Genomic DNA, 72,089 nt, shown 5'->3' with positions numbered 1-72,089 from the left:
CTGCCCGATAACACTGACTAATTTGTGACTTAACTGACAACCACCAGAGAGAATCACTCGTGCAGAGAGAAGGATTGTCCTCTGGAACTGGCCTTTTTCTCTATTCCTAAAACTTGCTCACAATCCCTAGGGTGGAGGACATTGGACTGCAAAGGAAAACACTGTTAGAGTGATGGTTGGTGAGAGCTCATGACACCAGTGGGCTGCCGTTGCCTCCTGGTTTCCAGTATGTTCCCTGGTGTGCCTTGTGCAAGTCAAGGAGAGTTCACCTATCTGAGACTGGTGTGCCACCCCTGCATGGTGCTCTGCCTACATCCAGCCCCTCTCCCTGTATATATATCCCTGTACACAGCCTGAGGTTTGGCAACAGAGGGCAGCCCCTGGCCCTGCCACACCTAGCTATTCACTACCCTTAATAGATGTTGCTTGGAATAGAAAAGCAAACATACTAAAGTTCTCAAACGTTCTTCCTGCCCCTAACCCCATTTTCTGATACCTCCATGTATCAGTCAGGGTCCACTCAGGAAAACATATCCATGCCAGGTATGGGGAACTGGTTATATAGGTATTGGAAAAACCAAAAAGCCAAACAAGGAAGGCAACCTGGAGATTAGCAAGAGCAGGGAACCGCTACCATCCTTGGGGTTGGAGGAACCAGGGCAGGAGGCAGTGTTAGCATATTCCAGGAGCAGGATTGAAACCAAGAAGGTGGTACCACCTCGCTGGAAACACTCCCCTCCTCCCTGGAAACACTCCCCTCCTCCCACTCTCAATCTGCTGCCAGTGCTTTCCCACTGTCAGCACCCAGTTGGCAAGGGAGCCTGGGAAACATAGTTGTAGGGTCAGCCACTTGCAATACGAAGAGTGGAGTGTGGAGCTGAGAACAAACTGGAAAATCACTGGCACATTCTGAAAAGGTCACTTCTGCAACAATTAAGAGCTCAGAATCCTCTACAAGCGGACTCTACACTCTGGTCAGACTGCCTCGCCCAGGGCAAAATTCACAGAGAAAGGGAGTCAGGTGCTGTCTCCAAGGTGGGACCAATGACTTTGCCCATTTGCCCAGTGTTTGCCAAAGAGGGTCCTTGGAAAATGAGTTTGAGGAAATGTTAGCAGTTGCAGAAGCTAGGGAGGGAGGGAAAGTATCTGGGAAAACAGGGTTTTTTAGGGGAGATTAGATAAGAACTGATTTGCATTTTTAGAAGAGAAGCCTGGTTGAGGTTTAGAGCAGGGCTACTCAAGCTTTACTGTGCATGCACATCACCTGGGGATCATGTTAAACTGCAGGTAATTTAGCAGACTGGGGTGGAGCCTGAGATTCTGCATTTCTAGCAGGCTCCTAGGTGATGCCAATGATGCTGGTCCACTGAACACATTGAAAGCAAAGATTTAGGGAGACTCTTGAGTTTGTGTAAATACTGATTGGAGAGATCCATGAGAGAGAAAGTTTTGATCCAGAAAGAGATGAAGATAGAAGAGGCAGTGTGCCTGCGCGTCCCGAGGATCTGTCTCTTGTTTCAAGTGCTTGGACAGAACAGACCAGAGATGCCCCTCCTTCCAGCCTCTGACCACCCATCAACTTCTTTTCCATTCTCAACCTCTGGGACTATCTTCTCAGCTGTGCTCTGCCTCAGGGACTAGCCAACACCATTTTTTGTGCTTAGGTTCTTATTGACCAACCATAAGCTCAGATTCATTAGAATTATTCCACCCAGGTGGAGGTCACCATCAACCACCTACTCAACCTACACCTGCAGGCCTCCTTCACCTACCTCTCCCTGGGCTTCTATTTTAGCCACAACGATGTAGTTCTGGGGGGTGTGGACCACTTCTTTCTCAAGTTGGCTGAGGAGAAGTGTGAGGGCACCCAGCATCCCTGAAGATGCAAAACCAGTGCAGTGGCTGCGTCCTCTTCCAGGACATGCAGAAGCCATCCCAAGATGAGTTGGGTGAGACCATGGAAGCTGCCATGGTCCTGGAGAGGAACCTTCCAGGCAGGAAGTCTTTTAAGGCTAATGTCTGCAAAATCTGAGAAAAGAGAATAAGCAATGGCATTTTCCTCTCTGTGGCTTGACAAAGCACAGTGTTGCCCCTTTACAAGCAAGGATAGAATTGAGCTAGTCTTCTAAATATTTGGTGGCAGAATCCATCAGTACCAACCTATTTCCTTGGTTGTTGTTTCCCTTCTGTCCACAGCTGCAGCCCAGCCTCCTGCTCCCGGGTCCAATCAGAGCCTGATAAAGGGGGCAGCTGACTAGTTCCAGACTGACCAGAATGGATGGTGTTCCTCCATTCTGGATGCAAGGACCCAGTTCTGATCACTGAGCTCTAGTCTCATCAAAAGTATCACAGCCCAGCATCCCCAGGTGTTCTCATTATTTGGCTTTTGCCTTGTCTGTTTCTGAATTCTTATTCCAGTATGCTGCCTAGGACCTCCTTCTGCCTCTGCGGACCATAGATCTACTCCATCCCTCAGGCCAGTGGCCAGCATCTAGCCACCCTCTGACCCAGCTCCTTGGATTTTGCTCATCTAGAATTCCTATCTTTTTGCCATGCTTATTGTAACAGTTTCAGGAGGCTGAGTTAGTAACCTCTTACTCTCCTTTCAAGTTCTGAGCCAACTGAGAGATAAACACAAAAGTAAGACAGATGGAGAGCAAAGTATCAACTTCATAACTGATAGGAATGATATGAAGTAAGTGACCTGTTACATGACTCATACACTTGCCAATAACCTTCACTCCAGAATTAAACTAATCATTCAGCAGAGATGGAGGTTCAAGCATGCTGCCCCAGCCTCTGAACCCTGATGACCATCCTAGGGCTTGGGCTGGGCAGCAGGCTGCCAGCATCATGTCCACATCACCCAGTCCCTGGTGACCATTGCCCCTGGTCAACTTCACCCAGCATCTCCATTGGGGTCCCCTAGAAGCAGAAGCTGAGACAATGACTCAAGTGCAAGTAGTTCATTTGGAAGCTAAAGAAACACCAGTAGGAAGGGAAGTGAGACCGTATGGGAAAGGCAACCAAATAAAGGGGACTTGGACATTATCAAGCCAGTTACCATGGAGACAACTGGAACACAGTCATGATAGGGAACTCTGGGAACCAGTGTAGACTTACACTCAGGTATTTCCTCCCAGAGGGATGAGGCGGTTTGGTATTTATACTAACTTCCATTCATTGTTAGTAAGGGATTTCCTGGCAGTCCAGTTGTTGACTTCACCTTCCAATGCAGGGGGTGCAGGTTTGATCCCTGGTTAGGGAGCTAAGATCCCACATGCCTCATGGCCAAAAAACAAAAACAAATTCAATAAAGACTTTAAAAATGGTCTACATCAAAAAAAAATCGTAAAAAAAAAATTGTTGGTGGAAGGCTAGTGGGGAGAGGGGGGAGGGGGAGGGGAGGGACAATAATTCCTGGACACCTGCAGCCTGTCACACAGGTGAGCAGAGTGGGCTTCAGTGGCCAGAGAACAGCCTCAGAGAGAGTTGCTGGTACCGAAAGTCGGACGATGGGCTGATGTACACTGAGGGGATACGAACGGAACACCACCAGTGTCGTTCAGTTTCTGAGTTCTATCTTTGACCCCAAGGAGAAGAATCTGAATAAGAAGCTCCTTCGCTTCCTGCTCAGGGGCAATTATGACTCAGCTCCACACCACCTCCTCCTGCACTAACACCCATCACCACCACCCTGCCCCCGGGGACCAAGCCACTGGTGGATCAGGGCAGTGAGGACCTGGCCTCAGCTGGACTTGCTGCTTTGGCAGCAGCTGTTAGGAGACCAGGGAGAGTGCGATCACAGGGCTGTGTTATCTGAGGACTTCCCCCCAGAGAGGAAATAACCCCAGATCAAGATACAGAGGCAGAAGGTAAAGATGGGTCATTTCCCCATAACTAGTTGTGAAGCAAAAAGAAATGTTTCTAAAGTAGCAGTTAAGGGCTTCCCTGGTGGCGCAGTGGTTAAGAATCTGCCTGCCAATGCAGGGGACACAGGTTCAAGCCCTGGCCCAGTAAGATCCCACATGCCGTGGAGCAACTAAGCCTGTACACCACAACTACTGAGCCTGAGTGCTGTCTAGAGCCCGTGAGCCACAACTACTGAGCCCGTGTGCCACAACTACTGAAGCCGGCACGCCTAGAGCCCGTGCTCCGCAACAAAGAGAAGCCACTGCAACGAGAAGCATATGCACCACAACGAAGAGTAGCCCCCGCTTGCCGCAACTAGAGAAAGCCTGCGCACAGCAACGAAGACCCAACACAGCCATAAATAAATTAAAAATAAACAAAGTAGCAATTAAGAAAAGAAGTTGTTGGGACTTCCCTGACGGTCTAGTGGTTAAGACTCCATGTTTCCACTGCAGGGGGTGTGGGTTCAATCCCTGATTGGGGAACTAAGATCCTGCATGCCATTCGGGGTGTGGCAAATAAATAAATAAATAAATGTTTTTAAAACGTTGTTCAATCATGCAAAGAGGAAAGACTGAATTATCTTATTCTCTTTATGGAAGATGGTATTACAAAACTGGTGTCATATGAAGAGGTAACCAAAGAGAAGACACACACACAACACAGGAAAGTGCATATGAGCACTTAACTTATACCTTCTTTTTTTTTTAAATAATTTTATTTATTTATTTATGGCCATGATGGGTCTTCATTGTGGTGTGTGGGCTTCCCATTGTGGTGGCTTCCCTTGCTGCGGAGCATGGCACCAGGTGCGTGGGCTTCAGTAGTTGTGGCACACAGGCTTAGTTGTTCCACAACATGTGGGATCTTCCTGGACCAGGGCTTGAACCTGTGTCCCCTGCATTGGCAGGCAGATTCTTAACCACAGCGCCACCAGGGAAGTCCCTTATACCTTCTTCTTTCTAGCAGGACACAGAGCCTGGATGAGACACTTCTGGCAGCAGCTCCACGTTCTGCCCAGAGTCACCATCCTTCTGTGACATTCAAGCACTTTTTCTAGGTCTTACTCACTGGGCTGTGTCCCTTTATCCCTTAGAGTCTGCTCTCTGAGCCTCCTCTGTCCCCGCTGAAATCTGAGCATCACTAGAGTGACCCATCCATCAGATATGCTTATACAGTTGGTACATGTCTGAACACTTGGGGTGGATAGGGATCAAAGGTGCTCCCTAGGAGGAATTCAAGGAGATTCTGAATTCCCAATGTGCATCAGTGGGGAAGGGGTGCTGCCTAATCACTGTGCCCAAAGCACCACATCCCAGTTCATGCCCACTTGACACCATGGTGTAGTCGCTGTTGGCACAACTCCACCCAGATTCCTTTACCTAATGATGAATTTGGAGCTGATTGGAGCCACCTCCTTAGAACCACCTTCCTGGATCTCCTGGGAGGTTGTGCCACCACTCCTCACAGGGGGAGTTAACCACTGCCCAACAGCGGCATGCTAAAGCATCAGGGTAGGGCAACTCTGTGTAATGATTGACACTCCAAGGTGCTGTTCAGTAAAATTTTCTGTGATGATGGAAATAATTATGTCTGCTCTGTCCAATATGGTAGCCATTTAGCCACATGTGGCTACTGAACACCTGACGTGAAACTAAAGAACTGAATTAAAATTTAATTCTTTTTAATTAATTTAAATTTTAATAGCTTCATATGACTAATGCCTACCATATTAGACAATGCAGATCCAGAACCTCCCATGGATCAGCTAAGAATCAACTTGGCCTGAGATAACATCCTTACTCATTTCTTTACCTCTTCCTATCCTATTTTACTCCCTCCTTTGTTGCTTTCTCCTGAGTGCACAACCTCAATAAATTATGCGCACCCGAACCCCTATCTCAGTCTCTGCTTCTAGGGAACCCACCTGAGACATTACGTTGCAATTATTTAATAAGTTACAGAAAGATTAAGCCCCGAATCAAAAATGCACATACACAGTCAGTACCAGTTTGAATGTTTTTAGCAGAAAGCATAAAAGAATCTCAAACTCATCGGGCTTAAACAACAAGGAAAGGGATCAACCTATCCCTGGAAGTCCAAGGATAGGACAGCTCCAGGGTTGGATAATTCAGTCGTTCAATGACATCATCAAGGACCAAGTTTCTTCCATCTTGCTGCTCTGTCACCCTGGTGGGCAGCCTTCCTTTTTGGGCTAGCCTCCCCCTCACCATCACAAGGTGGCTGCCCCAGTGCCATCCTTTACATCTAGACACAGCCATGTCCAGAAAAAAAGGCCATGATTTCCTGTGTCTTTTACTGGGAGTAAGAAAGTCTTTTTCAGAAGCCCTTTGCAAATTTCCCCTCAGTTTCCTTGATCTGAAATGCATCACATGGCCATGTCTAAACCAACCCCAAAGGGGAAAACCATGATTGCCTAGCACAATCCAAACCTGCCCTGTGGGTTCACACCTCTAGTCCCTTCATTGCCCATCTTCCTGCATAAGAGACGCAGTATGTGACGGTGTTGCCATACTGATGAAAGAAATTTTCACATACTGAGGTGTGAGAAAGACATTCTGGCTTGTACATGATTTAACTTAGACTTTACGCTAACCAGAACAGCCTGTTTTGTGGCCTATCAGACATACATTGTACATCTGCTTTAACCATTAACGAGAAGAAGGCATTTTTTAAAAAATCAAAATGGAGTAACTGTGGTTCAGGCATCCAAAATGGGGCTGGATGGCCATGGTGGATGTGGTTTCAGATATGTTCCTGCATTACTGAGAACTTGAATTTTCTGAACTCCGTCAGACTCAAGGACACCACCAGCCGGTCTCAAAACAATACCTGCTAGCTGCTGCCAGCGGCAGCTCTATGGTCTCAAGGTCTCCCCTTGTAACTATGCAACCATTTGGACCAATCCTTGCTAACTATCACCCTTACTTCTTGCCAGCTCCACTCCTAATTCTTGCCAAACAACTTATGTAATTTTGCAGTTTTTTCGTCTTTATGAGCCCCCCGCCCCATTTTGAAGACAGCAGAACACAATTCAAAGGCTTCTTGAATCTGTGGCTCCCAGGCTGTAGTCCTCAGTTTTGGCTCAAAGGAAACTCTTTTCTATTCCTCTTATACATTGTTTATTGACTATTTTCATCAATGATATGTATGCCTCTTTGGTCAGCCTCTGCCGAAGCACATGGCTGAGAACAGAGCCACCTAAACACAACATACATCTGTGTGAGGGGGTGGGGGGCTGGATAAAATGGATGCTAGAGAGACAACCACAGTACCAATTACAGGTTTCTTTAGGCCAGCTTCTCCTACAATGTGTTCCATGAACCAGCTATGTGAAAATCATTTACAGAGCTTGTTACATGCAGATTCCTAGGCCTAAGGCATTGTCCGATACACGGCAGGAGCTTAAGAGATATTTGTTGGAAGGAAGGAAGAGAGGGAGGGAGAGATGGAGACCCACTGAGTTAGATTCACCCTGGGATGGCTCACTAACGCTGGAGAGCAACTAACTTAGGCTGAAAGCTAAAGATTCACCTCTAGTCACTTCATTACGGATCTTGCGGCAGAAGGGATACAGTACGTGACCACATTGCCACCTGTGTGCCTCTTTGCTCTGATGCTCTCAGTGATGTTACGATGACAGGAGTGCTGATCAGCTGTACTTAACATACATCATTAATATGGCTTCCACCTTCACTTGTCGAATCCAGGATTCCTGTTACAACACTCCATGAAAAATAAATGAGCGTGGTAATGCCTTCCAGTCTGTGGACTAACACATTGAAAAACACCCAAGAAGACATAAGGATGGAGTTTGTGGAAAGCAGCATCTGGGCCTTTTTTTTTTTTTTTTTTGCGGTTCGCGGGCCTCTCACTGTTGTGGCCTCTCCCGTTGCAGAGCACGGGCTCCGGACGCGCAGGCTCAGCAGCCATGGCTCACTGGCCCAGCCGCTCCGCGGCATGTGGGATCTTCCCGGACCGGGGCACGAACCCATGTCCCCTGAATCGGCAGGTGGACTCTCAACCACTGCGCCACCAGGGAAGCCCGCTACTTTTATCTTGATACACAAATTTCTAGGTCCAGCCATTGTGTACCTTCCAAGAGAGGGCTATGTGTTTGAAACAAACTCAGCCAAGGGCCTTCATGTTAGGCCTCAGCCTCTGCTGGTTTGTGGTCCTCATAGAAAAAATTCTCGACATTGCTGGGGGACCAGCCTCAAGTCTACAGGAAGATGTACTCACACTGAGGGCCTAATAACTATCAGGGAACCCAAATACACCTGTGATTCTATGAAGCCGATTTATATCAGAGTTCTTCTTACAACCCTGAGGCCAATTAATCCCACCAGTCCTCACAACCCTGGCTTGCCTGGTCCCACGCTGTGGTAGCCAGCCTCCAAGATGGTCCCCAATGAACTTTCCTCCTGGTAACTGTGCCCTTGCGTCACTCCTTCCACTGAATCAGGGCTGGTTTGTGTGGTCAGTAGGATACTGCAGTAGTGATGGCATGTCTTCTGAGGCTATGTCAAAGACATTGCATCTTCTGCCATTCTCTTCTCCGATCACCCACTCTGGAGGAAACCAGCTGCCTTACTGTTGGGACATTCAAGTAGCCCTATGGAGAGTTCCTTATGGGGGAAGAACTGAGGCCTCCTGCCAACAGCCAGGACTGACTTGCCAATCCCATGAGTGTGCCATCTTGGAAACATGTCCTCTAGCTCTGGTCAAGCCTTCAGATGACAGCAGCACAGGCCAGCATCTTAAGTACAACCTCATGAGAGACCCCAGTCTGAACTACCCAGCTATGCTGTTCCTGAAACAGACCCACAGCGGGTATGACATAGTAGTTTAAAACAACAATAAACGTTAAGTTGTAGAGTAATTTGTTATGAAATAATATCAATAACTAATGTAACACCCAAAACGCCAGCCTCGCTGGCCACATACAATTTCTTTTCAAATATTTTCCTCTCCAAATCTGGCTGCTATCCTCACAACGCTGGTTCAATAACACCAACCTGCTAACTTTGAGATGCAACACACATTTTGTAGCACTTCCATTACTGAATCACTCTGCTTTATTTGCCAGTGGGGATCTTGAGAATTTCTACTCCTGGTTCCCACTGCCTGGCTTCCATGACACAATAGTGACCCGGTTCTACTGATTTTCTATTTCAGGTCTCCCTGCCTCTTTCTTCAAAGAGGCTTCTTTTTCTACAGGCCATGTCAATGCTGGTGTCGCCTCAGAATCTATCCTTCTTTTCTTCTTTTGACCCCGAGCCAACTCTGTGGGTCATCTTGGTGCTCCCAGGCTCCAATGACCATTGCTCCACAGATGGTCACCAAATCCATCTCTCCAGCCTACATCCCACTCCCCACACCCACCTGCCCACAGGCAGTGGTGCACTGGAGCCCAGTCATGGCAACTCACGAGAGCCAATGGTACACATCTCTTCCCAACTCTATTTCGCAATGTCACATTGGGAGCTTGAAATCAGCCACATGGAAACTGAAATGCAACTTGCACCATGGCATTCCACAAAGGCTACCAATCAGGGCTTTGTCAAGAGTCAGCAGATAACCACTTATCAGCATATTACTGTTCAACCAGATGCCCTTGCCTTCTGTGTCGCATAAACACCTCCACTCAATGTGTCCCAAGCTGAGTTTTATTTTTTCATTCATTCAAAAATATCTGTTACATTTTTTTCAGGTTCTAATGAAGGAGAGACATTGCCTGCCTTCAACAGACTCATACTCTGTTGGATTAAACAGAAAGTAAACAGGTAGCATCTACCACACTGGTGAGACTGTAGCACGGGAGGAAGCTCAAGGGGCTCAGGGAGCTCAGAATCGGGAAGACTTTTTGGGGGGGCTGTGCCATGCAGCTTGTGGGATCTTAGTTCCCTGACCAGGGATCAAATCCAGGCCCACAGCAGTGTAAGTAAGAGTGAAAGCGCCTAGTCTTCGCCACTGGACTGTCAGGGAATTCCAGGGGAAGACTTCGAAGAGGATGTCTCATCTCAGCCATGACCTGAATCACTGATGTGAAGTTTCCAGAAGAAAGGGAAAAGAAAAGTGTTCCAGGCAAAGGAAGAAGAGCATAAAGACTCAGTGTGAAGAGAGAGCACCGCATGTTTGGGGAGCAGCAAATGCTTCAGCAGGGAAGGGCCTGGCGTGAGGTGAGCAGAGGTCAATCCATGAAAGGCTTTATAAGCCCTGACAATTGCCTTAGACTTTTCCTGGAGGCAGTGGTAATTCACTTAAGGTTTTTAAGCCTAATCACAGGACTTGATTTGCTTTTTGGAACATTCACTATAGTTGCAATCTCGGAAGAGGGCTGAATAGGACCTACTTTGAAAGATTTTTGAAAGATTTTCTTGCACCCCAGTGCTCACAGCAGCACTATTTACTATAGGCAAGACATGGGAGCAACCTAAGTGTCCATTGGTAGGTGAATGGATAAAGATGTGGTCTATATATACAATGGAATATTACTCAGCCATAACGAAGAATGAAATAATGCCATTTGCGGCAATGGGCATGGACCTAGAGATGATCATACTAAGTGAAGTTAAGTCAGAAAGGGAAAGACAGATATCATGATACTACTCATAAGTGGAATCTAAAAATTGATACAAATGAACTAATTGACAAAACAGAAGCAGACTCACAGACATGGTTACCAAAGGGGTGGGGGGAAGGAGGGATAAATTAGGAGTTTGGGATAAACAGATACAAACTACTATATATAGAATATATAAACAATGAGGTCCTACTCTATAACACAGGGGACTATATTCAATATCTTGTAATAACCTATAATGGAAAAGAACATGAAAAAAATATATATGTATAACTGAATAACTTTGCTGTACACGTGAAACTAACACCTTTTTGCAGACCTTGGGGGAAACAGCTCCATCTCCTTTCCTGGGGATTTCATGGGTGCCATCTGTAGGCTTAAAGTGTTCTGGTGGGACTCTGAGGTCAGGCTGTTCAGGGTAAGGTCTATCAGAAGGTTAATCAGCTCATTCCCACTGACAATTTCATCCGGGGCTCCTGTGGGGAATTAGTCACCTCAAGTTCAAGGGAGCCCCTGGGCCTCTTCATTCAGTGTTCTTCTCTTTCTACCATGTGAGAGGCTCTTGTCTTTTATTGTTCTGCTGCTTTAGGGCAATCTGTTTTCCAATGTTCTTCCTCCTTACAGTAAGTGCATTCATTGTTCCTTCCCCAATGGGGACTTAGCTCTCTTTTGAGTTACTCACCTTCCGGGAAGGTGAGAAAATTGGCGTTTTTGTTTTGCATCCTCTTTCTTCTGTTGTTGTTCTCTGTTGAACACTTTAAAAGCACCATCTACCAATTGAGAGGGCTTCATTCCAAATGCACCATCTAAATTTTGCAACTTTCTCCTGATATCTGAGGCAGTTTGCCCCCAAAAGGTCAAATTTAACCTCTGTAATATTTTCAGGGGCCTTGGGATCTGCATTAGGTTGATGTCTGTAGGCCCGATAAATCCTTTGCAAAAATTCAGAGGGGTCTTCATTTGTTTTTTTGCTGAATTTCTTGAAGTTTGTTCAAACTCTTGCTTTGGTTCCCCTTTTCAAAGCCCGGCCAAGATGCACTCATAAGTCATGCTCTAATAAGGGCATTCCTCCCTCATTGGGGTCTCAATTTGGTTCAGATTTCGGTGCTGCCAAGTGGGCTTCAGGTGTAGAGGATCCTCCCTATAAGGAGGGTCGTGATCTTTCAAATTAAACAAGTCTGAGAAACCCAGCTGGCTGATCATTTGTATTTAGGTTCCCTGTGAGTTAATGGGGGAAGGGAAATTTCCCTGCCTTGGGAGTGGCTCCTGGCCCAAGTTGGGTGCCCTGTCTGGTCTTAGATGGCAATACCAGACCAAGTCCCTGTGCCCCAGAAACTAACACAGGATTTTCTAATTGATCCGTATAAGCAGGGACAGTTCTGAACCCCAGCGTCTGGAATTGGGGCTGAATAGGAACAGAAGGTGATGAAGGGGTACATATATTGGTATGGCGGCCAGAGCAGCTGGCACAGCCAGCTCAGCTGGAGGAGTGAAGGTTTGAAGCAACATAATCTCACTCTCATTCCCTTTTCTTATTTTCTCTGATAATAGTACAAATGCTTGCACATAAAAGATTTCATCTTTCTTCCCTGCTTCTTCACAAAATAGCTATAGTCATTCAAAAGCCACTGTAAAACCATAAATAGCAATTGATCATCTCTAACCGCTAAAAGGACGCCTTTTGGAATTAATATTGTTAACAACAATCCCTGTTCCATAATCTAGATTTATAAAGAAATTAGAATCCATTAAAAAAAACTAGAAATGTTGTCAAAAAAAGGGACGCCTTTTTGCTTTGGCATCAACCCACTGGCATTACACTGTAATTGTACTTGATTACTGCTGTGACACAACAATTTAAGATAATTAATAAAATTATGACTGATATCATTTACCGAGATATGCAAGAATTTTAGGAGTTCCATATAATTTCTAAAATGTGTATGTTAATGACATTTACCCATATGATACAATCTAAGAAATTTTACCGCCACTTATTTGACAATGCTTCCCATGTAATTCAACGTACCAAATAAGCCTAATTAGTTTACTGTTTCTGAGATGGAGAGAACACAAATAATTTGAGGGCTTCCAGGGACCCTTTGAAAAGCCTCAATATTAGCTAGAGGTCAAATGAACTTCATTTAGAGTTTGATCTTTGGGAAGTTTGTCAGAAATATCAAAAAGCTTTAACCAGTGATAGAAGATCAATGACAAATACAGATCACTTTAAAGAAACTTAATTACCAAACACAGTTCAGTATTTCAAGAAAACTATCTTCTTAGAGAACCAAATTCAGGTTCTGTACCACTTTACCTTTAAAATTCATTTTCTTAATTAAGTTCAATCTCAGCCAATCCCAACCATGCACAAGACTCTTGCAGTGTTCCTCCTCCACAAACCTTCCACAATTTTTTGTGTCCATATTAATCTGCCCCTCACTTTCTTGTCCATTCAGAAACAACCAGCTCTAGGACAAAACCACGTTTTTCCCTTTAACAAAATGCATTTTCATTCCTCATGCTCTAACAGACATCCTACATCTTTACATACTGAAATGTTTCCCTCATAATTCTTAACCTTAAAACCTTAATCTCTAGTGAAAATCAAGAAGCAAGCAATCGTAAACTGTTTATCATACCTGAATTTCCTGACTAACAAGCTTATGCTTTAGTCTTCCTCTCCTGAGAAGGCAAAGGTATGTAAACTTAGACCTGCCCAGCAAGTAATGTTCCAATATTTTATCCTATTTGAAATGACCCAGATAGTCAATGAATTCTCTTCATTTAGCTTAGTTTAAAGTTACGAAAATCTAGAGAGACTATTTTAGATAGACATTCCCAAAACATAATTATTCCTATACAGTTTACCTAAAACTCTTACCTCATTTACCTCTATTTTATTTACTTAAAGTCTTTGTCATGGGACTTACCTGGTGGTCCAGAGGGTAAGACTCCGTGCTCCCAACGCAGGGGGCCCGGGTTGGATCCCTGGTCAGGAGACTAGATCCCATATGCATGCTGCAACTAAGGAATCTGTATGCCACAACTAAACATGCTGCAATGAAGATCCCACATGCTGCAACTAAGACCCAGTGCAGCCAAAATAAATAAATAAATATATTTTAAAAATATTTTCATATTGTTATTTTCCTTGCTGACAAACTTTTTAACTGGAATAATAAAGGTCTTATTTGATTTCTAGTAAACTTAGGTACAATGAAAGTACGATACTTAATGTTGATGACTCTAAAGACATATCTGTATTAAACCAACAAGTTTCAGCTAACTTTAACTCCAGATAGTAAAGCAACACTGAATATTTCCTAGATCACGTGAACCCAAAAGTCATTCTGGTCGGTCTCTTCCATGTTTGAGTATGAATATAAGCACATAATTTCCCTCAAGCCAATCAAATAGAGCCCCTCCAAAATCAATTTTGGCAATGTCACACATCTATAACTCACATACAAACTCAAACACAGGGACCTCTCAATTCCCATTCCAAAATGTCAGCCATGAATCAGGTGCAGCAATGTAAAACCCACCAGTTACAAAAGAGGTTGGATTCAAACAGGGTTTCTGGCAGATGGGACAAATCAAGGTCACCTGTTCAGACGGCTAAACCCTTTTTACTAATATTTACAGAAAAGATACTTCTATTTGTAGCATTTGGTGACTTTAGGAACCAAGTAGAACCTTTCTCTTCTTCCTGGGAATGTCCCGTTCTTGGACAAGAACAGACAGGTTTTTGGTTTTTTGTCTGTTTCTCTCCTCCATTTGACATCAGTAAATGTTTAAAATATCACAAAGCTGATTTGGTTGTAAATGGAGAAATAGTACCAAACAAAATGAAACAAAAAACCCAAAGGACAAACAAAATCCTAAATGAACCCTCAAGTTTGGTCTTGGGTTTTACATATGCCGATGACACAGGAGACCATGAATGACATAACTGACACAGCAAGGGTACATGGTGCATAGGGTCCCAAGGTAACCCTGCCTAAATCCCTTGTGGAGATCCTAACAGGTACTATGGCCACACATGGTTACAATGATATAAAGTATCATCTTCCTCTCACCCATGGGTTCATAGCTGTAATCAGATCACTTATCCAAAACACACCTCAGAGGGCTTTCTTTAGGGATAGTTGAAACATTCCTTGTTTTTCAAGACAAATAAAACACAAACGGCACATACAAATGCTAGTATCCAAAGAAAAAAATGAACACGTTCACAAATTGGGTAAAAGTCCAACTCTTTCCTCTCTCCAGCAAGGTACATAAACAAATTGGCTTATTCTGGAGAAAAAGCTCCAAATGGAGAGGAAATAAAGTTCCTGGCTGTCTACGCCAGCACGACTTACCCTGCTGTATCAAGCCCATCAGCTACCAAATGTGGATTCCTTGCCCCAACTGGCAAGAGCTGGGGCAGCCGGTACTGCTTTAGAGAATTTTGAAGGGAAAATCCTCAGGACAAGTGGTCCCAGTAGCTGCTAGGGCCTTACCTGAAAATTTCCCCACCAGGGCCAGCTGGCCATGAGTAGAAAGGCTCCTGGCTGGCTGGCTTGCCAAAATTTGTTACTGAGTCCAAGCTTGTACTGCTCGCTGCACGACAGGCCAATAAATAGAGAGACGAGTTATTGGGGCAAGGAATAGTGCCTTTATTAGGAAAGCCAGCAGACCAAGAAGACAGTGGACTCATACCCCCCCCAAGAACCATCTTGCCTGAGTTAGAATTCAAGCTTCTTTTATACTAAAAGGGGAGGGAGTAAAGTTAAACATTTCCTGGTTCCCATCAGCCTCCGGAGGGGATGTGTTAATTTCTTCCTCCCTGCAGTCATTCACAGGTGGGCCTGGTCAGGGTGTTTTCTGCGAGTTAAACAAGGGTATTTTAGCTTAACACTCATTACCTGAGAGGCAGGGTTCCCAGAGATGGGCCATGATGTATAATTTAAACTTACAGGCAACATCCCTTTCATGATTACCTTGTAATAGGATACAAAGGTTCTTCCCTATTACACTTTCACTTAGCCTAATTATTTTGAGTTTTATCCATTCTGTTGCATGTATCAGCAGGTCATTCCTTTTTATTGCTGAAGAGTATTCATTGGATGCACCTACCACAATTTTTTTCTACACTCACCAATTTAGGGACATTCAGATTGTTTCCACTTTGAGGCTACTACAAATAGAGCGCCTGTGAATATTTGTGTACAAGTGTGTGTGTGTGTGTGTGTGTGTGTGTGTGTGTACATATGCTCTAATTTCTCTTGTAAATACCTAGGAGTGGAATAGCTGGATTATATGGTAGGTGTATGTTTAACTTTTGAAGGAACTACCAAATTGTTCTCCAAAAAAGGAATACCATTTTTACATCCCCAACAGCAATGTACAAGAGTTCCGATTGCTCCAAATCCTCACCAATACAGGGCAGTGTCAATCTTTTTACTTTAGCCAATTAATTTTAGCCATTCTAATAGCTGTGTACTACTATTTCATTGTGGGTTTGACTTACATTTCTCTAGTGACTAATAATGGAGCTACAACTTTTAACAAGTGGAAGACTAAACCTACTCAGAAGACCCAAAGGTGTAAAAAGAGAGGTAGGGGGAAAACCAGGAAAATGCATGACTTATGGAAGCCAACTGGAGAAATGATTCAAAGAGAGAGAGGTCAGTAGAATCAAATGATGCCCTATGAGGTCTGAAAATTCTCTTTTGGATTTAGTGCCTTTGGTGACACTATCAAAAGATGTTCCAGTAGCAATTGGTTCCAGCTTCCAGCCTCTTTCCACATTTCCAGAATGAGTCCTACTGTACTGCCTGTGGACAGCACCCCCTCCTCAGGTGTCTGGGTCCCAGTTCCATGGGGCCCCTCCTCGGACCCCTGAGATCAAAGCACCAGCTGGTACCTCTTTGCAGTCGTTCTAAGTTCCTAGGGGGTGTCCCAGGCTCTGTTCTCTGGGAAGCCAACTCTGAGATGGAGATTAGCACACAGAAGTTTCATTAGGGAGTGATTTCAGGGCCATCACGCCTGAAAGAGAAGGGAAAGCAGCAGGACTGGGCAAAGGGCTCAGCCAACCCCCACGGGGAGCTGTGAAGCTGGATGGCCCTTCAGTGTTGTCTGGCCGAGCCCTATATAGACCCATCATTGGATACAGCCTCTTCCCAGGAGGGGCGTGTGATCCTGGGTGAGGTGACTCCTGCCAGCTAAGGGCTGTTCCTGTCCCTGGTGATTGCTGAGGGCTATCAGCCAGCATCACCTCGCAGCTCATTCCCTTCAGCCTTGAGGGGGGATCTGGGTGGCACAGTCAGAGTGTTCTGCAAGGGCTTCTCCTCCAAGCTTCTACATTTGAATCACCCAAGTCTCTTCCCTTGGCTCCTCATCTAGGAGTCACCATCTCTGAATTACTTCCTGTGTGCTTTCTGCATTTTCCAACACCTGTTCCAGCAATTCCTTATACTAAACTCTCGTTGTTCCTGTTTCCTGTCAGATGCACTTCCTCCACTGAGATGACACCTACACTGTGAGGGAAGGGATGGGGGGGTGAGAAACCTGCACTTTGGGGCTGATTCTGTGTCCTATTGACCAGGTTACATATAACCTAGAAAAGTCAAGCTGGGAAATATCAGGATGATGTTTTGCTATCAGCTCATACATACTCCCAGGGTCATCTGTTGGTACCGAAGTCCGGAGTGAAATAACCAACATGTCCTATGCCCTCTACAGTCTGCCCTGCAGATAGGAACATGCCTGAACATTCTGAGCTCCTTCCAGCCTAGGTGTAACATATCGACTGCGTCTCTGACATAGTAATGCACTAGATGGCTCCCTCGTGATCTGAAAATGTTAACACAGTCACACCTGAGTGCCTAACTTCGCGTAGACGGGACTCAGACTCAGGGATCATCGGCTGAAACGCAGTCTAAATGGGTCCGGAAGGGGCGGGAATAAATCAATGATTTCTTTTTTTTTTGGCCATGCTGCGCAGCATGCAGGATACTAGTTCCCCGACCAGAAGGCGAACCCGTGCCCCCAGCAGTGGAAGCACGGCATCTTAACCACTGGACCACCAGGGAATTCCCAATGATTTCTTCTTTCCATTTCAGGCTGCACTAAATCTGATTTTCAGTAAGGCTAAAATGCTAGAGACCAAGACCAGCACATCCTAAACAGACCTGGCCAGTTCATCAAGGGTCCATCAGCACATTTATACGTAGTCACAGTGGTTTCGGGAGGCATGTCTGAACTATAACTCCCTGGCTCTCATCACCAGCATTAAGAAGTAATCAGGGGGCTTCCCTGGTGGCGCAGTGGTTGAGAGTTCGCTTGCCGATACAGGGGACACGGGTTCGTGCCCCGGTCTGGGAAGATCCCACATGCTGCGGAGCGGCTGGGCCCGTGGGCCATGGCCGCTGAGCCTGCGCGTGCAGAGCCTGTGCTCCGCAACGGGAGAGGCCACAACAGTGAGAGGCCCACATACCGCAAAAGAAAAAAAAAAAAAAAAAAAAGAAGTAATCAGAATACAGTTACTTCAGTCATCCAGAGCACATTTTATTAACACAGAAGGACCACGATTCAGATTATTAATCTCACAGGGGGAGTTTAGACCCTGGTAAGCACCACTCATGTAGTATACTATGAACTTGATTACAAGGAGGAAGCAAAACACATCATTATTACCAAAAATTCTTCACTGAGAACAAGTCTCCCCCTCACCCCCCAAAAAATGTATTAAAGGCTTCAAATCTAAAAATATGTTACAACATTTGACTCAAGTTTATTTTGTAAAATAAGCTTTAAAATATACTGTCTTCTCTCCTTCCCCTGATTCTCCAATTATGGGAGGAAGGCTTTTTCACTGTTTTTCTCCTTGACATCTATCCTTTTCTCTGTCCCCGAGCAGAACCGAGAGCTGAGCAACTGCTGAGGCCGTGACTATGACGCCTGCTCTGCAGCCCTCGAGTGCTGGCTCCGGAAGTGGTTCTCGCTGCTGGGGGGCCCCTCCTTTTGTAGCTTTGCCCTTCTGGTCTTTCCAGCAGTTTCAATCCAGGGATGCTGAAGGACCTGGTGGGCCGTGTAGCGCTTTTTGGGGTCTACCACCAGCAACCGGCTCACCAGATCTTTGGCAGCTGTTGGAATGACAGAAAGATGGAAAAATGAGATGCATGCAGGTGGTTTGAAGTTTTCCTTCCCCATACAGGAAATAAGGACACAAACTTTCCTGTTAGCACCATGGCTGGATCAGAGAACTTTCTGCCACGGTGGAAACTTTCCATATCTGTGCTACCCACTTGGGACTACTGAGCATTTGAAATATGGCTGGTGCGACTGATAAACTTTTTTTTTTTTTTTGGCCGCACCGAGCGTCTTGCGGGATCTTAGCCCCCTGACCACGGATTGAACCCCGGGCCCTGGGAAGTGAGAGCACAGAGTCCTATCCACTGGACCACCAGGGAATTCCCTGAACTGAATTCTTATTGCATTTCCTTTTAATTAATTTACAGTTACATTCAAATAGCCACATGCAGCTAAGGGCTACCATGTTAGACATAGAGTCATGAGGTCAGGCCTGCAACTAACACCCATGGCACCGCCCAGCCCAAGAGGACACATGGAGGCCACATAGTATACATCTACATATTTTAAAATTTGTAAATCAAACTATCAAGTTGTTAAATAAAATATGTCCAATCTTCCTTCCTAAATTGATAAATATACCTCCAGATTGACAAAACTGAAAAACATGGGCAAAGAGATCTAAGTAGTAAATAATGCAAATTCAAAATGAATTTCATTTTTTGCTCAAGACCATGACTGATTCTAGAGAGATGTGGTGACAGCTGCTGGGTCAGGTGGCAGATGGGGAGGAGAAGAGATTTCTCCCTGGCTCGCTGGCTCTCCCAGGCCGGCTCCCTGAGCCTCTTAACCAATTACTCAAGAATACACGGGGGCTTCCCTGGTGGCGCAGTGGTTGAGAGTCCGCCTGCCGATGCAGGGGACACGGGTTTGTGCCCCGGTCCGGGAAGATCCCACGTGCCGCGGAGCGGCTGGGCCTGTGAGCCATGGCCGCTGGGCCTGCATGTCCGGAGCCTGTGCTCGCAACCTTAGAGGCCACAACAGTGAGAGACCCACATACTGCAAAAAAATAAAAAATAAAGGCAGGAGGCCCTCTATTTAAAAAAAAAAAGAATACACGGGAGGGAATTCCCTGGCGGCCCAGTGGTTAGGACTCCGCGTTTCCACTGCAGCAGGGCACGGGTTCAATTCCTGGTTGGGGAACCAAGGTCCCTGTAAGCTGTGCAACACGGCCAAAAAAAAAAAAAAATACCTGATGGAATAAAGGCATGAATGTATATATTTTTTTAAAAAAAAGAATGCATGGGGAAAAAGATACCCATGTTTATTTACCTTTATTGGGGGATGCCTCTTGTTCAAGGTCAGCTGTTCACCCACCAATTGCCCCGCTTCTATGGCCACTGTCCAGCCACCTCTTGAGCACGGAGACCACAGGATTTCTCCTACCCCACCCCGTTCAAACTGGGCAGATTCTGCCCACAATGTACCCCTTCCCCATTCATCCCAGCATCACTCCTTCAAGGTCCTCGGAGGACTCAGGGGGTAGAAGCCCAGGTTTAAACGGAATTCTCAGTCTCACATGCCTGTGTGTGGACAGTTGGACACCCCACCAATATGTCTGTGCTCCCCCTACGCCCCCCAAACAGCTGCTCCTTGGCAGCCTAGGGCACTGTGGGGAGGGGCTGGGAAAAGAGGTCTCACAAGCCTTGGAAGTGGGCTTGGGCCATTTGTGCAGGAATTCTGGGGTCCCGGTTAAGTGGTCTAGAAGGGGGAGCCTGGGCTCTGGCGGGGGGCACAGTCTCTTGTCCCCAGAGTCTCCTCACTTCTGGGGAGACATGTAACCAGAGCAGGCCCTCTAAGGCATGGGACTCAGGGCAGGGGCCACCATAACCAAATCTAAGAACAGTGTTGCATAGAACTTTCTAAAATGATTTTTAGTCCTTCAGTTCCCAAATTGCCACTGCCTTGATCAGCTCAAGACCCTTACCCTACAGGCAGCAAGCTACCCTCTGCCCACCTTAGTTAAGTGGAAAAAAATGAAGCTCTTCCCTTCCCGCAAGCCCGAGCCCCAGATGAGGAGGCAGAGCCGAGGACAAGGGCAGATGAATAACTTATCTTAGATGATGTGTTTAGGGGAAATTGGGGAACAGTTATCACACCTATTCTACTTTTTCAGCTAAAGACTCAAAACCCCCAGTGATCTAGTTCTCAATTTTACAAGGGCAGTGGGTAGTACATACAAATCAGTAGAAACAAGGGGGAAAATTCCACTTGAAAGGGCCAAAAAGGAGGAGGACCACACATGCTTCTGCTCCACTAAAAAGTACCTGAGACCTTCTCCCTCGACCTTCCAGAGCCCCTGTGCCCCAAGTATGCCCCCATAGGAGCCTGATTATTCACAGATAAAATAAGCATCTCCAGTCTGTCCAATTCCCAAATACTTCTGTATATGAGATGGCAGATGGCATTTTTTTTTTTTTTTTTTTGGCTGCACTGCACGCCTGTGGGATCTTAGTTCCCCAACCGGGGATTGAACCTGGGCCCTCGGCAGAGAGAGCGCCGAGTCCTAACCACTGGACTGCCAGGGAATTCCCTATGAGATGGCTTTGATCTTTCCAAATGAGGATTACACATTTCTGATATTTTTCAGTTTATTTTTCAGTTCCGAGGTTCTTTAATTGGCTTCAGGAAAAGTATTTGGTGACTACAACTGGTGGTGAGAATCTTTCGTTATATCTCAAAGCAAGTCGTGTTCGGAATGCTATGGAAATCTACACCAATCTAGCAGGAAATAAAGGATGAAGCACAAGACGCTGACAGCCCAGGTACCATAGTGGGTTCTCTGGGTGGTGTTTTACACATCTGACCTGATCCCCGGAGGGTCTCCATCTCTCCATCCCCTTCCCTCCTGCCTGGGAAGCCCCAGGTCTCACCGTCAGAGATGTTGTCCCAGTAAGGAGCCAGGAACTCGAAGTGGCCCAGCTGGATGATGTTAAAGAGCTCATCCTGGTCCCTCTCTGGGCTGCGGAACGGGGGGAAGCCGCACAGGAGGATGTAGAGGATAACGCCTGCGGCCCACATGTCCACCTCCAGCCCATAACCTGTGCAGTAGAGGCAGAGACACATTATCTCACCACTTTGGCTGCCATCTCTGTATCGAGGGGTCTCAAAAGCACACATTCAGCCAACCAGACAACTCTGTGTATCCACCTAAATATCTCTACAGAGTCAGTGTGTTCAAAGTCTAACTCACCCCATCCCCATCTCCCAAAAGAGCTTACCTTTCCGACACCCTGTGTTAGTTGGTGCGAGCCCTACCATCCTGACTTCCCAGAGTTCACGTAGACTATTTGCTTTCATTCCTCTCTTATCCAGCTCAGTAATGCCTCCATTAAAATGTCTATAGTCGCTCAGTACTCTCTTGTCCCACTGTCACCGTGTTACCACAGCTACTATGCTGGCCACACCGAGTCCAAACTCACTTGTGGGGAATCCAGACTCAACCTACCCATCCAACTGCAATTCCCTCTGCTCCACTGAGGCTGGTCTTCTCAATGTCTCTACCACCCAACCTCCATGCATAGTCTAGTCTCTGCACGTTGGCTTCCCTGATGCTTCTGCTGCTGGGACAAAATGTCTCCCTCCTCCCTACCCCCAGACCTACAACCCATCCAGAGCCTTCCCATCTTTAGCCATCATAGGGTGGCTAAACTGATTTCTCCTGGAGTGCCAGGATGGCTAAATAGGCATTCACATACTTGGAGCCATATAATAATAATAATAATGATTTCCTTGTATATCCTTTACAGAGTGTGTCACTAAAATAGCCCACTGGACCCTCATACAATATACAAGCCTGTAATAAATATTATTCATTGGGTTTGAAATGGGACCTCCTTTTCCTTTAAATGCAAGGTTGGTAAAGGAATTTTTAAGCCAATTACCATAAGAACCATTCCAATTGTCTCCATTAGAGGTAACCTTGGGTGAGTGGCCAAATGACCTTGCTTGCTTGCGTTCCCCACCCAATTCTCCACCATCTTCCATCTCACCGTCCTGCCAACACACGTGCATGAGTGCGTGTGTGTGCGCATGCACACACACACACACACACACACACACACACACACATATACCACAATCCCTTCTCTGTAATAAGTGCAGCCCTGGTGAGGAAAAAGTGCTCATGCTTTGGTCAAGAAGACCTATTTCAAATATTTCCATTAACGTCCAAGTACAAGCTTAGTGCCAACTCTCTGAGACTTTCCACTGCTCCATGTTGAAAAATGTAAAATTTAAATATTAAAAGTTAAACCTTGGTTAGTAAGTGAGCTGGAGTCCCACAGAGCAATGTGTAACCCTTACCTTTCTCAGAAAGAATTTCAGGAGCTACATAAGTCGGAGTCCCACACACAGTAAATATAGGTCTCACCACATGCTTTGCAAGACCAAAATCAGCCAGTTTCAAGGTGGTAGATTTGTCCTCATTTCGCTGAACCTGTAAGAAATCAAAATCCCCAAACCACCAAAATTGTGATGAGAACAAAGAAGGAAAACTAACAGGACAACAACCATGCAAGTTCAGGATAAGCAAACAATAAAACACAGGAGCTTATAGATTGACCCAACACTGACAAATCCAACTTGATCTCAGTGACACGTGCTCACTAAAGAACCAATGAGTTAGATTTTCTCTGCTGTCCAATATGGTAGCACCATATTGCCACAGATGGCTATTTATTTTAAATTAATTAAATTAAAATCTAATAAAATTAGAAATTCAGTTTCTCAGATCCACTAGACACATTTCAAGTGTTCAATAACCATCCATGGCTAAGGGCTATTATATTGGATCGTGCAAATCTACAACATTTCCATCAGTAGAGAAGAATCCACTGGGCAGCACTGAGTTAGAACAAGGATCAATGATATTTTTGAGCACAGACTAGCTTTAATGAGAATTAGCAAATGCCTGTGGATAATGTAAAGTTGGAGCAGAGGAAAAAAAGAAAGGAAAAAGAAGTGGGAATTGGAATGAAAAAGTAGACCAATAAGCAGTGGAGGCTAAAATTATATGGTTTACCTAGCAAACACTTCTGTCGTGCTTCTTCTCCTTTTTTTTTTTTTTTTGTGGTACGCGGGCCTCTCACTGTTGTGGCCTTTCCCATTGCGGAGCACAGGCTCCGGACGCGCAGGCTCAGCGGCCATGGCTCACGGGCCTAGCCGCTCCGCGGCATGTGGGATCTTCCCGGACCGGGGCATGAACTCGTGTCCCCTGCATCGGCAGGCGGACTCTCAACCACTGCGCCACCAGGGAAGCCCTGTCATGCTTCTTTGATGCCAGGCGCTGTTTATAACATCTTACAAAATATTAATTCATTTAATTGTCATTGCAGTCCCGTAAGGCCATGCACATTCCCATTTTACAGATAAGGAAATGGAGGCACAGTTACATAGTAAATGGTGACCTGGAGTTTGAACCCTGACACTTGGGCTTTAGAGTCTGTGCTTGTAACTGGTGTATGATGCCGAATCTTCCAGCAAAGGGTTATTTCTGTTTCAGGAGGCTGAGGAGGTCTCATCCAAAGGCTCCCAAAGAATTGGAAGCAGGTGGACCAGAGGCAAACCTCCACCATCAGGGGGCACAGCCAGCCGTTCTCGACCCTGAGTTTTACCATGTTGTTACCAAAAGGGCTTTTGCAGTAAATCCCTCAGGCTGTGCTGGGCCCAGGAGTGATCCCTCTTGGGAGAGAGATGGCCGTGTCCCTGGGAGCATTTCTGCTGTGCAGCCAAGACCTCCAGAGCATCTGCTGGGCTGTATGGGTTTCAAGATTAAATGAATTAATATCATAATTTTACCCTCCACAATAGTTCACCTCTGCAGAGCAGGACTGACTTCACGCAAAATAGGAAGTATTGATACAGAAAGTCAGCCTTGCTATCTTCCTCCTCCCCTTTCAGGATCTCCTCATCCAAACCGAGGGCCTCCTTCCCAGGCATGGCCCTGGTCCATCCTCTGCTGTCAAGGCTCCATCCTCCTCCCCTGCTTTACCGGGCCCGCATCTCATGGTAGAAGCTGATGGCTCAGGCCAAAGTGAGCTGAGTGGCTAATTTCAGCACTATGGGAAACTCACTGGGATTAGCCTGGGTGATCTCATCCAAGTGTGACTCAATGGAGCCACCAGGGCTACAGGAGAAATTATCAACCTGTCTGCAGGTGCATGCCCTTGCATCCTCACTGGAACGGGGGCCAAGGTTCCCAATGCACCAACTAGCACTTGGGGGGCTGGAGGGCATTAGGCAGGGCTCCGGTTCTCCCTGTGCTGCATCAGACCCACACCCGAAAATGCAGGGCGGGCAGCCACTCCCCGATCTCCTCAGCGAAGGGTAAGTGCTCCAAATCTGCTTTGGTTCCTGCCAGAGAGTTTACATCTCTGTAAGCAGAATGTGTCTTAACTACTGAGCCCAAGTCACTGCTGGGCAATCTAATCAATATCTTCATAATTAACCTAACCTAATGGAAATCATGGATGTAGAACTAAAACACACTTCTGCTTTGGTCTGTGTATCGAGATAGAGCCCTAAAGGAGACTGGAGAGGTAATTATTAGAATAATTTACACTAGAAAATCTACTTTGGAAGGCAAGGACAAAAAAAAAATGTGTGCTGCCTTAAGTTTCCAGATGGACCATCTACATGAGTCCCATTTGCTGGGTGACTGCTGAAAAAATCTGTCCCTCACAAATATTTGTAAATATTCCCAACCAAATGATCAGCATTAAAAGCATTTGGCTGATTGAATACACCAAAATAAACTATGAATCTCTATGCAAAATGACGAGCATTTCCTTCCTCAAACCCCCCCATCCCCCCAACCCCTGATTCCAAAACCCGAGTCCACTGAGTCAGGAGCAGATGAAACATGATGGAGACTTGGCCTTTTAGCTATTTTGAAGTTTTTCATGATATTTATTTTGAAAATGTATTATGTTAAATGTCCAGATGCTGATGGATACATTTTCTTTTTCTTTTTTTTTTTTTTTTCGGTACGCGGGCCTCTCACTGTTGTGGCCTCTCCCGTTGCGGAGCACAGGCTCCGGACGCGCAGGCTCAGCGACCATGGCTCACAGGCCCAGCTGCTCCGCAGCATGTGGGATCCTCCCGGACCGGGGCACGAACCCATGTCCCCTGCATTGGCAGGCGGACTCTCAACCACTGCACCACCAGGGAGGCCCAGGATACATTTTCAAATACCAAATCTGTTTTTAAAAATCATTTTATGGCCTTCCTAAAATAATATTACGCTGCTTCTTGTCTCCATAGCTTTTCTCTGTGAGTCTCAGGATGATGAGACCCATAGCAGAACCCGAGGGTGGTTAGGATCCACAGAGTCATTTGTTCCTTCCAGAAAGTGAGAATGTTCTGTGTTTTTAATTCTTCTGTCTCCAGCCTCTGCTGTCAGGAGTTATGTAACATTTTTTAAAATTTATTTTATCTTTTAATTTATTTTATGTATTTGGTTGCGCCAGATCTTAGTTGCAACAGGCGGGCTCCTTAGTTGCATCATGTGTGCTCCATAGTTGCAGCAGGTGGGCTCCTTAGTTGTGGCATGTGAACTCTTAGTTGCGGCCTGCATGTGGGATCGAGCTCCCCAAGCAGGGATTGAACCCGGGCCCCCTGCATTGGGAGTGTGGAGTCCTAACCACTGCACCACCAGGGAAGTCCCGGGTTTTATGTAACATTTTTCAGAGCTGTCAGTGTGACTTGAGACTTATTTACTTCGCCTACATGAGCAGCTTAACTACATTTAGGGTCACACACTGACAGTGTGAATTTTCTTTTTGTTTTTTTTGTTTTTTTGTTTTCCAACAGGCACCTCACATTCTTGGCTTCGAAACAGTTCTTATCTTAATCCTTGAATTCAAATGACTGACATCCTCCTGGAATAACTCTTCCTTCTGGTATTTGTGCAACTTTTTTTTTTTTTTAATTTAAGTATAGTTGATTGACAATGTTGTGTTAGATTCTGGTGTACAGCAAAGTGATTCATATATATATATATATATATATTCTTTTTCATATTCTTTTCCATTATAGTTCATTGCAAGATATTGCATATAGTTCCCTGTGTAGGACCTTGTTGGTTGTCTATTTTATATATAGTAGTGTGTATCTGTTAATCCCAAACTCCTAATTTATCCCTCCCCCCACCCTTTCCCCTTTGGTAACCATAAGTTTGTTTTCTAAGTCTGTGAGTCTGTTTCTGTTTTATAAATAAGTCCATTTGTATCATATTTTCGATTCTGCACGTAAGTGATATCATATTTGTCTTTCTCTGTCTGAATTTCTTCACTTAGCATGATCATCTCTAGGTCCGTCCATGTTGCTGCAAATGGCATTATTTCAGCCTTTTTTATGGCTGAGTATTCCATAATATTCCATTTTATATACGTACCACATCATCTTTATCCATTCATCTGTCAATGGACATTTGGGTTGCTTCTTGGCTACTGTAAATAGTGCTGCTATGAACTTTGGGGTGCACGTATCTTTTCAAATTAGAGAATTCATCTTTTCTGGATCTACACCCAGGAGTGGGATTGCTGGGTCATATGGTAGTTCTATTTTTAGTTTTTTAAGGAACCTCCATACGGTTCTCCATAGTGGCTGCACCAATTTACACTGTGTGGAACTTCTGAAACCATCAAAGTCTCCACCCAAACAGGAAACTTGTCTACAACATCTTCCCACCAGACTATCATTCACCTCTGGTTGAAATCTCAAGATGGAAAAGATCACATAGCTTCACATGGCAGACCATCCAGATCATAGTCAGATTAACTTGTGAGGAGGTTCACCCCACGTTGATCCAGAATTCCACCTCCACCCCTTTTTTCTAAATCTGCCCTCTGGGAAGGACACACCACTTCCAAAGATGGGAAACAAGTACCAGGATTTCCCCCCAGGGTGCTTCTGGTTTCTCTAACGGGCTCCCAGGTGGTACCAATGCTGCTTCTCTAAGTTCACATCCGAGAATCCTCAAGCTTATCCTTATAGGATCAGGTCTCCTGACCCATCATCCCCTTCTCGCTCCTCCCTACGCTAAGTACAGCTCTTGAAGCAGCAGCACAAACATCACTTGTGAGCCTGATGGAGACCTCAGGCTATCCAAGATCCACTGAACAGAACTGCATCTCTATGAGACCCCAGGGCGATTCTTGTGCACTGTAAAGTTCTAGATAATCCCTATTTAATTGACGCCTCTTTTACCAAAGAATGCCCAGAAATGAACACCATATACCACGTATGATTTGAACAAATCAGTGAGCCTCGGTACCCTCAGCTGACTAGGCACTGGGTGGCCATCAAGGCAAAGACCCCACTAAATGACCCACTTCGACGCCACAGCCCCAGTGCACACATCTGACCTTGTCCTCACCCCACATCTCCGTTTCTCTTTCTACAGGTTTATCTAAATTCACTGCTCTGGGTCACATTCCTTCTGGGGCTCGTTTTCAATTGCCCTCTAACTGAAAGGGTGTTAGAGATTAATTTACATGGTACTTTAATGACTCTTGGTCCATCTGCATCCATCATCCCTTTTTCTAGCCACACCAAAGTACCCTGCTTTGAATCCAGACAATCTACATTTACATAAGCAGCCAGATCACATCTGGACAGTCTCAAAGCTTCAAAAGGAATCTTTCCTTTTCTGAGCCATTAACAGCCTCCTGTCCTTCAAGGGCACATCAATTTAAATGTGATCTTTCAATGATCATCTCTGAACAGCAGATGGAAGCAGAGTACAGGCCAAACAGCAAGCGGCTCCCCCTAAGAAAAGGGGTAGAGCTTATTTATCTTTGTCATCTTCTTACTTGATCCTTCATACTTCCTCTGGCCTTCTCCCTCCAAGTTTCCATTTCCAACTGGCCATGAGGACGGAAATGATCTTAGAAACCAAATCACATGGAAATGCCAATACCTAAAATCAATTTACATTTCAACAGCAAAAGATAGCATAATACAAAGAATGACTGAAAAAATCAGTGGGGACAAAGTTTTCCCAGGACCTGTCACATTACTGGCCTGCGACATGCCTTTGGTGTCTACACATCGTCACCCCTCTGGCTCCTGTTTGCTTAGGGCCCAGTCAACACCACACAGCACACTCCAACCTCTCCAAGGGAGCACATGCTGGCAGAAGAAGCAATTAACACTGATATCTCTTCAAGCTGGAAATTCTCATAATGAAAATTTTCTTTGCAAGATTTCAGGAGTCTAAATAGCCCTAAGGGAAGAGGGGCACTAGCGTCTTATCAGGAAATGTGATCACTAGAAATAGATAAGCTCAGTAATACAGGCCTAAAATTTTACTCTAGGGCCCAATTATCAGATATAAATATTTCTGCTGGTGAAAACAACATGGTAAGCTTGCTAGATCCATTAAGAGCTCCTAGCACATTCTGGAAGTCTCAAAAAGCAGGCCACACTCAGCCATGTAACCAAAAGTTAGCTCTAACATCATCAGTCTCCTAAGATTAGCAAAGTATTGACACAGACAGTAGCCATCCATTAAAGGAAGAAACAATTATTTTGATAATACGGAAGTCAGCACAAGAGCGGAACACTAAATTAAAGTCAACTAAAGAACATTAATTGATGGACAGTAGTCACCATGGTGATATTTACTAATATTAACTCTCAGAAGACCAGCCAAGTTTGCAACATAATTATCCTAACAACAGGTTTAGAGATGACACCTTTCTAAACTCAGACAATGAGTCTATTGTCAAATCCAACACTCCCCAGATCTTTGTCTGAAAAACCACAAAGAACTTCTGTTAGGTAGCATTTAGTCTGACATAACAATATATTCAACTTCACTCATCTGGAAAAAGGACAGACACGATTTAGAAATGTGACAGGCCCACTCATTCTGAAAAACACCAGCTGACAGATTATCCACAAGACAGAAAAGATGTTACCCTATGCCACCAAAGATGGCTCAGATCTGTAGCTTTTTGCAGCTTCTGAAGGAGACTTGCCACCATGAAAGAAGGTTTTTATTTAAAAAAACAAAAAAGTAGGCTTTCTTGCTTGGTGCTTTGTGACCACCTAGAGGGGTGGGATAGGGAGGGTGGGAGGGAGACGCAAGAGGGAGGGGATATGGGGATATATGTATACATATAGCTGATTCACTTTGTTATAAAGCAGAAACTAACACAACATTGTAAAGCAATTAAATGCCAATAAAGATGTAAAAAAAAGGATACAATAAAAAAGTGGGCTTTCTTTAAAATCAGAAAAAAAGGGTCGAAATATCAATTACAATTAACACCAATAAACAACTCATGTATTAGACTGAAAAATTATAGCTCCTCTGCAGTTTTTGCTCTCTCTCAGGACACACACACACACACACACACACACACACACACACACACTTCACTGCCTTTAAGGGCACTAAAACACATATGAACTGACATTTAAATCCATGAAGGTGTTGCCAAATGACTTCTCAGAGGCAGCTAGCTTGTCCACACTAAATGTATTCCTTGCAATTTTTTATTTCCTGAAGCAAATCTCTATATGCCACCTGCAAGTGCTGACTTTCTCCATTTTAAAAACTGCTGACAAGTCAATCCCTTAACACAAGTGACAGTCTCTATTGCCCAAGAGATGGGCCAGCTCGACAGATTGGTTCCAGGACCTTGTGGAGAAAATGCAAGCTCAGATGACTATCCCCAAAAGAAAACGATCCTATAGGGTAAAGGATCTCACTCCACATCCTCGAGAACATGTATCACTGTTCTGATGCTTTATTAAGCACAGACCCAAAATGTTCTGTTCATGGGACCCACCCAGGCCTCTAGTCAGAATTCCTCCTGCTTATGCAATTTGGTGAAAACATCAGAGGATCTGTAAAGAACACTGCTCTGTCATGATTCCAAAGTGCCATTGTAAACAGGGTCCGGCACATCACACATGGGAAAAACTTGGGCTCAGACCCAAAAAACAGAAACAAAAAGCAAGTGAAAAAAGGATGAGAACACTTAGCTCATGCAAAAATGGAATTCTTGGGCTTCCCTGGTGGCACAGTGGCTAAGAATCTGCCTGCCAACGTAGGGGATAGGGGTTCGAGCCCTGGTCCGAGAAGATCCCACATGCCGCAGAGCAACTAAGCCCGTGCTCCACAACTACCGAGCCTGCACTCTAGAGCCCGTGAGCTACAACCACTGGGCCCGAGTGCCACAACTACTGAAGCCTGAGTGCCTAGAGCCCGTGCTCCACAGCAAGAGATGCCACCACAACGAGAAGCCTGTGCACCGCAGTGAAGAGTAGCCCCCGCTTGCCGCAACTAGAGAAAAGCCTGCGTGCAGCAACGAAGACCCAACACAGCCAAAAATAAAATAAATTAATTTAAAAAATTTGTTTTAAAATATGATTTAAAAATGGAATTCTTAGGGAATTCCCTGGTGGTCCAGTGCTTAGGACTCGGCACTTTCACGGCCATGGGCCTGGGTTCAATCCCTGGTTGGGGAACTAAGATCCTGCAAGCTGTGCAGTGTGCCCAAAAAACCCAAAAAACAAAAATGAAATTCTTCAAAGGGAGATTTATTCCCTGGTAATTCAGACCATTCAGGCAACCAGTCAATGATCTGCAATTCTATGAATCTGGACCAAAACAAGGCTGCTTGATTTAGGGGTCAATGTAGACCTCACTTCACCAGATAATTAGCTCGACTCACTCAGAAATCATTCTGCTTGTGGGAGCAGCTTACAGGCAGATGAATGTACTGGGATGATGTTTCCAGGCTGGCTCTACAGCCATGAAATTAAAGGAAACAGGTGAACTCCTTTCCCCTCCACTGCACCCCCCCACCGCCCACCGCTCAAAAAAAAAAAAAAAAAAACTGGCTCACGAAGATCACTGCCTCCATTTACTATGGCTTCATGTGCAGCAATCTGGCTTTGGATTCTTCTTCATGATGCCCACCTTAATATCAGACTCATTCCTAACACAGTAATAATGAGAGTAGCTGCCACTGATGGAATGCTTGCCATTTGCCAGGCAGCATGCTGGGGTCTGTATTCATTCTTTCATCCAACTGATATTTATTGAATCTCCACTATGTGACAGAACTGATGTCGTTTTCAAGGTACAGTCTGAATAAAACAATGTTCCTGGGGTCACAGAACTTTCCAGGAGGAGGAAAAAGAAAATAGAAGAATAAATATGGAACATATCAGGTGGTGATTGGGGCTACAAAGAAGAAAGTGGGACAAAGGGGCCAGCGAGGGAACACGTGAAGTGCACTGTCCTAACGAAGCCCACCAGGAACACACTTGAAATTCAGGAACACACTGGGTTGACTGACTCATTGCAACAAGGGAGATCCCCAACACCTTGGGGATCCAGGCATCTAAGTGAGAGGGTGTTCAATGAACTCGTAAGAGGTGGATTGTGTTAGGTGACTTGGGAGAGGGTTCATGGAAGCAGGATTTTGCTCTGAACTGGATACTGTCAGGAAGTGAGGGTAATTCTATGATTGGGCATCTTGGTAATTCTTATCTAGGAGGTGGGAGGAAGGTGGGGCAGTGAATCATAGTCACCCAAAAGGGAAAATGTAGCCCCATTTGTGGTCTGGACAATCTTGTTCTTATCTGGATTTGGACATGATGATGAAGAGGTCTTGCTTTTGTCTGGATCCATCATGGTCCTAGAGTGTCCTTATTTGATGTTGGTGCTTTGGGAGATTGTTTACATCCAAAAACAGAACAGCTGAGCTGTGTGTGCCAGGCCAGCTCCCGTGCTTAATCCTCCCTGAACCTTCTAAGACAGGTACTATTACTATTTCTCTTTTATAAGTGAGGAAACAACGGCCCAGAGAGATGAAAGGATTGATGCTAGAGGCTTTCGGGATCTTAGTTCCCTGGCCAGGGATCAAACCCAGGCCCCCTGCAGTGGAAGCTTGCAGTCCTAACCACTGGACCAACTGGGAATTCCCAGTACTGAGCCATTTGAATTCCTGCGGCAAGACCTCTTCTGCAGAAGGGCCAGGGAGACTTTTGGTGGGAGGGTGGGCTCAAAGCCTGCAGGGGGAGCTGCTACCAGCAGACACCCCTAGCACCTAGGCCAGAGGATGTGCAAATACCCAAGAAATGAAGTCCACCTGATCACTGTCAAGGTGAAAATATTTTTCTCCCAGGCATGAGGAAACAGTTTCCATTTTGTTTAAACTGGAAGACTTCTTTCTCAATAATTTAATCAAAACCCATTTATCTCTGCAATTTATGAACTACAACCAAAGTTTTAAATACTGAAACGAGTATGTTAAAAAAAAAAAAAAAGACCATAAAGGTAATGCTCTAGCGCACAAGGGTACCAGAGCAGGAGCCCGTTCGGACTTCCGGTATCCCATGTTTTATAACCTCCCTCTTCCACCGCAGCCAGGGCGGGGCTTACCAGCAGGTTTTCCGGCTTGAGGTCCCGGTGGACGATGCTCTTGTCGTGCATGTGCACAAGCGCCTTGCACAAGTCCATGAGCATAAGGGCAGCGTCGCGCTCTGGGAACTTCACACTTTCTATAATGGCATCGAAAAGGTCCCCTCCCTGCACGTACTCCATGATCAGGTAGATCTCCGCGTTCGTTTCATACACTTGATGCAGTTTCACGATGTTGGGGTGAGAGAGGCTCTGGATGATCAGGATCTCGCTGTCGACCATGTCCTCCTTCCCCTTGAGCTTGGACTTGTCTATGATCTTCATGGCGTAGGCCTGCTGGGTGCCGCGGTGCCTGCACTCCTTCACCACCGCGAAGTTCCCGTCCCCGATCACGCGGCCTGGCTCGTACTGCTTGCGCACATCGGCCGCCAGGATGCCCGCGGGCCGCCGCCTCCTGCCGCCCGGCCGCTCCGCCTTGCTTTCCTCCGGCCTCGTCTTGGGCTCCTTTTCTACCCTGGCCGGCGGCTTATCTCGGGAAACCATCCTCCTCCCTCCGGACGCACCCGGCTTTTTCTCCTTTTCTGCCTCCTGCGCATCCCCTCTGGTCCTGGGGAGCTTCTCTGTGTCGAGGTCGGAAGGATGCTCCCTCCGGAGCCAGCCTCCCTGCTTGCTCCTGCCTACGGTCCTGCTGTCTTTCTCCTCTCTTATGGGCTGGGCTTCCCCGACAACGTCCCTCTTGGCCTTGGCTGCTGCTGGGCCATGACCTTCCTGGCCTCCTGGGTCTCCGTCCTCTTTCTTGTCAGTGCTTTTGCTGGGTCTCCTCGGCTCCTGAGGTGGGTGCCCGGGACTGCTCCGGGTGCCCTCCTTCCAACCTTCCTCCTCACCCTGGGGCTTCTCCTCAGGGGACCTCCTGCAGCTCCTGGCCCTCACCAGCCTCTCTACGTCATAGCTGGGGCACCTGCCCAGGTCCAGCTCGCTGGTGCCCAGAGAGAGCCGCTCCCTCTGCAGGCTCTGCTGGAGCTCTCTTTCCCGCTTACACTTCTCACACCTAATTATTTCCCCCGATGTCTTTTCAATCTCCACCCCCAGGTGATTCTCTCCGCTAGCATGCCTCTCCAGGGTGGCATCCCTGGGCACCTTGCTGCTGGGTTCAGGCTCCCACTTCCCCCTCACCCTGTCCTCCACGGGGGTCCTCCCCTGATGTCTGATGGCAGCCTGGGACCTGGCAGCCTCACTGCAGCTCTTGGTGGTCTCGGTCTCCCCACAGTGGTGACCCCCTTTCAGAGCCTTATTATAAAGCCTGCTTCTCAGCCTTGGAGAGGGGACCCGGCTGTGCTGGGTCAAGGTCAGAGCCCGGGCTTTGCTGGGGTACAGTTCCTCTATAGCCACCTGGATGTTCTTCAGCGTCAGTGGCTCTTTGCCCACGGCTATGAAAGCATCCCCTTCCCTGAAGAAATCGGACACACTCCTGATTTCCCTGCCCTTGAGGTTGAACAGCTTCCTCACGCGGTCACTCTTCCATCTGGGAAAGCCCAGGGCCTCTGAGACGTCGGCCAAGAGCTGCTCGAAGGTCTGCACCGACCGTCTGTTGAGGAGCAGCGTGATCTTGCGGAGGGGTTGCCCACCCAGCTTGACCACGGTCACGACCCTGGGCTTCAGCAGGCTGCTGTCAGCGTGGACAGGGTGAAGGCTACCCTGGGGGCTGAACATGGGCACCAAGGAGCCTCGAGGCCCCAGGAATGGTTTCTCCAGGCTCCCTCGGCCAGCAGGCAGCCACGTGCCCTGCAGCTTCCGCTCCGTGATTTTCGAGCTTAAACATTTTAGAGAATGTTCACAGAGACCTCGATATCCTGCAGGGGAAAAAGGACAAAACAGTATTAGTCCAAGGGGTTCAAACAGCCTTCTGGGGTCTTCCCTGGTGGCGCAGTGGTTGCAAGTCTGCCTGCCGATGCAGGGGACACGGGTTCGTGCCCCGGTCCGGGAAGATCCCACATGCCGCGGAGTGGCTGGGCCCGTGAGCCATGGCCGCTGAGCCTGCGTGTCCGGAGCCTGTGCTCCGCAACGGGAGAGGCCACAGCAGTGAGAGGGCCGCGTACCGCAAAAAAAAAAAAAAAAAAAAAAAAAAAGCCTCTGACCTTCACCAAACCTTTACTAAAGAAGACTGATGCTGTTACAAGTTATAAGTGTGCTCGTTGAGGATCTGCTTGAAACAGTGGAGCCTTTACCGGTTAGGCCAAGAGAGACCAGGAGTGCAGAATGGAGTTGGCACTGGGCCTGAGGTGCCTCCTCAGGCCTTACGGGGAGCAGGGCGGACCACGCCTTGGGGTCCCCTTCCAGGCAAGGCCTAACCCTGGATGCAACTCCCGCTACCCTAAAGTAAGCTGAGCTTCAAGAATCTACAGCTGAGATAAAAGGTCCAACGTTTGCTGCCCAGGAAATACCAACAAGAGGTCAGAACTTTCTGGAACTTTAAAAAACCCAAATCTTTTTTTTTTCCTTGCTAAGTCAATACGGCTTTATTTTTATCTTTTCCATTTTTTAAAAATTAAAGTATAGTTAATCCACAATGTTGTGTTAGTTTCAGGTACACAGTAAAGTGACCCAGGCACACACACATATACGTATCTATTCCCTTCCAGATTTCCCCTCACCACTAAAGAATCCAAATCTTACCCACTTCTTTGCCAAGAACAGTTTTCTCAGCTTGACTTTCAACCCACTCAGGGTGAGGCAAGATGTGAAGAGGTTATGATCGCAGAATTTGAGACATATCTGGATTTGAATCCTGGCATGGCCACTGATTCTTTGCATGAACTTGGACAAATTACCCACGTTCTGTTTTTTTTTTTCCATCTATGAAGTGAGAATGATAACAACTTCCTCCCAGGATTTTTGTGAAGAGTAAATGAGAAAATGATTACGATTCACTTGAAGGAGTGCTTGACACACAGAAAGGGCACAGTGATAGCCAGTTGTTAATATTGTCCTTATGATTTTTTTAAATATAGATTTTATTCCTACAGTTCAAATTTATTTCCCTTTTTTTTTTGCAATTACTTTATGTCAAATTTTTTGCCACACGGCATATCGGATCCTAGTTCCTCAACCAGGGATCAAACCCGCGCCCCCTACATTGAAAGCATGGGGTCTTAACCACTGGATCACCAGGGAAGTCCCCTGTCCTTATGATCTTAATATCTCTTTTGTATGATCATTTCATTTTGGTAGCAAAGGAACTCATGGGCCAACATGACAAGGTGGTCTTCTCCAAATGGTTTTTCCTTTTGGTATTAAAAAAAGGAAAGAAAGAAACCAAGGTCATATTAATATTAATATTATATTAATAATGAGAATGTGCTCATTCTCATGGTGTTTCCTGATAAACTGAATAAATGAATAAAACAAGACTCTGTATTTCCTGGTCAAATGTACCCAGCCTTACCTCATTTTATTGTGTTTCACCTTATTATGCTTTGAAGATATTGCATTTTTTATCACCTGAAGGTTTGTGGCAACCCTGGGTCAAGCAAGTCTATCGGCTATTTTTCCAAATAGCATTTGCTCCCTTCGTGTCTCTATGTCACATTTTGGTAACTCTCACAATATTTCAAATTTGGTCATTATTGTTATATTTGTGATGGTGATCTGTGATCAGGGATCTTAGATGTTACTCCTATGACTCACTGAAGGCTCAGATGATGGTTAGCATTTTTTACCAACAAGGTATTTTTATATTAATGTATGTACATTGTCTTTTTTCCCAATTTATACTTTCTTTTTTTAAATTAATTTTTGTTGGAGTATAGTTGCTTTACAATGTTGTGTTAATTTCTACTGTACAGCAAAATGAATCAGCTATACTTATACATATATCCCCACTTTTCTGGATTTCCTTCCCATTTAGATCACCACGGTGCATTAAGTAGAGTTCCCTATTTTATACATAGTATCAATAGTGTATAGGTGTCAATCCCAATCTCCCAATTCCTCCCACCCCATCCCCTTTCCCCCTTGGTATCCATACATTTGTTCTCTACGCCTGTGTCTCTATTTCTGCTTTGCAAATGAGATCATCTATACCATTTTTCTAGATTCCACATATATGTGTTAATATATGGTACTTGTTTTTCTCTTTCTGACTTACTTAGCTCTGTACGACACTCTCTAGGTCCATCTGTACATTGTTTTTTAAGACATAATGCTATTGCACACTTAATAGACTATGGTAGAGTGTAAACAAAACTTTAATATGCACTGCAAAATCAAAAAATTTGTGTAACTTCCTTTATTGGGATATTCGCTTTATTGCAGTGCTCAGGAACCAAACCCGCGACAGCTCCAAGGTGTGACTGTACTTGAGACAAAAGTGGTTCAATCTCCTTTTCTTGTCCAGGTCAGGAAAGGAAACAGGAAAATGACAGAATGTGGGATTCAGTTAAACCATGAGAGTGGTTAATTATTAAAGTTGCCCCACAGGATCCGTATGTCATATCCTACGTGCAGCAATCTGCCATTTATGCTTCCTTTAAAAAGAAGATAAAAATGATAATTTTTTTGACATCTTTATTGGAGTATAACTGCTTTACAATGGTGTGTTAGTTTCTGCTTTATAACAAAGTGAATCAGCTATACATATACATATATCCCCATATGTCCTCCCTCTTGCGTCTCCCTCCCACCCTCCCTATCCCACCCCTCTAGGTGGTCACAAAGCACCGAGCTGATCTCCTTGTGCTATGCGGCTGCTTCCTACTAGCTATCTATTTTACATTTGATAGTGTCTATATGTCCATGCCACTCTCTCACTTCGTCCCAGCTTACTCTTCCCCCTCCATGTTTCCTCAAGTCCATTCTCTACGTTTGCATCTTTATCCCTGTCCTGCCCCTAGGTTCTTCAGAACCAATTTTTTTTTTTAGATGCCATATATATGTGTTACCATATGGTATTTGTTTTTCTCTTTCTGACTTACTTCACTCTGTATGACAGACTCTAGGTCCATCCACCTCATTACAAATAACTCAATTTCATTTCTTTTTATGGCTGAGTAGTATTCCATTGTATATATGTGCCACATCTTCTTTAACCATTCATCTGTCGATGGACATTTAGGTTGCTTCCATGTCCTGGCTATTGTAAATAGAGCTGCAATGAACATTGTGGTACATGATTCTTTTTGAATTATGGTTTTTTCAGGGTATATGCCCAGTAGTGGGATTGCTGGATCATATGGTAATTCTATTTTTAGTTTTTTAAGGAAACTCCATACTGTTCTCCATAGTGGTTGTATCAATTTACGTGCCCAAGAACAGTGCAAGAGGGTTCCCTTTTCTCCACACTCTCTCCAGCATTTATTGCTTGTAGATTTTTTGATGATGGCCATTCTGACTGGTGTGAGGTGATACCTCATTGTAGTTTTGATTTGCATTTCTCTAATGATTAGTGATGTTGAGCATCCTTTCATGTGTTTGTTGGCAATCTGTATATCTTCTTTGGAGAAATGTCTATTTAGGTCTTCTGCCCATTTTTGGATTGGTTTGTTTGTTTTTTTTAAATTGAGCTGCATGAGCTACTTGTAAATTTTGGAGATCAATCCTTTGTCAGTTGCTTCATTTGCAAATATTTTCTCCCATTCTGAGGGTTGTCTTTTCATCTTGTTAATGGTCTCCTTTGCTGTGCAAAAGCTTTTTAGTTTCATTAGGTCCCATTTGTTTATTTTTATTTCCATTTCTCTAGGAGGTGGGTCAAAAAGGATCTTGCTGTGATTTATGTCATAGAGTGTTCTGCCTATGTTTTCCTCTGAGAGTTTTATAGCTTCTGGCCTTACATTTAGGTCTTTAATCCATTTTGAGTTTATTTTTCTGTATGGTGTTAGGGAGTGTTCTAATTTCATTCTTTTACATGTAGCTGTCCAGTTTACCCAGCACAACTTATTAAAGAGGCTGCCTTTTCTCCATTGTATATTCTTGCCTCCTTATCAAAAATAAGGTGACCTTATGTGTGTGGGTTTACCTCTGGGCTTTCTATCCTGTTCCATTGATGTATATCTCTGTTTTTGTGCCAGTACCATACTGTCTTGATTAATGTAGCTTTGTAGTATAGTCTGAATTCCGGGAGCCTGATTCCTCCAGCCCCATTTTTCTCTCAAGATTGCTTTGGCTATTCAGGGTCTTTTGTGTTTCCAAACAAATTGTGCAATTTTTTGTTCTACTTCTGTAAAAAATGCCATTGGTAGTTTGACAGGGATTGCATTGAATCTGTAGATTGCTTTGGGTAGTATAGTCATTTTCACAATGTTGATTCTTCCAACCCAAGAACATGGCATATCTCTCCATCTGTTTGTATCATCTTTAATTTCTTTCATCAGTGTCTTATAGTTTTCTGCATACAGGTCTTTTGTCTCCTTACGTAGGTTTATTCCTAGGTATTTTATTCTTTTTGTTGCAATGGTAAATGGGAGTGTTTCCTTAATTTCTCTTTCATATTTTTCATCATTAGTGTATAGGAATGCAAGAGATTTCTGTGCATTAATTTTGTATCCTGCTACTTTACCAAATTCATTGATTAGCTCTAGCAGTTTTCTGGTAGCATCTTTAGGATTCTCTGTGTAGAGTATCATGTTATCTGCAAACAGTGACAGCTTTACTTCTTCTTTTCTGATTTGGATTCCTTTTATTTCTTTCTCTTCTCTGATTGCTGTGGCTAAACCTTCCAAAACTATGTTGAATAACAGTGGCGAGAGTGGACAACCTTGTTTTGTTCCTGATGTTAGAGGAAATGGTTTCAGTTTTTCACCATTGAGAATGATGTTGGCTGTGGGTTTGTCATATATGGCCTTTATTATGTTGAGGTAAGTTCCCTTTATGCCTACTTTCTGGAGAGTTTTTATCATAAATGGGTGTTGAATTTTGTTGAAAGCTTTTTCTGTATCTATTGTGATGATCATATGGTTTTTCTCCTTCAATTTGTTAATATGGTGTATCATGTTGATTGATTTGTGTATATTGAAGCATCTTTGCATTCCTGGGATAAACCCCACTTGATCATGGTGTATGATCCTTTTACTGTGCTGTTGGATTCTGTTTGCTAGTATTTTGTTGAGAATTTTTGCAACTATGTTCATCAGTGATATTGGCCTGTTGTTTTCTTTCTTCGTGACATCTTTGTGTGGTTTTGGTATCAGGGTGATGGTGGCCTCGTAGAATGAGTTTGGGAGTGTTCCTCCCTCTGCTATATTTTGGAAGAGTTTGAGAAGGCTAGGTGTTAACTCTTCTCTAAATGTTTGATAGAATTCGCCTGTGAAACCATCTGGTCCTGGGCTTTTGTTTGCTGGAAGATTTTTAATCACAGTCTCAATTTCAGTGCTTGTGATTGGTCTGTTTATATTTTCTATTTCTTCCTGGTTCAGTCTCGGAAAGTTGTGCTTTTCTAAGAATTTGTCCATTTCTTCCAGGTTGTCCATTTTATGGGCATAGAGTTGCTTGTAGTAGTCTCTCATGATCCTTTGTATTTCTGCAGTGTCAGTTGTTACTTCTTCATTTCTAATTCTATTGATGTGAGTGTTCTCCCTTTTTTTCCTAATGAGTCTGGCTAATGGTTTATCAATATTGTTTATCTTCTCAAAGAACCAGCTTTTAGTTTTATTGATCTTTGCTATTGCTCTGTTCATTTCTTTTTCATTTATTTCTGAACTGATCTTTATGATTTCTTTCCTTCTGCTAACTTTGGGGGTTTTTTGTTCTTCTTTCTCTAATTTTTTCAGGTGTAAGGTTAGGTCATTTATTTGAGATGTTTCTTGTTTCTTGGGGTAGGATTGTATTGCTATAAACTTCCCTCTTAGAACTGCTTTTGTTGCATCCCATAGGTTTTGGGTCATCGTGTTTTCACTGTCATTTGTTTCTAGGTATTTTTTGATTTCCTCTTTGATTTCTTCAGTGATCTCTTGGTTATTTAGTAGTGTATTGTTTAGCCTCCATGTGTTCATATTTTTTTCCTGTAATTGATATCTAGTCTCATAGCGTTGTGGTCAGAAAAGATACTTGATAAAATTTCAATTTTCTTAAATTTACCAAGACTTGATTTGTGACCCAAGATATGATCTATCCAGAGAATGTTCCATGAGCACTTGAAAGTGTATTCTCTTGGTTTTGAATGGAATGTCCTATAAATATCAATTAAGTCTATCTTGTTTAATGTATCATTTAAAGCTTGTGTTTCCTTATTTATTTTCATTTTGGATGATCTTTAGCACCCCACTAAAGTCCCCTACTACGAATGTGTTACTGTCAATCTCCCCTTTTATGGCTGTTAGTATTTGCCTTATGTATTGAGGTGCTCCTATGTTGGGTGCATAAATATTTACAATTGTTATATCTTCTTCTTGGATCGATCCCTTGATCATTATGTAGTGTCCTCTTTGTCTCTTGTAATAATCTTTATTTTAAAGTCTATTTTGTCTGATATGAGAATTGCTAGTCCAGCTTTCTTTTGATTTCCATTTGCATGGAGTATCTTTTTCCATCCCCTCACTTTCAGTCTGTATGTGTCCCTAGGTCTGAAGTGGGTCTCTTGTAGACAGCATATATACAGGTCTTGTTTTTATATCCATTCAGCCAGTCTATGTCTTTTGGTTGGAGCATTTAATCCATTTACATTTAAGGTAGTTATCGATATGTATGTTCCTATTACCATTTTCTTAATCGTTTTGGGTTTGTTATGGTAAGTCTTTTCCTTCTCTTGCGTTTCCTGCCTAGAGAAATTCCTTTAGCAATTGTTGTAAAGCTGGTTTGGTGATGCTGAATTCTCTTAGCTTTTGCTTGTCTGTAAAGGTTTTAATTTCTCCATCGAATCTGAATGAGATCCTTCCTGGGTAGAGTAATCTTGGCTGTAGGTTTTTCCCTTTCATCACTTTAAATATGTCCTGCCACACCCTTCTGGCTTGCAGTGTTTCTGCTGAAAGATCAGCTGTTAACCTTATGGGGATTCCCTTGTATGTTATTTGTTGTTTTTCCCTTGCTGCTTTTAATATTTTTTCTTTGTATTTAATTTTTGACAGTTTGATTAATATGTGTCTTGGCATATTTCTCCTTGGATTTATCCTGTATGGGACTCCCTGCACTTCTTGGACTTGATTGACTATTTCCTTTGCCATATTAGGGAAGTTTTCAATTATAATCTCTTCAAATATTTTCTCAGTCCCTTTCTTTTTCTCCTCTTCTTCTGGGACCCCTATAATTCTTATGTTGGTGTGTTTAATGTTGTCCCAGAGGTCTCTGAGACTGTCCTCAATTCTTCTCATTCTTTTTTTCTTTATTCTGCTCTGGTAGTTATTTCCACTGTTTTATCTTCCAGATCACTTATGCATTCTTCTGCCTCAGTTATTTTGCTATTGATTCCTTCTAGAGAATTTTTAATTTCATTTATTGTGTTGTTCATCATTGTTTGTTTGCTGTTTAGTTCTTCTAGGTCCTTGTTAAACATTTCTTGTATTTTCTCCATTCTATTTCTGAGATTTTGGATCATCTTTACTATCATTACTCTGAATTCTTTTTCAGGTAGACTGCCTATTTCCTCTTCGTTTCTTTGGTCTGGTGGGTTTTTACCTTGCTCCTTCATCTGCTGTGTGTTTCTCTGTCTTCTCATTTTGCTTAACTTACTGTGTTTGGGGTCTCCTTTTTGCAGGCTGCAGGTTCATAGTTCCCATTGTTTTTGGTGTCTGCCCCCAGTGTGTAAGGTTGGTTCAGTGGCTTGTGTAGGCCTCCTGGTGGAGGGGACTGGTGCCTCCACCAGTGTTCTGGTGGATGAGGCTGGATCTTGTCTTTCTGGTGGGCAGGACAGTGTCTGGTGGTGTGTTTTGGGGTGCCTCTGACATTATTATGATTTTAGGAAGCCTCTGTGCTAATGGGTGGGGTTGTGTTGCTGTCTTGCTAGTTGTTTGGCATAGGGTGTCTAGCATTGTAGCTTGCTGGTCATTGAGTGGAACTGGGTCTTAGTGTTGAGATGGAGATCTCTGGGAGAGCTTCTGCCGTTTGATATTACGTGGTCTCTGGTGGACCAATGTCCTGAACTCGGCTCTCCCACCTCAGAGGCACAGACCTGACATCCTGCTGGAGCACCAAGACCCTGTCAGCCACATGGCTCAGAAGAAAAAGGAGCAGAAAAAGAAAGAAAAAATAAAATAAAATAAAGTTATTAAAATAAAAAATAATTTAAAATTATTAAAAATAAAAAAATTAATTAAAAATAGAAAAATAAAGAAAGAGAGCAACCAAACCAAAAAATAAATCCACCAATGATAACCAGCACTAAAAACTATACTAAAAAACAAAAACAAAAAACGGACAGACAGACCCTAGAACAATAACTCTAAATACTAAACTAAGATAAACATAAAACCAAAAACAAATTAGATGCAGAAAGCAAACCCCAAGTCTACAGTTGCTCCCAAAGTCCACTGCCTCAATTTTGGGATGATTTGTTGTCTATTCAGGTGTTCCACTGATGCAGGGTACATCAAGTTGATTGTGGAGATTTAATCCTTTGCTCCTGAGGCTGCTGGGAGAGATTTCCCTTTCTCTTCTTTGTTTGCACAGCTCCTGGGGTTCAGCTTTGGATTTGGCCCCGCCTCTGCGCCTCTGCGTGTTGGTCGCCTGAGGGCGTCTGTTCTTCGCTCAGACAGGACGGGGTTAAAGCAGCAGCTGATTCGGGGGCTCTGGCTCACTCAGGCCGGGGGGAGGGAGGAGTGCTGAATGCGGGGCGAGCCTGCGGCGGCAGAAGCCGGCATGACATTGCAACAGCCTGAGGTGCGCCATGTTTTCTCTCCAGGAAGTTGTCCCTGGATCACAGGACCCTGGCAGTGGCGGGCTGCACAGGCTCCCGGGAGGGGAGGTGTGGATGGTGACCTGTGCTCGCACACAGGCTTCTTGGTGGCTGCAGCAGCAGCCTTAGTGTTTCATGCCCCGTCTCTGGGGTCCACGCTGTTAGCTGCGGCTGGCGCCCATCTCTGGAGCTCCTTTAAGCGGCACTCTGAATCCCCTCTCCTCCCGCACCAGGAAACAAAGCGGCAAGAAAAAGTCTCTTGCCTCTTCGGCAGTTCCAGACTTTTTCCCGGACTCCCTCCTGGCTGGCTGTGGCGCACTAGCCCCCTTCATCCTGTGTTCACGCAGCCAACCCCAGTCCTCTCCCTGCGATCTGACCTCTGAGGCTCAAGCCTCAGCTCCCAGCCCCCAGCCCCCAGCCCCCACCCGTCCCGGTGGGTGAGCAGACAAGCCTCTCAGGCTGGTGAGTGCTGGTCGGCACCGATCCTCTGTGCGGGAATCTCTCCACTTTGCCCTCTGCATCCCTGTTGCTGCGCTCTCCTCCGTGGCTCCGAAGCTTCCCCCTGGCAACCCACCGCCTCCGCCAGTGAAGGGGCTTCCTAGTGTGGAAACTTTTCCTCTTTCACAGCTCCCTCCCTGAGATGCAGGTCCCGTCCGCATTCTTTTGTCTCTGTTTTTTCTTTTGCCCTACCCAGGTATGTGGGGAGTTTCTTGCCTTTTGGGAAGTCTGAGGTCTTCTGCCAGCATTCAGTAGGTGTTCTGTAGGAGTTGTTCCACATGTAGATGTATTTCTGATGTATTTGTGGGGAGGAAGATGATCTCCACGTCTTACTCCTCCACCATCTTGAAGGTCTCCCCCAAAATGATAATTTTTAAGTGCATTTGAATTGTAGCAGAAAGTCCAGTTGTACCAGCATGGGCAATTTGGCCCAGCATATTGACACAGAATTTTTTTTGGTTTTTAATTATAACACACAATCTGTTCTGAGATGATTTCCATCTAGACACAGGTGTCCGATTAGATGACAAGTGGTGGCCGGTACTGATCTTCCCACATGCTGAGGATTTATGAGCTTACCAGTCCTGTTTACAGCTAAACTATTTATTTATGTACATCTGTTGTTCCTTTCTTCTCATAGACTCTCTGATCTGCCTCCATTTTTGGCTGAGAGGGTTGATGCTGAGAGAGGAGAAGAGAGGTCTCCAGCAGTCACACTAGTTCATGTTTCCTCAGGAAACAGGAAGGATGCCAAGGAAGGTAACCTTCAGATGCATGTGTGCAAAGGGACTAAGTCTTCTCATTTGTTTTCCTTAGGATGCTTCTCACAGAGTGGGACCCGCAATACGTATTTGTCAGGCTAAGGAAAGGGAAAAGAATTCTCTATTCCAGGGAAGGTTCAGGGGAGAACCAGGAGGACAAAGGAACAAGGGATGCAGGAGAGTTTATGGAAGGGGGCTCAGGAGGGGCCCAAAGGAGGTCCAAGATGGGATGTCAGGAGACACACACCAGTACTCTTGGAACAGGACAGACACTGTGGGTCACATGTTGAGTGGTGACTTAGGACAAAAGAGGCAAGTCGTGATGAGACCTCAGGGTCCCAAATAGTGAAACTGTGCAGTTTGAGTGTAGTGACAGATGACTAGGCCCTGTGGTACCCAGAGTCTGAGGGCAGTGGTGGGGGGGAGGGATGGGCACGCTCTGGGATGCTTGTGCCCAGCCAGTTTCTGCAGACCCTAGCTCAGAAGCTGTCCTCATTCCCGGTGGTTAGGAGAGCACTCTGGGCACACTCCATCCCTGAATCCAGGAGAAGCTCCACAGGAGTGGTCCCATCTCAGGGTGCGGACACGAAGGATGTAAAGACAGCGCAGCTCAGCCTCTATCACCACCGTCACGCATGCGCAGCCCACTGCCCAGGCGTTCTCAAACTCACTTAAAGCCTCTGTAATCTGGGGCCAGAGTGAGAACTCGGTCCCTCTCCTTCCCAACATAATTAGGAGCTATAGGAATGGCACTTCTGGTTCTGTCTGCATTGTGCTACTGGGGAGTCCTGGGAAAACACAACCTCAAGATGCAATTATTATTATTATTATTATTTTGGCCGCGCTGCGGGGCCTGCGGGATCTTCGTTCTGCGACCAGGGATCCAACCACACATCCTGCAGTGGAAGTGCAAAGTCTTAATCCCTGGACCACGAGGGAAGTCCCAAGATGCAATTATTTTTATCCCCTCTTCCACAAGCCCTCCTTCCTCCTTTAAAGTTCTTGCTCCAGAGCAAATTTTTCTCCTTTAGAAAAAAAATCAGGAGATTCTGACTGCCTGGTCCATAGGCAAATATTAGGGAGAGGAAGAGCCTGGCACGTCCCTGGGGCCCTGGGCTCAGTCTCCAGGAACAGTCCCATCTCCCAAGGAAAACAGCACCCTCAAGGCCTCTGGGGCTGGCTGTAAGCAGCGCTATCCCAGGACCTACCCAGATAACCTGACTGTGTCCACTCGTCTCCAACAACAACTTACAAAATCAATTAAGTGGAACCATATGAAATTACCAGTAGTTCTACCAATTACCCCCAAATGGAAATTTCATATGGCTCAACCTAACATGATCTAGGATAATAACTCCTCCTGTGTCCCTACACCAACAATAAATAGTTAATTGAGGTATAGATAGTAAAAATTAAACATCCTAATCCCCACTCCTCAGCCACTAGCCAGCAGCTTCCAGGAAAGGGTACAGAAAAAGGTGCTCTTGTAGCATCATTTTTTGGTTAATTTCGTACAGCAACATAAATTGACTCAACTTGACAATACTGCTGCTTTTGCCTCAAACGCCCCCAATACAAATGTCTACAGGGTTTTTCCCCAGCACCCATCAAGCCCGTGCATGCAGCAGAACTTTCATGAAGCCACTCCTCTGCTCAAGAGCCTATGGTGACTCCTTACTAGCAGCTTTGAGGGCCAAACCCTTGACATGGAAGGCGCTCCCTCATCCAGCGGCCCCTCACCCATCCCAACCCGACTCCACCGTCACTCTCCCACCCATCCAAGCCTCACCATCATGTAAGACCTGAGACCCGTATCCACCACCAAACCCTCCCTGACTTCACAAGTTCACAGTCAGAGCTCCCTCGTCTGACTCTCTGTTCATTCAAGGAACATTTCATTTGAATGCTTGAGACCCTTCCTTTTGCACACCTCAGCTCACTGTTACTTTATCTTCAAAGGTGTAAGTATTCTCAACTAAACTCAGGCTCTCCAAAGGCAGAGACTGGATTATGCAAACTCTCTTCCTCTGTCCTAGTACATATGATAAGCACATGAGATTTGGGAAACCCGTTTTCAGTCCTAACTTCAGCACATATATCATGTCTCAGGCTTCTGGCTCTCCTTGTAAATAATTGAGTGTCATTAGTTTCCACATTGGTAGACATCCCACAACAGACCTTAACTAGATGAAACAAGTAACGTTGACAGAAAACACAATCACAGACATCCACTGACTACCAGTAAATGTGCCAAGGTAGCATTTGTCAAGAACAGCTAATACAGGCAGGGAAGAGCAGCGTATTTCTTCAGAGTTTTGTGAAAGCTTCATTTTAGAGTTGCATAAAGAATGTGAACATGGGGTCAGAAGCTCTAATTTAAATCCTGGTCCTACCAGGCTCTAAGTAGCTGTGTGACCTTGGGAACATTATGTGATATTTCTGAGCCTCAGTTTCTACATGGGCTAAACTTGGTACCTCACCCCTGCCGGCTGCTTAGCATAGAGTGGGCACTCAGACTGTGTTTATTTTCTTCCATCTCCCTCTCCAACCTCTTGTAACCTTGGTTTTCCCCCAAATCCACGTACATGTCAAGGGCAAAGAGTACACGATGCTAAATGTGACTCAGCAGGGTGAATTTGTCATTTATGTAGTGACTGAAATAGAAAACCAGTAGGGACAGGATATTAAGAGAAACACTTGGGCAGATCTAAGCATACGGCTCCTGTGGGGAGAGAAACTTCACGTTCACTGATCCTAGAATTACCTGACTGGTGTGAGCCAATAAGCTCAGTTACTGCATAAGCATTTTGCTGTTATTACCTCTAATGGGTTTGGCTCCTAGCAACTGTGCCTCCTATCTGATACCACAATTCAGATGAATTAACGTAACCCAGGTTCACAACGGTCATCTCTCTGTTTTTCCACTGAAAAGGCTACCAAAATGACTGGAAATCACATGAACCCAGTTTCTTTTCTAATCATTTATTATTCCTTTGTTCAGGCTGCTAATCATCAAGTTTAGGGTCAAGACAAAGTAATGAAAATATACTGATAAAATGAAGCTTTTCCTTATCTTCTTTCATCAGAACAAAGGGAGTGTACCTTTTCCTAGTCATTTTTTAAAAAATATTTATTTATTTATTTGGTTGCGCTGGGTCTTAGTTGCAGCAGGCGGGCTCCTTATTTGCGACACTCAGGCTCTTTAGTTGTGGCATGCAAACTCTTAGTTGCGGCATGCCATGTGGGATCTAGTTCCCTGACCAGGGATCGAACTCAGGCCCCCTGCATTGGGGGCGTGGAGTCTTAACCACTGCACCACCAGCCAAGTCCCTTCCTAGTCATTTTTTAACCATAACCCATATGTCTAATTACACCACAAAGAAAAACTACGTCCAAGGTCAGCATCCACTTTGGAATTCTTGCCTTGGCTCCTATAATAACATGGTAGAAAAAGAAATGGGAGAGTCACACCCAAATTGCTATAGGATAGAAATAATACATAATCACTCTTTAAGCATTTACTAATCCTGAGTATTAAAAGAAATGGAAATTGGTGTTTTAAAACATCTGGTAATATGCAATGCAACAATACAAAAATGCCTGGAAAATAAAAGTCAATGTAATGCATCTAATGACATGTAATCCCCCTTCCTAGCAGGGAAGCTCCACTTGAAATACTTTCCCTTTTATCAACCTTTCATTCCTTAATGGTGTCACCAGACTTATGGCCTCAGTAGGCAGTGCTAAGAGACGATTCACCTCCATTCTTCTGTGGGAGATGGAGTGGAACTGGCTGAAATCATTTTCCTTTTCACTGAGTAATCATTTGTCCTGGGCTTTTTCCAGGGCTTTGTTTGGGAACAAACTCATTTTGCTCATATGCAAATCTGAGGCAGGAGAAACATTTGCGAACTTATATTTGATTATGCAAACATCCCAAGGAGGATTTCCTAAACGAATAAAAAATTGGAACGCAGCCCTTTACTAAGCCTCGAAAATGCTACTGTTTTGTAACTGGGAGGCCTGGCCAATGGCTGTATTGATCAAAACTGGGGAAACTAACAAGGATAAGGTAATAAAATGAAATGCCATGCTATTTATTGTCTGTCATCACTGATGACACTCTAATTAACGTCATCGCTACCTAATCTTCTTTATTACCAGGAGGACATCAACCAAGCCATCAGAAACAGAGTAATTAAAAAGACGTTTTCCAGTTCTCATCTCAGAAGTGCCCCAGTTTTGGGTTGCTTTTTACCTGCTGACCTTCCCATGCCAATTCCCCAAGTGCCTCTCAGCATGTTGGCACAAGAGCCCTCTATGGTCTCTCAGTGAGGGATGTTTGCCAGTCCTTGTTACAACAGATACCTGATACATTTTTTCTAAGCTACTCGCTGATTTAACGATGACCTTTACTGTCCCAGCTACCTTGAAATTGTGATGCATTTTATGCAGTGCCTCTGTTGTTTACAAGGGGATTCTAAAGTGAACCAGCTTACATGTCGTTCCTCGTTTTCAAAGCTAATCTCTGACCACGCTCAATAATTCTCATCCTCCCTCCCTCAGTTTTCCGCTCACCCTGATCTGGTCCTGCATATTCTACCCATCTCATAATCACATCACAGTTTCCACTTCCTCCTCTGCTAGTTTTATTTTGTCTGAAGAATCTTCATACTCCATGCAAGCCAGAAGGTATTCTCCTCTCTCCCCAGATGTCCCAGGTCACACCAAGACAAAAAGGACTGACGACCAAAGTATGAACTTTTCCCTGTTGTCACTCACCTGCCTCCTTTGAGCATCCTGCTAAAGTGGCAAAGCCAGCACCTCCCATTTCCGATATACCGTGTTCTACAGGGCAGGGCTTCTCAAATGCTAATGTGCACACACACCACTGGGGACCGTGTTAAAGTGCAGGTCCCAATTCAGTCAGTCCAGGTCGAGGGTGGGGCTGAGATTCTGCAGCTCTAACAGGGTCCCATGTGATACAATGCTGCAGGCCCAAGGACCACACTTTGAGAAGCAAAGCTATAGAGCTAAGCTATAGAGAGAAGTTCCAAGTATCCTTCCAGGAATGCTGGTCAACCATTAGCATTTTGAAAGCGGCCCATAAACGATTCCCTAAAGTAGTGTTATAACAAACAGTATCTTTATTTTCATAATGTGAATAAGTGATATGTGATAGGTAATCAAAACAGGACATCACCCGTGCGGTGGAACACAAAATCCACTCATGATTTCCTTGCCAAACGGTTTTCTTTCAAGTACAGCAAACAGAAACGGGGGAGGGAGCGATGAAGGATTTGACTACCCAGAGTGGACCAGCAGCATCGGTATCCCCTGGGAGATCATTAGAAATGCACGATTTCAGACCCCACTCCAGACCTACAGAATCAGATTCTGCATTTTAACAAGATCCCCAGATGATCTGATGCACACTGAAATTTGAGGAGCACTGCTTTGGACTGTCTCTTACTTCATCAAACCAGTTAGTGGAACCAAAGTATACAGAGCACAATGGGAGGGATCAGAAGGTCCTTGGACTAGTACATATCCATTTGATTAACCCCAAGAGCATGGCAGTGTGACTCAACCAAATCCAAACTGGGATCCAAGGCAGCCAGTGGCCCAGGGCTGGGACCTATTTGCACCAGTTGCCAAATGGGCAGGAAGGGAGTGGGCGAAGGGGGCAAAGGAGATGTTCTGTGCCCAGGTATAACGGACACCTGGGAGGAGATCAGGCCCGGGGGCAATGACAAAAGAGGGGACAGCTTGGCATCTATGCCCTGCCCTCCAAGCCTTGGAACACAGGGTTAAGGATGGACGCTGAGGGAGATGTGTTTTGAAAGCCTGTGCGAGGCACTGGGACCCAAATGCGGAGGTACAACAGAGTAAGCAGAGAACCAGCCCCCTGCCTCCCCAGCACAGCAGGAGGGGGCAAGGCGGTGCCCTAGGGACACATTGGCAGCCAGGGGACAGCAAGGCCAGGGGAAGTGAGGAGGGACATCATGACTGGAGGAAGAAGAGGAGCCACGGTGCACCTGAGCACAGGTGACGTCCTCCCCGGGGGACTCCGAGGACTTGGGCCGAGGTCCTGTGAGAGCAGGCGGGGCTGCTGGGACTCCACGCTGGGCATTAATATTAACATGGCCTCGTTTGCTCCCAGGCTGGTGAGGCCTCGGACATGCCAGTGACCACGACAATAACCTTCTCTCCAACTGCAGGTCCTCCAGGTGAACCCTTCTCCCGCCTTCTGATTATTCCGTCATGCGAAGCCTGCACGCTCCTCTTTTTGCTTTTGCTGCCCTGTGTGCCACTGTTGTCCCTCACGTTGTCCTCCTTTGTGACATCCGATAGAGGTTTGCTTTGACTGAGGCTTCCCCTGGGGACAGCTTCTCTTTCGGTCTGACCCCTGGGTTTAATGTTTCCTCTCAACGGTTGCCAACTCACCCACGATCGCATCCCTGGGATGTCAGCACTCACTCAGTAAAATTCCAAGAGGGCACGGCTCCCACGCCGGGCTGTGGTTTCCTATGATCTGGATTTTTAATCCCAATTGTCTGTTACAGATCAGAGATTCATAATAACCTTGATGTGGGCTGAGTTTTGCCTTTCTCAGTACTGTTCAGGGAGGCTCAAGGGGGTGTGTTTATTTGGAGAGGGAGCACTAAAGTACATCCCAACTGGACCTGTCTCCAGCTGACTTGATGCCTGCAAGCTTCCTATTTTCCTTCTTATGTCTGATTATCGCACCCCAAGGCCTTCACCAGCCTACTGATCTCCACGGGACTGTGTCACAACAACATTCAAACACTGGGCTAGACAGAGCTGTATCACACTCCATCCCTATAGGTGAGGCTGCAGAAATCATTCTAAAAGCAAACTCCTCCATCACCTTTTTTGTAGAGAGATGAGCACTTCTCATTCATTTCTACATCTCTGTGCTTTGGTTGGACGGATCTTAGATTGATGTAAAGGCACCTGGAATATTTGCACCATCCGCCAGTGCCTCCCTGCAGACTCTCACCCCTCATTATCAGATGCTTATCTGAGGGGCAGGCACAGAGCTCCACTATCCATTATTGGGACCTCCCTGGCAGTCCAGTGGTTAGGACTCTGCACTGTCACTGCCAAGGGCTCAGGTTCAATCCCTGGTCGGGGAACTAAGACCTCACATGCTGTGTGGTGTGGAAAAAACCAAAAAACAAAACCCTGCCATTATTGTAAGGACAGAGGAGGCAAAGAGCTTGTGGATTCTTTAGAAAGTGGTTTTTAAACGATTTTGACTTCTTGGTTAAGACAACCTCCACGTACAATATAATTAAATAGCAAGCGAGTAAAACAATTTAAGAGGAAATGTTACAAAAATATACATAGTTTTCATTCATATTCAGGAGAAGTGACACATTCGGAAAACACTGGGGCTGCTCATGTAAAATAATAAAGGAACATGATGAACAATTTTGAGCCAATAAATAAGACAACTTAATGAAATGGATGGATCCCAAGAAAGATACATATTATCAAAGTTCACTCAAGAAGAAATAAATACCCTAAGTGTCTGAGGTTTAGATACACCAGGCTGAGGAAGAACTTTACATAAATATTCAAGGCATGGTCATTACATGATTGATTGGATTTACCGATAAATTGCTTACGTGGAAATATGCATCCTTTCTAAACAAAAGTAATGCCATGGATCCAATCTAAGAAAGATGCAAAGGAGGATCTTAAGAAGGACCCGTGTGTTGGACACAAAGGCTGTGTGGGTGAAAATCTTTGCGTGTTCGATCTGAAAGGGCCAGTAGCCCAACACCCTCAATTTTTAGATACAACTGCTGACCAGAGAGAGTAAGCAATTAGCCCAAGGCCACACGGCTAGTTAGTAAGAACTGAAAGAATTCTTCCACAGATCCTGAATCTTTCGGAGCAATGGTTCAATGTGTTTTGAAAGCCTGTGTGAGGCACAGGTTTGGGGGAGTCGTTTGTAACCATGGAATAAAGCAAAGCTCACAGGATCATCCAGAGGAAATGGAGCCGGACGCAGATTCCTCAACAGGCAACAATACCTACGCAAAGCAGCCTCACTTTAGCTTTACTCCAATTATTAAGCCATCCAGCATCCCAACTTGGCAAAATAAAGTCACCCAGTGTTCCTGCAGCTGGCAATAAACAAGTGAGCTCGTCCCTGATATCCCCGTAGACAGGATGATCTAAAAAAACAACTCCCTGAAGTGAATTAAGATTCCAAACAAAGAAGAGTGATGCTAGGGGAAAGCAGATTAAGGTACACACTTTTCTTCCTTTAGGGAATTAAAACCGGGTTTGGTTTTCCTCTCATTGCAAAGTAGGGGAAATCGCAGTGCCAAGACCCTGACTGCATCCAACAGGTTCCGTAAAGCTCTACCAGCGGCCCCAATATCCACCCTGAGTGCCAGAGTCAAGGGGGGCCTCGCCTACACCTCTGCTGTCAGAGTACCTGGTGGTCCTCACTGCCATGGGAGCCTGCACGGCCACCACCAGCCCCACCTCCCAGGATGGCTACAAAGACCATAGCAAGATGACAGGCAGAAGGTCACCTGCATATAGTAAGCATTCAGTCCCTCGTGGTTAAATCAGATTGACAACGGCAGCACCAAGGCTACAGCTCTTCTACTAAGAAGCCAATCTCAGTGTGCAGAAACTTAGGTGGTTCACTCAAACAGACCGACTGCTGCATCTAGGCTTTTTGAGAGCATCATTTACAAATATTTCCACAAAGACTGCTGCCTCCCGAGCCTTGATAGGGGTAGACCTTGGCAGCTCTGGCTTCTCTAGCTGTGGTTAAGCTTCTTCAGGATCCCTTGCAATGCTATCTCTTGGCGTTTGCCCAAAAATATATGATTTGCAGGGATGGAGTCTACTAAGTAAATGGGCCTTGCTTGGCAAGATTCCAAACACCCAGCCCTGATGCCAGGCATGTGTGGTAGACCGTCCATAAACAGGTATTGCATGAATGAACCCAGTAAATCCATAGTCGTGTGCAGGAAAACAGCCTCGCGGTTGAGTTCACAATCCTCAGAATGTGCCGGGTGATCAAAGCAATCCTGTACTCAGGATTTTTCAGCTGTCTCTGCCCCCAAATCTATCGAAAGCTACTCAGTCATCAACACACTATGGGGTCAGCACAGTCATGGACCCTGCAGGTGCCCACCCAGATGCCCTTACCAGGCAGCGGCTGCCACTCACCAGCGCGTATGACTGATGGCGACAGGAAGGGTACAAAAGACAGGCTCCTTAGCCCACGGTAAGACCAGCTCCTTGGTGCAGTGCAAGCCCCAGAACTCCCAGCTGAGACCACATCCTTGCTTAGCTGTGTCTCCCGCTCACCTCGCTCCCCTACCCCCTTCTCCTGCCGGCCCTCCCCCCAAAATCACATGCACAAGAATCCCAATCTCGAGTTCCGCTTCTGGGGGACACAGACCCACACCACTGCCCCAAATCATGAGAAGTCTTTATATTTTATTTTATTTTGGCGGGGGGCCACACTGAGCGGCATGTGGGATCCTCGTTTCCCCAACCAGGGATGGAACCCTCACCCCCTTCATTCAAAGTGCAGCGTCCTAACTACTAGACCGCCAGGGAAGTCCCAAGAGGTCTTTAAATTTTAAAAAAAGAATGAACACTAAGTGTTTTTGTGTTTCGTGGCATTTTCCGAATTCATAAGTAGAAGGCATTCCTTCTCTTGTGTTTTATTAAAAACAAAAGGCAATTAATTACCCAGAGATGCCTGGAGTGTCTTCAAGCTATTTCTTTCACACACCGTTCTTACCTTTGTTCAGGTCTGCGATGGATCTAATATCATTTCTCCAAGAAGCCTTCAGCCCACTCTCAATATGTATGAATATGTCTATGTAACACGTATGAAGACCCTCAACCGGCTCCACCTCCCTTCTTCACTCATCTTGCTTCTTCTTCATGGAAACTTACCACTATTGGTGTTACAACATTTGCTTTTGCTCTACAACATTTACAGATGCTTTAATCTGTCTCCCCAGCTCTCTAGGTCCGTTCTGATACAATAGCCATCAGCTACATGTGGCTATTTTCAATTTAAATTGAAATTAATAAAAATTGCTGTGCCTACCACAGTGGCATATAGTAGACACTCGATAAATATATGTGAGCCAAAAGAAAGGGTACAAATGAACTTATTTACAAAACCGAAGTAGAGTCACGGATGTAGAAAACAAACTATGGTTACCAGGGGATGGGGGTGGGGAGGGATAAATAGGGAGATTGGGATTGACATATACATCCTACTATATATAAAATAGATAACTAATAAGAACCAGAGGTATAGCACAGGGAACTCTATTCAATACCGTGTGATGGCCTATATGGGAAAAGAATGTAAAAAAAAAAAAAGAGTGGATAGATATATAACTGATTCACTTTGCTGAACACCTGAAACTAACACAACATTGTAAATCAACTACACTCCAATAAAAATTATAAATAAATAATAAATAAATAAAGGTAAGTGAAAGAATGGTTCCTGGTGATCATCAGTGATTCCCTAATATCTAATTTTGTAACTTTTTACACTTTATCAGAACAGGATGGAGAAATGAAGGATGGGCTAACTTAAGTGTTGGCACCCCACAGGGACAGGGCTGATGCTATGTGTCAGGTATAGGTGCCTCAACTGATAAATGCCAAGAAGCTCAGTGGCTCCCATAATGGAAGGTTCTTGCTCCTATGAGATCTCACGTGGACTAAGCAGCCTTCCTCCATAGCACATCCTCCCGGGTTGCCGCAGTGGTGGGAGAGACACAATGGCAGGGCCCGCTTTCAGGAGAAGTGACACACAGCACTTCCACCCCTAGTCCAGTGGCCCCAACCAACCCAAAGGTCTTGGGTTGGCCTCTCCACAAATCAGAGGCTGGGGAAAGGATTTGGGTTCATTGGGGAGGTGATCCCGGGATGTACTGGAGGAGGCGAAAGAAATGAGGCAGTACAGCATCACAAATGAGCAGGTTACTGCGGTGAGCAACCTGGACTCAGCTCTGCTGGGAACCTCTGGGGAGAACAGGTAGACCATGCCCAAGGGCTGGCCCACCAGTGGGGCAAGGAAACTGTGATATGTATCCACCCATTCCCCTCTATCAGTGGTTCAGGGCTGCTTCTAGGAGCACTAACTACCCAGAACTTCTGGTTTTCCCCAAGAATGGTCCAACCATGCCCCTGCAACCAGAGAAAGCCCTCCAGTAGGATTGCAGTGCATTGTAGGGGAAACATCAGAACGAGGACTGTGGGCAGGGACTTATAGCATCTGCTAAAGAAGGGAAGCATGTGGATATCTGGAGAGCACCAGCTGTCTCTATATAAAGACCCAAGCTCCAGAGGATTCTAGTTGTAGCCAATCCGAAACCAACAAAGCATGTGAATGAAACTGAACAACCAGCTTCATCCAACCCATTCCTGGAAAGATACTCCTAAAACCAAGGCTATTATTGCTGGGAGATCTGCTCATCCAATCGGCCCTGAGGTCCAAAGATGCTCCTTGAAGGGTGCCCTGGACTAGTCTGCGGGTGTGGAGATGGCTGTTAGGAAAAATGCTCCACAAGTTTGGGGGGATTCCAAGCCTGTTCACAAGTAGTATGTGGTCTCTGGGGGTGACTGGTAAGCGCTTGCTTACAAACCATTTATCACAAGTTCCAAAGAGACAGAGCAGAGGAAGGGCACACGTATCCCTGGAGGGCCTGGGAGGTGCTGCCATGAAGGTGATGCCTACGAAGAGGCCAAGAGACAAGTGGAAATTTGTCAGGCGTGAGGACAGGAAGGATGGAAGCCACTTCCAGCAGCTTGGTCCCGTTGGTGTGTTAGGTTAGTAATTCACACAAAGAGGAAATACCTTTTAAATTAATTAATGCTGAAAACCTTCATTAACACAAGATTTCACTCTAACCACCAGAGATTTGTTTCTGTGACATTTTTACTTGTGTGTTTGGGTGGCCTCGTGTTTTCTGCCCTCTGCTTCAACAAAGTGCAGTTTCCATACTTCTTTTTTTTCCATGCTTCCATTTAACTGGCAGCACACCTGCTCTCTCCTCGGAGAATTTTGAGCTTCTCTGTGCAAAAACACAGAGTGGAAAGTGAATCGTTGGTGCTCTTAAAAATTGAAGGCAGGGCTTCCCTGGTGGCGCAGTGGTTAGGAGTCTGCCTGCTGATGCAGGGGACACAGGTTCGTGCCCCGGTCCGGGAAGATCCCACATGCCGTGGAGCGGCTGGGCCCGTGAGCCATGGCCGCTGAGCCTGCGCGTCCGGAGCCTGTGCTCCGCAACGGGAGAGGCCACAACAGTGAGAGGCCCGTGTACCGCAAAAAAAAAAACACACACACACACATACACAAAAACAAACAAAAAAATACTGAAGGCAGATCACTAAGCTCACATGATATGGGATGACAGCTTCAATCTCAAAACCATCCCCAATTTTTCAAATGTTTTTCACTGTCCTCAAACATACAGAAGACAAAACAAGTGTGTGATTAATTAGGCAAAGTGTTACCAGAGCCCTCTCCCACAGGTCAGAAGCAGCACTCACAAGAGACAGGCTAACTCAGAGTATCTGAATGAACCCTAACTAAACGTCCTGGAGAGGAAAAAACAGATACCCCAAGATGCAACAGCTCCTCGGAAACTGGTTCAGGAGGGCTCAAGTCAGTTAGCAAAGGTGGGATGGTGGATATGGCTGAACAAAGCTCTGCCCTAGGGGCTTCCCTGGTGGCGCAGTGGTTGAGAGTCCGCCTGCCGATGCAGGGGACACAGGTTCGTGCCCCCGGTCCGGGAAGATCCCACATGCCGCGGAGCGGCTGGGCCCGTGAGCCATGGCCGCTGGGCCTGCGCATCCGGAGCCTGTGCTCCGCAACGGGAGAGGCCACAGCAGTGAGAGGCCCGTGTACCGCAAAAAAAAAAAAAACTCTGCCCTAAAGCTCATCTGTTCTTCCCGTGGATGCATGTGGTGCTCCCTCTCCTCCCCCTGGGCAGCGGCACCATCAACCCTGTCCCCTGCCCCCCCCTCAACCAAGAGTCAGCTGGGACTCCCATTCCCTTCCTTCACTGCCCACATCCAGTCAATCTCCACTCCAAGTCCTGGAGATTCCATTTTTTTGGGCCACGCCACATGGCTCACGGGATCTTAGTTCCCCTACCAGGGATTGAACCTGGGCCCTCAGCAGTGGAAATGCCAAGTACTAACCACTGGGCCACCAGGGAACTCCCTCTACTTCCTAAATGTCTCTCAAATCTGACACCTCCTCTCCATTCTCTTAACTACTTGCTGCTTGAATGCCCCTCCTCCACCATGACATCGGACCTGGACCATCTGTCTCTGGCTCTTCTTCCTACCCCTCACCTACCCACACACCTGGACAAAGTGAGGTCTCTAAACCATAAAGTGGGTCATCTTTCCCCTGCCCCAACTAAACACTCCAGTGGGTTTCCACATGTTTCTCAAATTCTGCAGGACCCTCAGACATATTCTGGGGGTTCACAAGTTCTCCAAAATTATTTTTTGTTTAACTTTGTGCTTTCACTTTAATGAGCATCTTTTTAATAGAATATCAATAGAAACATATTCTAGAACATCCGAATGAGCATGTTATGACCAAGTACTGCCACATAATTCCACTGTGTGTATTCCTGCATTTATGGTATAGTTGGCAATAAGAAATATGATTATTATTATTATTTTAATTGTCACAGGCCAATGAGAAAACAAGTCAGACTTAATAGAGACAAAGGAAACTGATGAGAAAATTAAGCCATCATATAACGCATGTGGTATGGCACACAGCCTCCCATAAGAATGGAACAACTGTTTTTAGACCCAGAAACAATGATTTGGTTTTAGCAAGAATGACTTCATCCATCACATTAAATTCATGGAGTTAATCTGAATTTACTCGATTTGTAGCTGTGTTGATATTTTATTCATATATTTGTTTTGGTTTTATGGTCATATGAGAGCTCTAAATATAAAGTGCTTAGACATATTTGAATTACACTATAATAAAAATAATTTAAGCCACCACTAGATGCTATAAGATTTCTTTTTCCTTTAAATAAATTCATATATTACTCCCATTTGAGAAACTTGGGCTTTCAGAATGAGGTTTAAGCTACAAAACAAGGCATACGTGGGAGAGACAGTGACATTCTCTGAACTTTCATCCACACACCCCTCATTGTTTCCCAGCCCCCTCACCATTGGTTCTGGCCAATGGGCTGTGGCATAAGCAACGATGCATCAGCTCTAGGCTGAAACACAGAAGAGCCAGAGAGTAACTCTCCCATGATCTCTTCCTACGCTGGTGACCACATAGGCCAATTTTTCCAAATGGTGTGGCTGCAAGATGGGAAAGCTCTGTCAGCTTGGCCCTCCACTGACCTATGAAGGACACACAGTGGAAGTGAGAACTGTTGTTGTGTGAAGCTACTAGATGATGAAGTTGATTTGTTACTGCAGCAGAGCTTAGCCTATCCTGACTAATACATCTTCAGGAACAGCAACCTACCTCGCTGACCAAGCCCTTCCCATCATACTCCAGGCTCCAAACAACGTTTAGTTCAATGACTTGAACACATCAAGTTGTTTCATGGCACCACCTTACCTTTGCACATGCTGTTCCTTAATCCTAGAATGTCATTCCCCACACTCTTCTGCCCTCTTCCCTATCCTGCCATTGTGATTCATCCTTTGAAACCTAGTTCAGATATAATTACCACCAGGACATTTCCCTCCCTTTTCCAACCCTCTTTCCCCCTTCACCATTACCCATCAACTCTACAGAATGCTTATCTTGCCATGTGATAATAACACGTTTACATGCCTGTCCCTACCCCACCTCCAAACACACTGTGGCAGGGTCAGTGGCTTATTCATCTCCACACTATCAAGACCAGCATGCAGCAGAAGTAGGCAGCATTTGGCCATTTGGCCAGGAAGAGCTTCCTCCAGGGGGCTGGTCCTAAGGCACTGGAAGGAAGTTAAGTTAGATCCATCACGCCCCTGGAGGAAACACCTGACTCAACAGCAACAAGACCAGTGAGTCTCAGCTGTCTCTGCCCCAGTCCCAGGCCAGACATGCCAAGGAATCCTGAACCCTCCCCATCATCTCCCCAAACACATTGCTCTTCAGCCCCCAGGAAGGACTCAGACTTTACCTGGGGCAGCGGGGTCGGGGGACGAGGGGAGCAGCCTAGGGCCTTGTACTCAAAGTGTGGTCCACATTTAAGAACTGAGGAGCTAGTGAGAAAAGCAGAACCTCAGGCTCCATCCCGACTCCTGGGTCAGAATCCACATTTTAGCAAGATCCCCAAATGATTCATATGCCCAATAGCATTTGAGAGGCACTGGCCTAAGGCACCCAAACAGAATCTCTCCAACCTGAAAGGTAACTTTAATAACAATACTTTTATACACTGATGTATGCAATTATATCTCAATAAAACTGGAAGAAGAAAAAAACTCATGAAAAAAATAACAATACTTTCTCTTCGTAATAATATCTGCAAAGTGCTTTACATCAGCGGTCCCCAGCCTTTATGGCACCAGGGACCAGTTTCATGGAAGACAAGATGGGGCGGGGGGGCGGGTAGGGGGGGATGGTTCAGGCGGCAATGCGAGCGATGGGGAGTAATGGGGAGCGGCAGATGAAGCTTTGCTTGCCTGGCCCACTACTCACCTCCTGCTGTGCGGCCCAGTTCCTAACAGGCCACGGACCAGCCTTTTCAAAGAACTCCCCCACATACGAATCTTCAAAAGAGGCTCTGTGTCACCACCAGATGGTTTAGGCATTAACAGGAGGCTACCAAAGGAAAAAGTGGGAAACTCTGGGTACCAGATACGATAGCCCCCTAGATGCAAGGAAAGGAAACATCATCAGGCAAGAGCCTCTGACTAACAAAGCCTGTCCAAGCCCCTCACAAGCCCCGGTACTGGTCTGCAGCTTGGGGGCTGGGGACCCCTGCTTTGTATTACTCAATCCTCAGAACCATTTGCTCATGTCCATTTTACCAATGAGGAAACTGAGACTCAAAGTGTCTGGGTACCTTGCCCACCATCATACAGCTTTGAAGAGTCAGAGTCAGAATTTGAAGGCAGTTCTGCTGGACTCAAGAGTTGTAACCCCCATCACCACCCACTACACGGCACCCTGCCATTCACAAGCACTTAGCCTTCCAGACCAGCTCTGGAGACCTCCGTGTCCCTTCACACAGCCACTGGACAGTATTTCCCTCTATTCCATCACTTACTTCCAACACCACCATGCCTCCACATACATCACTGTCCCTGAGACACTGCCAGTTCTCCCTGGGCAAGGATTTTATGGGCTTGCTAAATGATTGTTTGATGAGTCAATGAAAATATTTCCCCTTCATCATCAGACAACCCTCTGAGGATGCCTGGATAATTATTATTAAGTAAAGAAAGGTGAAGACACCGAGGTTCCCAGATCACCAGGAAGCCGCAGACCTCTGGGGATAGGATGGAAATGAACTCCCTGACTCCCAGGACAGCCCCTTCCAGTCCCTGTATTTCCCTCTTCTGACCTACATTACCAGGCAGTTAAAAACATCCTTGTCGGGCTTCCCTGGTGGCGCAGTGTTGGGAGTCCGCCTGACGATGCGGGGGGCGCGGGTTCATGCCCCGGTCCGGGAGGATCCCGCGTGCCGCGGAGCGGCTGGGCCCGTGAGCCGTGGCTGCTGAGCCTGCGCGTCCGGGGCCTGTGCTCCGCGGCAGGAGAGGCCACGGCAGTGAGAGGTCCGCGTACCGCAAAAAATAAACAAACAAACAAAACCCCCCCAAAAAATCCTTGTCAAAGAGCTCCCCCATATACGCATCTTCAAAAGGGGCTCTGTGTTACCACCAGCTGGGCCAAATTTAGACATTAACAGGAGGCCACCAAAGGAAAAGGTGGGAAACTCTGGGTACCAGATACAATAGCCCCCTGGATGCAAGGAAAGGAAACATCATCAGGCAAGAGCCTCTGAGTAACGAAGCCCGTCCAAGCCCCTCACAATGACCCCATGTCAAGGCAGAGGCCCCCTGGAAGGCCAGGCTGGTGGAGACACACCCACCCTCTCTGGAGTCTGTGGTATTGTGGTTCCACTGATCAAGACAGCCCTTTCTTTCCCTTTATTGTCTTTAGAAAGAAGCTAAGACATTTAATCAGCTCCACATGTAACCAGAGAAAAGCAACACACCTGCCTGAAATATTCAAATATTTAGGAAAACACAGGAGGGAAATTTCCCTTGAACTGGTTAAAAGAGGGATGAGAGAAGCCAAGAGTGAGATCTTGGGACAATGAAGCAACTCTCCATTTTGTTTTGCTTTTCTGAGCATTACACCCAAGCACCATGTCACCCATTGGGCACTGCCGAAGGCACCCAGATGAGAAGTTAATGGCCTGGGTACAGGGCTCCATCTGCTAGGAGGCACCTTGTGAAAATTCACACCAAGGCACTCTGCAGGCGCAGGCTACCCAGTGCTGATGATACAGCCCTACTCTAGAAATGTTTGATTGGGTTCCCTAGAATCAGATCCTGAGATAGGAATCCCTAGGAAAGTGTTTTATCGGGAAGTATTCCTAGGAAGAAACTGGTAGGGGAGTGAAGAAGTGAGTCCAGAAAGAGAAGCAAACCCAGCAATGACCCCTGGAGATCAATGTGACACCACTCCACAGTGGATTTCTACAGACAGAGTATGTCACACCTGGCTGTGTCCCAATCAAGGGCAAGGGAACGGGACTATATACACTCCGGCACCCATCAGGCATTGGTTAGGGGCTGCCCCCAGGGGAGATGGCAACTCCCAGGCCCGCCTTGCTCTCAGCTCCTTCAGACCAAGCAGACTCCAGCAGCCCCAACAAAGACGGTCATCCTCCAACGAAGGGGAGGGGCTGGCGGCTGGGAGTGAAAGCACCCAGGGTACCAGTGTGCACAAAGGGCTCTGAGGGGACACTGTGTCACACTGAAGTACCTGTGACAGACCAGGGTCCAGTATTCCTTTCTCCAAGTTTTGCCCAAAGCCTGACCATGATAACGCTGACTCCATCTCAGCTATTCTGCGGCCTCACGGGGTTCTCACATTTCTTTGAGCTCACCATAAATGTACCTGGCTCAAAGACCTTTCAGACCTTCATGGAATGAGTTACAGAGCATCTTTCAGATATCGTTTTCTGCCTCTCTGTTCTTTTTCCAGGGAAGCATTTTCTGGCACCACCCAAAGCAATCCAAATATTAAACTGAAATGCTTTTATGAAGTTGGGCTGCCAGGCAAACCCAACATCCTTTTCCTTTTTTTCTTCCTTCCTGGGGCCCCTGTTTCTTGCTACCTTGCCCCTTAAGGATAAGCACAATGCTTGGCTACTACTCTAGATGCCCCATTCATTGTGATTGTGATTGTCAGCTCAACACTAGCCAACAGATTACCTCTGTAAGCAGTGACATGGACTAATTTCACAGCTCCTAACACAACCATAAAGGCCCAGGACCACCTAATGCCAAGACAATCAGGAAGGAAGGACCCAGCTTCAAGTTGGCAGCTGTGATCTTGGACAACACAGCAAGTAAATGAAAGGAGATAGAATCCACAGGGAAGGGGGTAAGACAGAGGAAGAACTAATGTTGGAAATGAATAACAGTGGAGTTCTCTCCACAACTTCTCCTCACCCCCCACTCCCAGCAGGCGGATACCCTGAAAAGGTGTCTCCAGACGCCTCTGCCCAGCCCTGCACAGTCTTCTTCCCACCTCACAACACCTCGCCCCCAGAGCCAGACACCCAAGGCAGTATAAATGCGGTCCTATATTTGAAATTATTGGTGGGATATTTCACGAACTCATTTTCTTTTTTCTGTTCATGCCCAAATGCTCTGCCTCTAGCCTTTTCCCCTATAGTCTTTAGTTCTTCTGTGTGTTTCTTTATCTAGTTCTAAGGAGAATTTCCTTTCCTTTAGCTGGGTCACAAGAGCTGTGGAAACCTGGGTTTAAATCCCAGCTTGGTCGCTATTAAGCCATGTGACCTTGGGAACCTCTGTTTTCTCATCTGACAAACGGGGATAAATCCACCTTCCTTACAGGTCTGTGGAGAAGATGGATGAAATGAGGTCAACTCTAGGTAAAGCACCTGACATGTCGACATGCTCAATAATGCCCGGCTCCCTCGCGGGCGCCTTCCCTCTCCGACAACCCCACCGCACCTCCCAGGATGCCCCCGCGTTTCCCAGGCCGGCCCCTCTGGACAGCGAGGGACAGGAACCCAGATGGGGACAGCGTTAACCCCGACCCCGAGCAGGCGAGTTTCAGCTGGTGTGGCCACACACACACACACGCACCGCGCTTGCTCCGGGTACCCCCGCGGGACCGGCACTGAGGCCCCACAGCGCACGGAGCGGGGTCTCGAGTCGGGGAGACTGAAGGGCTTCCCCTACCCCGGCGGCGGCCCCGACCTGGTGGGCGCCAGAGCGCATGGTACTTACCCGGGGCGGGCTGAGCAGGGCAGCTGGGGGCGGGTCGTGCGGGGGGCGGCGGCGGGCGCGGGGCGGGCGAGGCGGCGGGCATGGCTCGGAGGCCCGGGAGCTAGGCGCAGGGCTTGGAGGCGCGGGGCCGCGGTTCGACGGCGGGGCGAGCGCGGCGCGAGCGGCGAGGAACCCGCTCCGCCCTCTCTCCTCGTTCCCTCCCGCCGCCCGCCCCGCGCCGCGCAGCGCCGGGCAACAGCCACGGGGAACGTCTCTGGGGGCGCCGGCTTAGCAACAGCGCGCCGCCCAGCCTCTCTCCCAGCACCCGCACCCGCCCCGCCCTGCTCTGCGCGCCGAGCCGGGCGGGGCCCGCTTTGAACTTGCTCACGCACCCCCAGTCTTCTCCAGGGAGCGCCCGAGGTGGCCCTCGGGGACCCCTCCGCAGCCCGCCTCTGTCAGATCGCAGGGCGTGCCCTAGAGCCAGGCGCGGTCGGGCTTTGAAACTGAGCCTCGCCCACGTTCTCTGTGGGTGGCGGACCAAAGGCGTCCCCAGGACCCGGGAAGTCCTCGCCCCTCCTGGTCGTTCAGAGACCAGGCTTCCCTCACTGATCTCTTCCTCCTACCCCATCCCCGCTACGCTCACACATTGACCCTGCAGCCGTCCTATATCCTGCTTGCCCCACAGATTCAGAGAACTGCTCACATGCCGTCCACACCCGTGACCTCAAAGATACAGCCTGCAAACCTCCCTCCAGCCTCACGTCTTCCTGGTACCATCTAAAAGCTGCTCAGTGCCCCTTGCGTTGTTCTACCCCTTCCAAGCCCACCACACGTCTAATCCTCCCATTTGCAGATAGATCCCCCATGCCTGCAGTCACAATCCCATCTCCTCAAAGACTAGCTCCCAGGCCTCTCCTGGGAGAGATGATTAATGCAGGGAAGACCATGCCCATGTAGGGGAGCAGAATTTGCCACCCCAAACGATGTCTCTTTGGGATATTATTTTAAGCTAGTTATTTTCTGAGAAACAGCAGACGTGGGAAAAACTCCGAAAACCAAGTAGGAGTTACCCCTGTGTAAGAAACATTTACATTTGTAAAGGAAATCTCCATTTATTAGGTGTCTCCTTCACCGTACCTGGAAGAGGAGAAGGACCAAATCTCTCAAAATTCTTTTTTTTTCTTTCATTTCTAAGTCTTTCCTGAGTATTGTCACCTCATTTCTGAGTTTTTCTTTTTTTATTATTATATGAAACATATATTGTTATTTCTCAGCATTTTTAAAAGGCCCTGATATAGAGCAAGTATTATTTTCCAAAATTATTTGAGCACACAGTTATATTAATATATCATGAAGAAATGGTTCTATAGAAGGAATAAATGAGAGTTCATGTGCAAGAACTAAGGAAAGATATTTAAAGACATTTTTCCCCCGCTTTGGTCCACTCTGCGAGGCTTGTGGGATCTTAGCTGAACCCCAGACCTCGATAGTGAAAGCACGGAGTCCTAACCACTGGACCATCAGGGAATTCCCTAGAAATTCTAATCAATGGAGAAAGCGATGACAAATCTGCATCACAACCTTCCCCTTGTTTACTGTGCTTTTCATGGTAACCTCTACACCCTCAAGATCCTCTTTTGTCTTTAGGTGAGGATGGTGTTTAAGGTGAGGGCTTCAGCCGTTTAGAAAGTTACTCAAGTTTTTCTGGGGCTCTCTCATGTATACATGTTATTAAACTTAGCTTCATTTTTCTCCTGTTAGTCTGTCTCATGTCAATTCTGAGACCAGCCAGAAGGTCCTAGAAGGTAGAGGAAAATTTGTTTCTCCCCAACACCCACATCTCCACATGGCCACTGACATGATTACAGCAATGGTCTTGATGTTGCCTTGATCCATCAGGTCACAGAGTGGGCTTGTCTGATGTTGGTGTTCTGTGAAATTGTTCACGTTCTGCAGAACACTAAGACTGAGGCCAGATCTGCTCCTGTATGTCAGGGTCTGTCTTTCTCTTCCTCACACATAACAAGAAGTCTAGGAGAAGGCTATTCCTCACTGGTTCAGCATCTCAGGGGTAACCTTAGGTATGAATCTCTTTCCAGGATTCCACATGGCCCCCTTCAACATATTGCCTTTTCCCCTCAGACTCAAGACTGTTGCCTCAGGGTCACAAAATGGCTGCAGCAACCTCTGGAAGCCATTGTGTGCAAAGGAACTTCTGCTTCCAGCTGGTTTGATGGCCAGACAACCCAAAGTGATCATCAAGGACCATTTTCAGCAATCCAGTTCACCAACAGTGAACAAAATGACAAAGGACCTGCCTCCCAGTCGCTCCCCTCTAGTCAGGGGAGGCAGGTAATGAAATAGCAAGTATGGTGATAAATGGTGTGGAGAAAACAAAGGAAGGAGAAGGGAATAGGGAGTGGCGACTGTTGTTATTTTAAGTTGGGCAGACAGGAAAGGCCTCACTGACAAGATGACATTTGAGCAAAAGCCTGAAGGAAGAAAGTATTTGGAAATTTCTCTTGGAGGTAAGTGCCCCTCAGCTACTTAAATATTTTCTTTTTAGAAGCCATTGCAGCTACTCTTCCTGGCCCTATGATTTATGAGTAAACAAAAGTTTTAAAAACTGAATTTTAGGAAAAGGTTTAACTCTCATGGAGGAGAATTCAGATGACTTGTATTTTCTTTCTTGAAAAGCAGCAGTTCAGCAATGTTTAATTACTGGCTAGATAATCATTTATATGTTCATTATATACACACATTAAACGTACAAGGAACAACTTAGCTCAAGTTATCAGATTACCTCCCAGCAGTGAGGGATAAACGTGATACATCTTTTTTTTTTTTTTTTTTGGCCACAGCGTGCCGTGCAGCGTGTGGATTCTTAGTTCCCTGACCAGGGATCGAACCCATGCCCCCTGCTGTGGAAGTGTGGAGTCTTAACCACTGGACTGCCAGGGAAGTCCCTAAACATGATACATCTTCTCGAACACTGGAAGAAAATGCTAGTTACCTACTCCTATTCTCCCTTTCTGACCTAGTAACAGACCCCAATTTTAAGCTGACCACACTGCAACCTAGAATAAAGAATAGATTTTCTAGCCTCCCTTTGTTACTGAACCAAACTAGGGTCTGCTCACCCACCACGCAGCAAAGACAATCTACTGACACCAGATTGTGATGAAGGAAAGTACAGTGTTTATTGCAGGACACCACACAAGGAGAATGGGCAGCTCATGATCAAAAGACCTGAACACCTCCATGGCTTTTAGGGAAGGGTTTTCAAAGGCAACATTTGGGATGAGGGTTGCAGCTCGTGGACTTTCTTCTGATTAGTTGGTGGTAAGGTAACAGGGTGATGTTTCAGGAATCTTAATCATCAACCTCCTGGTTCCAACCCATCTGGGGTCTACTTGCTTGAGGTCAGCATGTAGTCACCATCCTCCATCTGGGTAGTTGGTCTCAGTTTCTGCAGAACAATTTAAAGATATGCGTCGGTTCCTTGCGCTCAGTGGCCATGGCGGCAGCAGCAGCAGACGTTAGCGACCCAGCTGCTAGGATCAGTTCCCTGGGTTTCACCATCCCAGACTTCCTTCAGGGCGCCCCAGGCAGCAAACCAAGATGGAGTATGAGTGGAAACCTGACGACCAAGGGCTTCAGCAGATCCTGCACCACCATCCAGAGAACCATTCTAGAAACTGGAACAACTCAATCAATATCCAGACTTTAACAACTACCTGATTTTTGTTCTTACAAAATTAAAATCTGAAGATGAACCCACAAGATCATTGCGTGGTCTCATATTGAAGAATAACGTGAAAGCTCACTTTCAGTATTTCCCAAATGGTGTAACAGACTTTATTAAGAGTGAATGTTTAAACAATATTGGTGACTCCTCTCCTCTGATTAGAGCTACTGTAGGCATTTTGATTACAACTATAGCCTCCAAGGGAGAACTGCAGAATTGGCCTGACCTCCTACCAAAACTCTGTAGCCTGTTGGATTATGAAGATTACAACACTTGTGAGGGAGCATTTGGTGCCCTTCAGAAGATTTGTGAAGATTCTTCTGAGATTTTAGACAGTGATGTTTTAGATCTTCCTCTCAACATCATGATTCCTAAATTTTTACAGTTCTTCAAGCACAGTAGTCCAAAAATAAGGCCTCATGTTGTTGCATGTGTCAATCAGTTTATCATCAGTGGAACTCAAGCTGTGATGTTGCACTTTGATTCCTTTATTGAGAATCTCTTTGCATTGGCTGGTGATGAAGAGCCAGAGGTACAGAAAAATGTGTGCCAGGCACTTGTGATGTTGCTTGAAGTTCGAATGGATCGCCTGCCTCCTCACATGCATAATATAGTTGAGTACATGCTACAGAGGCCCCAAGATCAAGGTGAAAATGTGGCTTTAGAAGCCTGCGAATTTTGGCTTACTTTGGCTGAGCAACCAATATGCAAAGATGTACTCATAAGGCATCTTCCTAAGTTGATTCCTGTGTTAGTGAATGGCATGAAGTACTCAGATATAGATATTATCCCACTTAAGGGTGATGTTGAAGAAGATGAGACAATTCCTGATAGTGAACAGGATGCAAGGCCACGTTTTCATCGGTCAAGGACAGTGGCTCAGCAGCATGACGAAGATGGAATTGAAGAGGAAGGTGATGATGATGATATAATTCCTGACTGGAATCTAAGAAAATGTTCCGCGGCTGCCCTAGATGTTCTTGCAAATGTGTATCGTGATGAGCTTTTGCCACGTATTTTGCCCCTTCTGAAAGAATTACTTTTTCATCATGAATGGGTTGTTAAAGAATCAGGCATCTTGGTTTTAGGAGCAATTGCTGAAGGTTGCATGCTGGGCATGATTCCATACCGACCTGAGCTCATTCCTCACCTTATTCAGTGCCTCTCTGATAAAAAGGCTCTTGTGCGTTTCATAACGTGCTGGACTCTTAGCCACTATGCACACGGGGTAGTCAGCCAGCCCTCAGACACGTACCTGAAGCCATTAATGACAGAACTGCTAAAACGTGTCCTGGATAGCAACAAGAGAGTGCAAGAAGCTGCCTGCAGTGCCTTTGCTACCCTGGAAGAGGAGGCTTGTACAGAACTTGTTCCTCACCTTGCTTATATACTTGATACCTTGGTCTTTGCCTTTAGTAAATACCAGCATAAAAACCTGCTCATTCTTTATGATGCCATAGGAACATTAGCAGATTCAGTAGGACATCACTTAAACAAACCTGAATATATTCAGATGCTAATGCCTCCACTGATCCAGAAATGGAATATGTTAAAGGATGAAGATGAAGATCTCTTCCTTTTACTTGAGTGCCTATCTTCAGTTGCCACAGCCCTGCAGTCTGGCTTCCTTCCATACTGTGAACCTGTGTATCAGCGTTGTGTAAACCTAGTACAGAAGACTCTTGCACAAGCAATGCTGAACAGTGCTCAACGAGATCAGTATGAGGCTCCAGAAAAAGATTTTATGATAGTGGCTCTTGATTTACTCAGTGGCCTGGCTGAAGGACTTGGAGGCAACATTGAACAGCTAGTAGCCTGAAGTAACATTCTGACACTAATGTATCAGTGCATGCAGGATAAAATGCCAGAGGTTAGACAGAATTCCTTCGCCCTGTTAGGTGACCTGATAAAAGCTTGCTTCCAGCATGTTAAGCCTTGTAGAACTGATTTCATGCCAATATTGGGAACCTACCTAAATCCAGAGTTCATTTCAGTCTGCAATAATGCCACAAGGGCAACTGGAGCAATCTCCATTCAAATGGGCATAGAGATGCAGCCTTATATTCCTATGGTGTTGCACCAGTTTTGCACCAGACCCAACACACCAAAGACGTTGTTAGAGAATACAGCAATAACAATTGGTCGTCTTGGTTACGTTTGTCCTCAAGAGGTGGCTCCCATGCTACAGCAGTTTATAAGACCCTGGTGTGCCTCTCTGAGAAACATAAGGAACAATGAGGAAAAGGATTCAGCATTCTGTGGGATTTGTACCATGATCAGTGTGAATCCCAGTGGAGTAATCCAAGATTTTATATTTTTTTGTGATGCTGTTGCATCATGGATTAATCCAAAAGATGATCTGTGAGACATGTTCTGTAAGATCCTTCATGAATTTAAAAATCAAGTTGGGGATGAAAATTGGAGGCATCTCTCTGACCAGTTTCCACTTCCCTTAAAAGAGCGTCTTGCAGCTTTTTATGGTGTTTAATCTCATACATTTATGCTACAGTCCCATAATTAGGGGTTCTTCAGTCTTGGAGACTATGAGGGAGCCTCTGCACCCAGGGAAGATGTTACCCTTTACAGGGAGGAAGGGTAAACCAGTAAGGAATACAGTACAGTCCCAGCCCTACTGGGAGGGGCTGGAGGGAGCTGTTGCCGGCACTGTATTAGGTCGCTGTTGGGAAACGTTTTAACATCTGGAGCCTTTGTGGGTGGAAATCTGTCTCCAATTACAACGCTGCACTAGATGTGAAGAGGCAAAAAAAAAAAAGAAAAAGTTATTCAATCTACTCACAAAACAATACATTCTGGAATATTATGGGGAATTGTACCAAAACAAGAACCATATAAATGATGCATAGGGATGAGAAAGAGGAAAAATTCTATAGCACAATAAAGGAAACCTAAGAATGGGGATTAGAAAACAGTAAAGTTTTTTTTTTTTAATTTAAAGGTTTTTATAAAATTTCCCACATGATGGGGACTTGTTCTTGCATACTGATGAAGAACTACACAAATGAAAGCTAATAAGAGTTAAAATCAGCTCGCCTACCCATAGTAGAAGCAGGTTCTTGGAAGTTGCGATTTAAGGTACCCCAAAACGTTGGAAATAAAACAAAACAAATTTAAACAATGAAGCACCCTGTGAAATGCCAAATGAGTCACTCCTTTTACCTCTGTGGGATGGGCAGGGAGGGAGGAATAAATGGGGTTGGACATATCAAACTAAAGATTGACATCTTGACTTTGCATTAAGACATTAATGTAGTGGATATAATTTGATGGTTGTACTTCATTAGATTTAATTTCTCGGCCAAGAGGTCATTTTTTTTTTCATTGTTTCACTGTGCCTTTAACCTTTTATTAAAACAAATTTTTTTTTTTTACATCTTTATTGGAGTATAATTGCTTTACAATGGTGTGTTAGTTTCTGCTTTATAACCAAGAAGTCATTTTTAAAGTGCAGTTTAAGGTTCAGGCATGCATTCTGGCTCATAGGGATTGAAAGTACTTTAATTAGTGGGAAAGTAGCATGCTTGCATCACATAGAGTGAGATTGGTATTCAGTTACCTCTGTTGCGCCAGTTTGTGTTGCAGTTTACCGATTCAATATAGCCCTGCAGTTAAAATTCCTTTTTAAGATTTGTGGATTTTATTTTTATTAAGAATACAGATATAAAGTACTGTGGTTTACAGCTAGGCCTTGAAATATC

The 72,089-nt window shown here is 45.6% G+C and overlaps 1 protein-coding gene and 1 pseudogene across 1 annotated transcript; one reads left to right on the top strand and one right to left on the bottom strand.

The window, feature by feature from the left end:
• Positions 1-18,460: 18,460 nt before the first annotated feature.
• DCLK3 (doublecortin like kinase 3) lies at positions 18,461-49,953 on the bottom strand. Its single transcript, XM_029243299.1, has 5 exons — positions 49,905-49,953; positions 33,069-34,897; positions 22,967-23,099; positions 21,535-21,702; positions 18,461-18,654 (listed from the first exon to the last, which is right to left on the bottom strand). Exons 1-5 carry the CDS (start codon positions 49,951-49,953, stop codon positions 18,461-18,463), a joined length of 2,373 nt encoding a protein of 790 aa, XP_029099132.1.
• Positions 49,954-68,240: 18,287 nt separating this feature from the next.
• LOC114907845 lies at positions 68,241-70,861 on the top strand (annotated as a pseudogene).
• Positions 70,862-72,089: the final 1,228 nt, after the last annotated feature.

This window comes from Monodon monoceros, unplaced genomic scaffold (assembly GCF_005190385.1).
Source record: "Monodon monoceros isolate NGI ecotype Baffin Bay Population unplaced genomic scaffold, NGI_Narwhal_1 Super_Scaffold_3, whole genome shotgun sequence".
Taxonomy (NCBI): domain Eukaryota; kingdom Metazoa; phylum Chordata; class Mammalia; order Artiodactyla; family Monodontidae; genus Monodon; species Monodon monoceros.
This window is presented reverse-complemented; position numbering and strand designations above follow the sequence as displayed.

Coding starts and splice junctions, on each gene's coding strand:
- DCLK3 (XM_029243299.1), bottom strand. CDS start 49,953: ATGGGAGGTGCTGGCTTTGCCACTTTAGCAGGATGCTCAAAGGAGGCA. Junction 23,100..33,068: donor TCAAGCCGGAAAACCTGCTG/GTAAGCCCCGCC, acceptor GATTTCTTACAG/GTTCAGCGAAATGAGGACAA. Junction 18,655..21,534: donor CTGGGACAACATCTCTGACG/GTGAGACCTGGG, acceptor TCATTCCAACAG/CTGCCAAAGATCTGGTGAGC.